General features: G+C 33.2%; 1 protein-coding gene, 1 long non-coding RNA gene and 1 pseudogene across 2 annotated transcripts; 1 reads left to right on the top strand and 2 right to left on the bottom strand.

Annotated features, from left to right (window-relative positions):
• Positions 1–31879: 31879 nt before the first annotated feature.
• LOC148609361 (uncharacterized) lies at positions 31880–32496 on the bottom strand (annotated as a pseudogene).
• A 13961-nt stretch (positions 32497–46457) lies between these two features.
• LOC148609360 (uncharacterized) lies at positions 46458–49771 on the bottom strand. Its single transcript, XM_088541031.1, has 3 exons — positions 49449–49771; positions 47160–47351; positions 46458–46801 (listed from the first exon to the last, which is right to left on the bottom strand). Exons 1-3 carry the CDS (start codon positions 49762–49764, stop codon positions 46572–46574), a joined length of 738 nt encoding a protein of 245 aa, XP_088397157.1. The 5' UTR covers positions 49765–49771; the 3' UTR covers positions 46458–46571.
• Positions 49772–53434: 3663 nt separating this feature from the next.
• Positions 53435–60850, top strand: LOC148609359 (uncharacterized). Its single transcript, XR_015914451.1, has 3 exons — positions 53435–53498; positions 58923–59014; positions 59528–60850. It is a non-coding gene; the product is annotated as an uncharacterized LOC148609359 (long non-coding RNA).
• The last annotated feature ends 11239 nt before the right edge of the window (positions 60851–72089 follow it).

The raw sequence follows: 72089 nt of genomic DNA, 5'->3' as shown, positions 1-72089 counted from the left end.
TTACAATTCTGAGAAATCGTGATCGTTTATTCTGTGAGTACTAGCTTACTCACTTACTATGAGGTCCCTGTGTACCTTGTAAACACAGGTTGTGGCAGCACATTAACCGTACACCAAATTATCAAGCCCGGTGAACTTTATAATTGTGTCTTGAATAGGGTGGGTGAAATGTTTTACTTTCGTTGGTGACTGGACTCCACCGAAGAGAATAAAGACGGACGCTTCTAACAATTTCTGTGTAAGAGCAGTATCCTACGTATGTATTCTGAATCGATGCCATCCAGATAGCATGGCCAAACACTACACTTACAGTAATCTAAGAGGTATGAGTGTAATAGACTATGTTTAGACTATATCAAGTAATTTCTAATTAGTATCAAAGTTTTTTAATAGCAAATTAAAAACTCACAATGATAATTTGCCCCTACACATCCAGTTTAAAGTAAACTAATCCATGGCAAGTGTTGTTACATGTAATAATTACGCTAATGAAAGAATGGAAAATGAAACTTATGTGAGTTTAAGATTTGTGATTAAATTCTCGGTTAGTAAATTTTGATAGACTGAGGGGGAATGGAAATTACTGATGTAACCTCGTAGAAGCAAATGGATTCTTTAGTTGATTATTTTTCTGATTTCATTAATGTTATGGTCCCGTGTTTTTAGCAGAGAAAAACCCGAAGAAATGAGGAGGTTCAAATAGTAACTTATTATTTGTCGTTAGTGAAATTTAAAAGGGACAAAATCGAATTAGTCATATTGAGTTAAATCGTACTCAAAAAGGAATACTAAGATTATGAAGGTAAATGACGTAACCGTTGGTATAAACGTCAGCAAGGTGATACGTTGTATAAATTACGAAAAGATAATCCAAAATTTCTGAAAAAGCCTGAACTGCGATTTATGAGTAGTTGACTTTTTTAATACTAATTTTGAACTTTAGTTTCTTGTGTACCCGATAAAAATCTAACTTCAGAGATGTGAGAAAACGAATGTATTTTTGAAAATCTTTGAAAGTCAATTTAAGCGTATTAAAAATCTCGACCCGTACTACTTTCTACATTATTTTTATTGAGTGTATGGGCATTGTTTTTTTTCTTTCCTATGTTCGTTTGCCAATGCCTTTTTAAGATACAGGATATTTTTATGGACAGATGCTTTACTTGTTCCGGTATTTAAATTCGTTGGTGTCAACAACCCAGGCAATAACTATGGTAAAAGTCTCGTCAGTGGTCAAGGAAAATTATTTACAACAATACTGAATCAAGAATATTAAAATTGGCATTTAATTATGATATCCTAATGGATGCACAATTTGGGGTTCGAAATAGGTACACCACAGTTGATGCAATCTTCTGTGTGTATTTTCTGATAAAAAGGTAAAAATAATGTATGGTTGTTTTTTGGTTTACCAAAAGACATTTGATTTGTTAATCGTCTATAGTATAAGTTAGCAAAACCAGGTATAAGAGGAAAATTTCTAACTACTTTAAAGTATGCATGATAACGTCAGCACATTTATACACTTCAATGATCGAAACTCAGACTTCATCATAAATAATTTGGAAGCAAGGTATAGTTACTTCGCCAATAATATTTTCACTTTATGTTAATGAGTTTGAACTCGAATTCATATCAAAGGGAAACTGTCCTTTAGAATTTTAGGTCATGACGCTATTTTTATTTATGAATGCCGACGACACGATTTTAATGTCTGGAACTACAATGTATAAAAGGCCTGCTATATATGCGTATCGATTTGTAATGAGAAATGGGTCTTACAGTAAATTTTAAGAATTACAGCTAATGAAAAATGGGTATATGATATTGTTGACCACATCTGTTATTTAGGTATATTATTCCATTATAATTGTAACTTTTTAAAACACAAAGGCATGGTGCAGAGCTTGACAGGAAAGCCATTTTCAGTTTGAGAAAAAAATGAATAAGTAGCCAATTGTATCTCATGTACAGTAATTGAGCTTCATTTATTAAGAAGAAACTTTATGATTTAGGTATTAATAATCTATGGGATAATATGTTTGTTCTTAAACTAGATGATTTATATTTCCATGTTAAAGACAGGGCCTGAATGATTAAGCCAAGTTTGATATTAGATGCATCTCCAAAATGTAGATTGTACAATTTTATGGTCTACAATATACATGTAGAACTTTTTACAGTAATGTATTACTCTTGTTTAGTTTCATAAATTTATTACAAAAATTAGATTATCATTTCACAATATTGTATTGAAACTGGAAGATATAATTGGGTTGATAGAAACAGTACACATTGTTATATGTTTTTTTTGAATAACATAGAGGACAAATTCCACATCATTTTACAATGTACTAGGTATGCCAAGTTTAGACGAAAATAATAAAAAAATATTACTGGTCTAGGCTTTGAGCTTTCGTTTAAATGCTAGAAACACCATAGAAATGTGTTACGAGGAAAAGTATATATTTAGGCATTTGAACCTAGAAATATTGTTTATATACACTGGTCTGTGCTTTATGAAATAACACATAGTTTCTGGGGTATCATAGTGTATTGCCATCTATAGTAGCTTGTATATTGCTGTACAACTATACTTTTGTTGTTTGTACTTTGTGCTGATAAACTGTGATAAAAACAACAATCAAACACATGAAAAAAATTTAGAAAGTCGACAAATTAAAAAGAAAAATAAAGAAAAGACATAACCATAAAAAATGCAAATGAAAACAAAAAAAAGGGATATTTCCGATACATATCAAATGTAAGTTCAGCACAAACTTGATTATAAGTAATTTTCACAAAATTTCACAAAGAGAAGCGAAAAGTCTTGAATTGTCAAAATCCCTTCATGTATAATCCCTGTTAGTCACCATTCTCATGAAAAACTCTCTAATGTCATCATTTTCACCTGGTTCACCATATTTGTGCCAGTTGAAATACTGAACTGTGCTGCCATCATCGTATCTCCAAATCGAAGTTACTGGATCCCTTGTCCCCTGTATATGGACATCCTCAGCAAATATTTATTCTTACGACCAAAAAAAAAAGAAGAAGAAAAGAAAAAAGATATTATTGGTCCAAATAGTAGCTAAACAACGTAATGCTTACAAACTAACTCATTAGGTTTTTAATTTCTATGAGTAGTAAACACAGTGTACGAACTAAAAAACACACCAAATTCAGTTTCACTTCTTGTTCAAAAACAGTTACTGATCACATAACCAGTCTTCGTTGTTTCATTTGGTCGCTGCGCTCTTTAAATAGAAGTTGTAAAGTTTGTACATGAAATTGGCAATTTGCAAGAGTTATCGTTCATTATTTGGTATAATTTGGTTGATTTTAGTGGAAGATTAGAGTATGATTTTCTAAAAAGTGCAGATGTGAATATAGAAATGATTATCGCTATGTGAAAGTACAGCATATGTAGACCATCATTTGTTCGGTGGGAGTTTTCTTCGCCATAAATCACTTTACCATTGGTAGTGTCTGAATTTTATGTGGACCGATAAAAGCTCTTTAGTTAAAATCTTTAAGCACGTGTTTCATGAATTATAGTTTTTTTGTTTAAATCAATTACTGGTAATAATTTTGTATTAAAAACAATCGCACTGGATTGAAGTGAACACATTATCACTAATCCGGAAGTTAGTATTTGACTTCCACTAATATTCAGTTACTCCGCTCACTATATGCTACTGAACAACTGCATGAGGACCCTCCGGTTTGATAATGGTCAGTTAGGTTAATCTATAAATTCCTTTATACCCAAATAGAAAAACAACATAATTTAAAAAGAAACAAAAGAAAAAAACAAAAAACACAAACAAAAACAAAAAATAAACAAACAAAACAAACCAAATATAATATAACGCATTTTGCTCTCATTGTCGGCGTCGTCGTTATTTGTGGACATTAGGTTTCCAATAAAACTATAAATGTTTTATACCACAAAGTACCAAAGCACAAACTTGAGTGGTTGTGACTGAAACCTTTCATGAATAAGAGTAAAGGAACCGCCATTTTGTTTCTGGTCTTACATGTACTCTTTTTTTTAATGAAAGAACGAAATAGATGTTCTATACGATATTGCAATCTAACATCATTCTTATAATATTTTCAGAGATCAATTCGTTTTTTCTTTGTTATGGATTTTGATCATTTCAGAGGTCGGCCAAGAAGAAAAGAGGGAAATTAGTAAACCAGCAAACATTTGTAGAGGCCAACAACTAATACGACAATACCACAAATGCAACCAAGCCCAAATTCTGCCCCATATACGAATTGGAATCAACTTACAATCAAAGACATGACTTTGCCTTCATATCGTTTTTCACTATGACCAATAGAACTGCATAACGGTGATATGTTTGAAAAAAAATAGAGTTTTCACAGTTTTATTTTTACAATTAGGATATAAAACACTGTTTTGTTCGATAGTGTTAATGAACTACTTAGACAGCGTGGCTAATTTTGACTACATTAAGTTGGCTATAGCTTAGTGTTTGAATTGGTCTATTGCATTTCATCATGTGGTGTTTAAAATTGATCCTCAATCTTCAAGATGTAGTTTGAAATATATTCAACCATTGTTGTCAAGATATGGCACAAAATCCTTAACCCTCCTTAACTTTGAAACTGAAATTCAAATTTCCTATTGTACTCACCACATTGAGACTTTTACGACAAAGTTTTTGTAAAGTTTAAGTGCATTGAATAAGACGTTCTCATGGTTTATCATTTCTGGCTAAAAAAGAGTGGATAGATCTTTTGAAAAAAAACAACATGAAACACTTTAGAGTCAAATCAAAATTGTATTATCAATAAAGAATTCATTGATTGTATATTACTTGTCCATAAGTTATGATACCTAGGACTAATTATCCATAACTGAACATACCATTATCCAGATGTGAGTAAAAGTCAAAAACTAGCTTCCATATATATGATAATGAGTTCATTTAATTAGCTTTTTTAAAATACAACTTATAATTATTACAAGAAATGTAAAATTGATTGAAAGAACTATAATTAACGAAACACGTGCTTTAAGTTTTTCACTAATGAACTTAAAAAAAAGTGAAACGTAATCATGGACCCTATTCCGCGCATTATCATTTTGAATACACAATTGAAAAGGAGTACATTATATTAGAAGTGTATCTTAATCACTTAATAATCTTTTAAAATTCAAATTTTTATATAACAAATATATTAATCAGATATTTCACTTTGTGGTCGCTTCACGCCATATCGAGCTAACCTATCACCACAAAATTATATATATATACCATGACTTGAAGGAGGGAGACAGTGATATATAGATTCTTCTTCAGTCTCGAGTGGATAACAAGAGAAATAAAAAGAGCAAATTTATCCCAACATGAAAAACGCGATCGATTCACTGCGTCATATTTATTACTACATTACGATTTGTTGATGCACTACTAACTAAATAGTGTCATACAAAATTGAACAGTCGAAAATCAATGATTAATTAATGAACAGCAACATGAGTAGCAACAGTTAAGTAATGTGACCAAATTCAAAATATTTACTCTGTCTGTCTGCGGAAGTATGATACCAAGTAATCAAGGGAACCGACATACACAAAAAAAAAGAATCTAAAACCATACATACAAAGTAACAAAAGCAAATGAGGAACTCGGACTCCACTAAAAACTGGGAACATGGACCAGGTCCACCGGTAGGGTAAACGTCCTTTCGCTTTAATGAAGTGTAACGAACGCGACATTTTAATTCCCAGCACGTGTCGTGAGATTAAATATGTTTAATCACTTGCTAGTGCGGATTGGATGTAGCCAAAGAAAAGGAGAGATGCATATAGGCGCTGGATACAAATATAGATAATCTACCGACAAAGTGGTTGCTTTGATACAAAAGATTAGTGTGTTTCAACTAACTTCACCTTCATTTCTAAATTTTTCATTCACAAGATATCCAAGATAATTTTACATTACCTAGATATATTTTAACATTTTGCTACTTCAATACACTGTCTACTTTTACTGGCGAAGCATTCATCGAGGAACACTTCATAACCAAATCATTGTGAGACATTAGAAATGGAAAATATTTAATACAAAGGTACATTTCCGTGTAGTAGTCAAATCCTTTATGAATCAAGCATCCATCTTTTACAGTTGTGTCATCCAGAATGTTGGTTTCTGAAACAAAAGTGATACTTTCTTTTTATTTTTGATATACGTTTGAAAAGATATCCAAGAATGATATACGTGGCAGGTTTCCTGTCTGTCGTAACATGGATGTTATGAGTAACTTATTCAATAAACATGCTTACTTTTTCTGTTGTTTTATCAGGTTTCTCATGTTAAAAATATATTTACGATAACTGTTCATAATTTTCAGTAATTTTCAGTAATTTTTCATTTAATTACACGTTACATGCTTACAGAAAATAAAACCACAGGTAAAAGCATACAACACCCTGAATAAAGAGAGTTTTTGTAACGTTATTACTTACCAGTTTTCTCATAACATGGGTTTTATAATTCTTGACAATTGTGTTCATAATTTTATATATTTGTAGTTTGTGAAAATCTTGTTTATAATGTTGCGTCTCCGATTTCAACACATTTCACAACAGTACATGTGCCATTTTACGGTGTAAGTTTACGGATAAATTTTAAGCAGTACGTGTGGAGTTACCAAAAACTCGTTTAATATTCGTTTTGCAGTTTTGATATTTGTTTGACTTTTGTTTCACATTTGTTTAGTGTTTATTTGGTATTATCTAGTTTGACAAACGTTATAGTTTTGAACTTATTTGACGTATTTGTTTTTGTTTCCCTTTGACCAGAAATATCTCCTAACACAATTCAGATGATACTGTTTTATTGTAACCCATTGACCTGGACAAGGTCTATATGCTGGTGTTCAACCATCAGATCTGATAACTAACTGAGTCTGGTACTTTTTTTCAGCAACTTTAGCAAAATTGGATCAAAATATTCAATCCTATTATTCAAGGACATAAAATAATAATAATATTTTTTAAGTTAACAATTTTGAATCAGTTGATGTACAATTTGTATGCACGCAGAACTTGTTCAAGTAAATATCGGGCAAATAAATACCGAAGCGTCATCAATGGGATGACACAAATACTTCAATGTCCACAAAAATGTCCTAAATGTGAATAATGTATAAGGAACAAAGACGATCTAGATAGACAATGTACCAAATAAAATAGATCACACATAAAAACTGAAGATAAGCATGATAATGGAAACAAGACGTCACACGTCACAATATAAACCCTCACAAAAAATAGGCAGCGACATCAGATGTATGACAGGGTTAGCATTTACTGCTCTGACACCCGTCATATCGCAAATGAGTATAATCTGGTAATAACCTATCAACAATAACTCCGCGACATGTGTCAAGCACTGTCCTCACACGGGCGAACCAATTCATTCCAAGTATCATGACGTAAATGTAACGAATAACATAGAAATTATGGAAAAAATATCCAAGGTCGACCCAAATGAGATAAGGGGAATACAAAATCACCATAAATGATGTCAGCAAAGTATTTTATATAAAATAACATATGTTGGTCAAAGATATCCAACCATTCAGATGGTTTATTACAAATCAAATTAAAATGATGAAAGTGCCAATTTTAAGGTCCTATATCCATATATGATTTTTATGACACTCACTTTGAAAAGTGAATTGAAAAACGTATCATAATTCGAATAAACCACGTTTCATTATATCAGAAAATACTATGGTTTAACGTATTAGACCTGGTGCAAGGGAGATGATTGAAATACATGTATAAAGGTTTCAGTCACTAGAATGCCTGAATGACTCCTTATATTCAAGTGATACACATGTACTGATTTAAAAAGTAAATAACTCCAAACCAAACAAGTGTTCTAGATCTAGAACAAAGATGTAAAAATAAGGCATATTTGCATTTTGTAAACTAGGAAATTAAATTGAAGTATTGATTAAATGTTTAAAAGATGAATATATTAGGTGGAGATGTGTTTGAAATAACGTCATCCAATGCATACAAAGATTCTATTAAATAAACGTTTCATGTTGAAAAATAAGTATTCAGTATTAAGTAGCTATCACGAATGAGACAGTACGGATAACCAATAAACTAGCAAGAAATGTAGAGCATTTTGCTTGACAAAACTCCTGACTGTGAGTCATAGAAAGCATCATTTTATGAACTTATGGCGTTTCCGATGTAGAAAAGAAAAATAGGATTCCTCAACATAATTTAAACATAAAAAAAACTACGCGCTTAACGTTTCAAAGATGTTGTTCATGGTTTTATACAGAATTGGGAGATATCAAATGATATCAAATTTGTACGAAAATTGAATTACAGGTTTCTTAAAATTGGAGTATTTTATGTAGAAAAATACCTGAAAACTGCCCCCTTTTCTGTTAATTTGGTAAAATAAAAGCCTAGTAACTTGTCTTCAATATACACAGAATACAAATTTCATATCAATTCTACTATATTGATCCTCCTTAGTGAATTTGACTTAAAAATCAGTTGGTTTACAATATTTTGTAAAAAAAATACCCTACAATGCTAGACAATGTTCAGTTTGGTCAGTCTTTCAGTTTTCTTAATATAACATTTTTTTAAATCTTATTGTCCAAAATCTTGACTAAAATTTCTTTAAGAATTGTAGGAAAATGCACTACGTTTAGTGTAATATAATGTACAAATTTAAAAAAAAAAAAGAATTATGGGAAAAGTTTGTGGGTACCCCAGGTCTACTACATTAAAGACGCTGCATCAAGTAAAAATAACTTGTGTATTAACAAACACAAAGATAAACCGTTGCTTCACAATATCATTTAATATATGCACTGCAACTTTACAAAAAAAACCATAAAAATAAGATAAAACTGTTTTTTAACTTACTACATCAAAATGTAAAATTAGAAACCTGTGGTAATAGTGTAGTACTTACATCCTCTCACTGATATAATTGCTGTCGTAAAGGGGTTATCAAAATCTGTTGTAAAAGTTTTGCAGTCTTGAAAAGCAGCGTCGTACTGAAAAGACTGATCATTAATACCACAATAGTGTAGACATTCAACAAGACTCCGCACAGTTTGCACTTGTATTAAATTTTGAACAATATACAAATCATCCATTTCACGATAGTTTAGCCCCTTTGATGATTTCTGTCGAGCCGAATGAATTGCGAGGCAACAATACACTTATTTGCAGTAAACGAACTTTCATAGTTAACGTTTTAACAAGCCGCCTTTCAATTGACTGTTCCCATAAAATTATAGAAGTGATTTTTTCCAATTCCAATTAGAAAACAATTAGATAATTTGATATTTCCAAAAAAAGGGGAAATCAAACACTATAATTCAAGCGGTAACTTCACACTTTTGATTTTAAAATGATCTTCGATTTTCAAAAAGATGAGAAAGGCAATAATTCTTTCAATTCAACTCTTTACGACTGGTAAATTTATAGGATTATGATTGGTTAGGATTACGTCTTTAAAACATCCCATATGCTTTACTGTTTCTATGCAAGATATCTGGGTGTAACTTACCATTTCCCCGTGGAACTTCACGCGCTATTTAGCACTAACATAACCCCCATTTAAAATTGATTGGAAGCTTTACGTCTCTTGTTGAATGGTTGTTGAACAGAAAAATGATTGAACTTTTTGTTGAAACATAAAGATATATTTTCAAATGACATATACTTAATCTGCTGTTAAAGTAGAACAAATTATTTTGTCTTTGTGTACTTATTTATCTCCTTTATATACACATTAACTTTGATCATCGTCATGTAGTTATCACGTAATCGACAGCAAGATATTGCGCAAAAATCAAAGTTTTGAAATTCCAAAAAAATCTGTTAAATCCTGGAATATTCAGTATCTGAAGGGTACTACAAAGGACGATCCCTACACCTGAATGAAAACAACTTAATTTTATGCCAAAGAAAAATTCACTTTTATGTCGCCCCATTTAGACCCTCTGAGTGTTAGATAAGTATTTTTGGACTAGTATCAGGGATAAATTCTTTACATGGTTCAAATGCATAGATATTTTGACACATTTAGTACCCTGTTCATGCTTCGGCTATGCGTTAGGGTGTACTTTGGTACTTCAGGATTAAAAACAAAATCTCCATATCTACGGATATAAACGTAAGTAACATAAAACAGAATCGGATAAATGTAATTTAAGATTAATTGTTTATTTGTTTGTTTGTTGGGGTTTAACGCCCGAGCAGCAATATTTCAGCTATATTCAGGCGATGAACATGAAGTGGGTGATGAAATAAACATGAAATTATGATGAAATGAAAAATGGGATGGGACACAAGAATAATGGGGTCGACAAATTTTGATTGCCACTGGAAATGGGGAGAGGTGGGTAGGGTCGGGCAATTTAGCCTCCTGTGGCGAAGCCCAATGGTTCCTACTCCTGGAGAATACCACAGTAGGGTATTTAAACGTGCGAGGAACGTGGCATCATTCCCAACACGGTGCACCACTATGGTTTGCGGTCATTATTCATATAATAGTAACATTTATGACTGTCAGACAAGAGAATTTTAACATCAACACCAACAAAAGTTTTATCTTTCATTCAGTAAATGATCATTCATCTTGAGAAGCACCGAGTTAGTGGTTTTTGATGATAAATTAATAATCATAAAGTGAAGGCCTTGTGCCCCTGATTTCATTTAAAAGAATGTCCTCCTTAGATTCAGATTTCAAGGATCAGATATACTAATTGTTTATATATTTATACAAAAATACAAATTTTAAGATCGTTTTGAGGGTTTTAACTTAAACTGAAATGAAAACCGTAAACACTTAATCTAGAGCTCATCTCACAATGTTGTTATATTATAACATTTTGCCGATTTAAACCAGTATATATGTAGTGAATTATCACTATGGCTTTAAATTTGAAAATAATTGACCCAGATCTGATGTGAAAATATGAAAGTTAAAAGTAATTGACAACTTGGTTCGCAATAAACATTGCCAAAGTGAACTAACCACTGTAATACGCCATCATCTTATAAAATACATATTTTCATAATCAGATCTATTATTTAACCTTCCGTTAAAACTTGTGACATATAATTAGTAGGCTGGAATTTTGATGACTTAAGGATTTGGCGCTCTTCAAACAATACAAAATAGATTAACAAAGATGGTTACTACATCAGGTTTGATAATTTCTTCTGTAAAATATATTTGAACGAATTGTTTAAACGATAACCAGTTCACTGGCGTTTAGTAATGTCCAATAAGTGGCCATGTATGAACATCAATAAAACATGAGGCGCCTTGAAAGTAAGTGAATTAAGTTTTTTTTTTATTGGATTATACGACAATTATTCAACTTTGCTTTTTAATCACATCCAAGATATTTTGTCGTTACCTTTGTTTTTTCACGTTAAATGAAAATAGAATATAGAAGTAGAAATATTCACTTCAGACACCATGGCAACATAAATTATTCGAAAAAAATGTATTATAAAACCGTTCGAACAGGTTTCCATGTCTATTCTATAAGCAAACCCTTCATGGAGAGGAAATCCTTCCTTAACATTAAGTTACAATGATTTCAGCATGTACTTTTTAAAAATAATTTTTTGAGTGGATAAATATTATTGCTGTGTTTTTATTATACACTACAATATAATAGCTTATTGAATCGTGCTGGTTTGTTCTAAAAAAATAAATAAGGATTTGCATTAATTGTTAGCTTTGTAAAGATTTCAGAACGATGATTGATTAGTTTTCCGCATGTACTTTTTTAAACTAATTTTTGAGTGGATATATATTAATTGCTGTGTTTTTATTATACACTACAATATAATAGCTCATTGAATCGTGCTGGTTATTCACCAAAATAAATAAGAACTTATATCTATTTTTAGACTAATTGCTAAAACAAGTGTTGTATGGGAATTCTGAACACACATTTTGTTCTGTTAAATATAATACTGACAATGTTTAATCCAATACCGGCATAACATATACCAAAGTGTCAACAGTGGTATGACTCAAACACGTAAAAATCCAAATACATGGCTTAAAAATGAAAAAAAGAAAGCCAAAGGCAATCTACACTAAATAGAAAAACACTAGAAAAGTCAACTTTTACAAAAAATAAATAAATAACCCAAACACAAACAAACACAAACAACAACAAAAAATAAATGAAAAGACATCAGGTGTTTCGCAGTTTACCCCGACAATGGGGCTCGTCATATTACAAGTGATAATAATAATCAAGTTTGGCGACAATAATGCCACTCTCCGACAAGGCCATTAACGGTCTCTTAAAATCACATTTGGCAAATATCATTTAATTCAACAAAGTAGGCAAATATCATTTAATTCAACAAAGTACCATGCTGTAAGTAAAATAAAAAATTGAAATGGTGGAAAATTATATAATCATATAAAATAGGCAAATTAAATTCAACCAAATAATATTGGATATAACCAACTATGTATTCTCAAATTCCGGAACATATGATCTTAAAATAGATATTACATAGTAACGAATAATGCGAAAGAAATCACAACGTGTCAAGAATATGCTTGATGATTTCAAATAAAATTAAATGAATCTGTGTAATCTCAATGCCTTCAAACGATGCATATGGTAGTGCGATTTATAATTCTAATTTAGAGATTACCGAAATGATCCATTTGTGTAAAAGGAGCTACATCGCTGTAGCTACATGTAGTAAGTAACACATTGGGTAGATAGAGTTAGTCAATCCTGTTAGACGCGGAATTCTTGTCTCATCTGTAAAAAAGAACTTCATATCGGTCATTGGAAACCTCTCATCTCATCTGTTATCTAAACTTCATTTCGACCCATTAATTGAATTGAGATGTCAACCGCCAATCTTCTGTAATGACAACATTATCATAAGCTGAACTAACCCAAAGTTAGAAAGTTTGTTTGGCAAGAGCAGTGCTCTATAGAGGAATCATATATACAGATCGCAAGCTCGACAGTACCGGAAAAACCTCGAAATATATACTTCATAGGCTGTCGATGTTATTATATTGGCCCTAAGCAAGGGGACGTTTACCAATTATCATAATCATCACGCTTGTCAAAAAGCTTCGATTTAAACGTCCTGTTTTATATATGTACAAATTAAGGTCTAGTTATGAGACAGACAAGGTGTACAAATGTATCATTTGTCTCTTAAATTTCATGTTCATTTGGGTAGACTTGATGTAAGTAGGATCATTCAGAGAGACTGAAATTGATGGACAGGGCTAATCGCTTCTCTTTTTAATTTACCATACTGAAGGCCATGTGAACTATTGCCATCACTTGACGTCCGTCGTCGTCGACGTTAACAACATTTTGAAACATTTCTCTTCTGATACTACTTGACCAATTAGAATCAAACTTGGTATGAATGTTCCTTAGAATGTTAAAGTGTTCAACATGGTGAGATCTATCTCTGGACAAATTTCCGTTTTAATCTGTGCAGTTCATGTTATTGCCCTTTTTGGCCTTCCCCTATTTTTAATGTTATTTCTTAAAAAACATTCAATTGAAACTACTAGACCAATCAAAACCAAACTTGTGTTCTGCAAAGAACAAAAAACTGGGGTGGGTTTTTTTTTATCTGTCGAAAAATATGTCCGCTGTTACTAAAAATACCACATAGGGGTTAGACAGATGTTTTTTTTTCTTATATATCTCATGAAAGGTGAAACATGTGTTTGTTTGTTCAGTTTCTAGCCAGTGTCTGGACAACTATGATCGATTGAAAGAAACTTTCAATAGCTTAAATGTCTGACAACACCTTGTAAGACTTATTGCCCTTCGCAAAAACTTAACCACGTGAACTATTCAGGCTCCTGGGAGTGTATTGTTTCTGTAGTGGCTAATGTAAGGCAATACGAATGTAGAAACAAATCAATTAAGGGTTGCAAACAGTGTGCTCCCTTATGTATTACGATAGTTTGCTAGAACACTTGTTCCCGAAATTTGACAAAAATGTTTTTAATATTTATATCAGGAGTCCCTCTATTGTTTCGATATTCTCTAGAAGGTTGAAACATTGCTGAAACATTGCAACAGTGTCACGAAAATGAAGACTGTTAACCTGCTCAATTAATAAAATCGTGAAAATTCATGTTGGTACTTTAGTTTTTAGAGCACTGTTGTAACCCTTGTTGGGATGTGTGCAAGCATTTGTTCTTTTCGAAAATTTCAACTACAGTTAATATAGCACATTTCATTTGCAAGAACGTTGAAGTCTAAGTAGTAACTAATAAAAACAAACTTTTTACTTATTCAATTTGATTTATGTCATTAAAAGGGCATCGAATCAAATCAAAGTAATCCAGATGTTTGCATTCAAGTAAACAAAAACATTTTAACACTTCAATGGAACCCTTAAAAGTCATTAACGACGAAGTATTTGCTACACTTGGATGCCTGCACTGATTAGTAAATTATGTCTATTGTATAAATCTCCATTAAAAAGGAAATCAAGAGAACAAACATTACAACGGAATTCAAAAGAATGTATTCAAGCATGTATAAAGACTAGAAAGAGAAAAAGACACAAAAAGATGCCATGAATTAATCACAATAATACGTACAAAGAAACAAAAGTAATAAGCAAACCGAACTCCACTAAAAACCTGGAGCATGGACCAGGTGCACAATTAGAATAAGCGTCCTCTGGTTTTCTATAAATACCCACCGAGTTGCTTATAACATTTCACGTCCGGGATAAACGTTAGAGGAAAGGAAAACTATGACATGGTGAACAATCGGTTCTCACGGTGCAGATGGATACACCATAAGGACAAACGAGTTCATGATAACGACCATAAAACTTCGGTAGTGATGACATCAACCTTGTAGCAAAATGAAGATTTTTGTTTGTGTTTAAAAGAAAAACGAATATATATCTAGACATCATGCATCTTAGGTGATGTATAGTGGTCATGACATCTTAACTGTCTGGGATTGTTGTCCAATCAATTCATCGCCTTTACGTTATTATTTCATTGACTTGAAATATATCTTATATTTTTAATGTTATAATTCCACCCGTAAAGTATTGCAGTACCTATTCAGCGTATACAGTATCACGCCAAAGTACTTTAAACCGCCGCATTAATTTTTCACAAGTCAGGAATTTGAGTCCTCTGTATGTTTTGCTTTGTTTTCACGTTTAGTTTACCTTTATGTTGCTGTAGTATGAAGCGGCTACTATTTTGCTGTACCTCTGTGTAACGTTGTTTTGGGGCTAGCTGCAGCCTACCGTGTGGTCTTAGGGTTTCCTTGTCATTCGTTTAGCGCCTGTGCGTGGCCTTGAGCATACATTTCTCATTCCAGTTTGATTGTTATCTCTCGGTTTTCCTACGGTAACTTTTAATTAGAATAGGACTGTCCGTTGGATGGCACATTTATTTTTTTCATGATTTTAATTTTCAAAACCATTCTATGAATACATAATGAATTCCTTTTCTCACCACTCTACATAAAATTTAGTGTGTCCAGTGAACACAGCTATCACAATGTACCCACTTCACTATAACCAAAGAAGCGCCCCATATAAATTCTTTGGATTAAAACCTATCACGTACACAGCATTTTTCACTATTTATTTCCACACTGTCATCTGAATTTTCTACATAAATATTACTTTACTTGGTTTTGTCAGCGACTGTTTTCCTGTATTCATTTTAGGCCGCTTCCCCGTTTCCCCGTTTCTCACAGATGTCTTTCCGTCAATTACTTTCTGTTTCTTGGCATTGGCCTTCTTCACAATCATTCACTCTTATACTTCCTGGTACAGAACTGTCATCATGTCCTGGCCCAGACCGGAGGGTTAGACCTTTCTTAATCCCTGCAATGATGCACATGGCTACATGTGACACCTGTACCCGGTTCAATGCTTACACATTTGCTAGCATTTTTAACATTTTAATGACTTCATCATTATACATGTACACTATTTTAACTGTATAGTCTGGCTTATTTTCCTAATTTGTTCAATACAAAAACTCAAGTGTTCTTATTTCCAGATGTCTATCTTTTATAAGCCTGTTACCAATTTTACATTACTTGATTTTAATTTCCACTTCTATGTTATGGTACACAGCTAATTGTGCCACATATGATAATCATATGGTGCTCGATTCATATGATAATCATATGGTAATCATATGACAATCATATGGTAATCATATGACAATCATATGGTATTTTACATATGATAGTCATATGATTATCATATGTAAACCGAAACATACAATTATCATATGGTGCCCTACTTAAATGTTAATCATATGATGCAAACCATATGATTGTCATGTGTGGCACCTTTGCCTGGGTAGATCAGAATATTCTATCATATAACAAGACTTACATATTATTTATATTGCATTATATAGCAAGATGTACATATCATTTATATTACATTATATATTAAGACTTCTTTATGTATTTATATCATATTTTTTGTCATTTTGTTATTGATGTTTAACTGCATGCTTGATATGTTGAAATATTAATTGATTAACAAATTCTTGTTTTCACTTGTTGGTATCAATTGACTCAAGGATGTGAATACTTGAAATGGTAAATACACGAGAGTCAATAATATCTTTGTAATATGGATACAAAGAGTCTCCATATAGCCAGATCGTAAAATTATATGATTACTCTGAAAAAGACCTTTCTATACGTTTACATATCTTCCCTGTATCAATTTGATCCGATGGAGCAGTGTAGTGAATAGAGTCGTCACATTCTGAGACGTTTGTATAATATTGATTTGTTGTGACATGCATCATTAATTTGATCCTCTATCCTACATAGTAACATCTAAATGAACTGTCCCGTACTACCATACATCGTGTACTAAGTTACAGCCCTAGATAAATCCTACGAAGAGGAATGACCCAGCCAGCGAAAGCTATATTTTTATATAGCCTAGCTGGCCGAGTGCTCTAGGGCGCTGGACTTTGTGCAGGCGGTGTTGCCATAGATGTCACAGCGGTACGAGTCCCGCGGAGGGAACGACCAAAAATTTGCATCGCAAATTTGACAGTTCTAACATCGTTAGGAATTTTTCAGACCTTTCTATACGTTTACATATCTTCCCTGTATCAATTTGATATATATATACAAACGTCTCAGAATGTGACGACTCTATTCACTACACTGCTCCATCGGATCAAATTGATACAGGGAAGATATGTTAACGTATAGAAAGGTCCCAACGGTGTAAGAACTGTCAAATTTGCGATGCAAATTGTTGGTCGTTCCTTCCGCGGGACTCGAACTCGTACCGCTGTGACATCTATAGCAACACTGCCTGCACAAAGTCCAGCGCCCTAGACCACTCGGCCAGCTAGGCTATAATATATATATTTCTAGAAAAGCAGAGTACGTTTACCATTCTGGTGCACCTGGTCCATGCTCCCAGTTTTTTGTGGAGTCCGAGTTGCTCATTTAGTTTTGTTACTTTGCATGTATTATTTTAGTTACTTTATGTTCTTTGTCGTATTTGTCTATCTCCATGTTTGATCTTTGTCCCTGGATTACATTCTTTTGATTTCCGCTAGAATCATGGTTCCCTTGATTACTCGTGCATACCATTTATTACACCTCTACTTCGGACGCACGCGAGGTATGGTCAAATATATGATATAATGAACATTACATGTATCAGATGCCGTCAAACATCGACTTATTTCACCTATCGGGCCGGTTGGCTTTGCTTTATATAGGAGTCTTGTGTAGGTACCGTATGTGATACAGATTTTGACATGCGATATATCCTAATATATTTTTTTATATATTTAATATTTTTATGAAGATATTTTATATTTTATTACTCAAAGATAATGGTGCATCTGATTCCTACAGGATTGTTTTTGATTTTTCATATCCCGTATCAATTGTATCTGATAATTAACTATTCACTATTACGTCAATGAATTTGATTCCAAAACTGCACAAGAATCCATGCCAACAACGCTTCATAGCTGGATATACAAGGTGTACTACCATGCCACTTACAGCAATAAAGGAGGGTGATCAGTTTCACCACGATATTTGTTACTTCCGTCTCTGTATCAATTTAATTTTGATCCTGAAAAATTCGAAAGATGTACTGCAAATCCTCAATGTTTGATTATTATCATAATCTAACAGTATCAAGACCGATTATTGTTTCAACTCCTTATACACTCCTTGAGACGATTTCCCGCACGCACGATACCCAAACGCACGCTAAACGCTCACCAAAGGCACGATAAACGAACGCTTCCATCGTGCGTTTAAACGAACGGTCCTATCGTGTGTTTAATCGAACGATAACCGATCGTTCCAAGCGTGCATTTAAACGCACGATAGACGAACGATGAAAAATAATAATATTAATAAATAATGCAGAAAGAGAAAATAGAAAATAAAGTTAATGAAATTATATAAATTGATAATAGCAAAACAATATAAAAATAACAGTTGAATCAAGTAAAATAATCAAAGTACAAAACAAAAAACAAAACAAAAAAACAAAACAAAACAAAAAAAAACGAAACAAAACAAAACAAAAACTGAACGCTTCTATCATGTGTTTATTGTGCGTTTAAACGAACGCAAAACGATGTGGAAATGCACGATAAACGATTTTTATCCAGTGTTTAATAGACTGTCGGCATTCCAATTGGAACAAATTATGAACCGCTACTTGCTAACCTATTTCTTCACTCTTATGAAACTGACTTTATACCTTCTTTATCCATAGGTTGGGACATCTTTAGTCAGATTATGTAATCTTAGTTTTTGCTATGTAGTTGACATGTTCACGTTCTAGTTTCGGGGATTTTAGACATCGCATCTGTCCCCGAAGTTCACGACAGACACAATGAAATCATCGTCATATCTTGACCTACTCCTAGAAATCGATGGAAAAGAATATCCATGAAGAAACTTTACGACAAACGCTATGACTACATTCGAATTTTCAACTTTCCTTAAAAAGATTTCATCTTTGGCAATATCACTTCAAACTACATAGACTTTGGAAAATTCATTTTAAACGTTATAATTGTTTGTAACCTTTTGGTAATAGAATTATATAGGTGTTTGCTTATTATATTTGCATAGTTTAATAATCAAATAATATTCTTATCAGAGTAACTGTCCATTTCATCATGCACTTTCTGAAATATATATATATCAAAAGGACCATCCATATGAAATAGTTCCTTCATTGATCATTTTAAAACAAGTAAACAACTAATATCAAGTCAAAAACTTTTATGGTTCTGTTTACCATTTATAATTTAAAATACATTGAAATATTTTCATTCGAATGTAAATTTCAGATAATATTTGTCAGGGGCAATTTTGCTCATCTTCTGTATGCAATTTAGTTGTAAGTTAATGTCAATTGGCGCGTTTTAATATTTAAAGGAAATGGACTAAAACTGTGACAAAATATGAAGGTTGCACCTAATGTATTCTGATTAGCCCTATCTAAACCAACAAAAAACAACAACGTTTTAATTTCCATACACTTTTTAAATCGAGGTAGACAATACATATTGTTTGTGAAATCTCTTCATCCGTACCTCACTTAGTTCTCCAGTAGTAGTTTTGTGCGGTTACATCTTTTTTACATTGCAGTTTTAGTATCATTTTTTACATTTTGACGTTATTGCTTTATATCATACCTTTTTCAAAATGTTTATATACCTCGTATGTATTTTACTGTAAATTAAATTCGATTTGAGACTAAAATTACATCAACTTCCTTTTAACGAACTTTTTTAGCTTGTTCTTGTTAATACGAAATATACTTTACAGTTTTGTTCTATAACTAGAGAATGATAAACCTAGATGTTGGGAGAATGAAATTGGATATCTGTTGATGACATTTGGAAAATAAATTGAAGATACAGATTTATCAATGACTTAAGAATACATTGACAGTAAAAATGTGCGTTTAACAGAACACGTCGGGAGAAATGTTGAAGATTGGTTTCATTTTAACATTAACCGGCAACATGTGTGGAAGGAACAACTACTATCATTCTACAGAAGACTTTTTACGTAGTCTGGAATGCAATGAACAATGCTTAAATTACTAACTAATTTAACTTTTGGCCATAAGAACATGTATAATATGTATATCACGATTTTTTACACTTCTTTTTTCAGTAATATGTTTCTTAAAGAGTAATCAAGGGAACCAAGGTTATAGCGGTAATCAAAAGAATGTAATCCAGGGACAAAGACCAGACATGGAAAACAGACATACACAATAAAGAAAATAAAGTAACTAAAATCATACATACAAAGTAACAAAAGGAAATGAGCTAAAAATTGGGAGCATGTACTAGGTGCACCGGTAGAGTAAGCGTCCTCTGCTTTTCTAGAAACACCCACTGAGTTGCTCATAAAAAGTCAAGTCCGGGATAAACAAACGAGGAAAGGAAAAGTATGACCCGTTGAATAAATCAGTTTTCATGGGGCAGATGGATACACTATAACGATCCACGATTTCATGATGACGACCATAAAACTTTTGTAGTGATTACTTCAATATTGTAGCAACATAACCCTATTCAAGAAGCCTATTTATTAGAGTTCTAGCGCGATACAAAAAATCTGCGTAGTTTTGGCAAGCTATGGCATAACGTATGAGTTGTGATATGAACACTCAATACGCAGGTGCTGAAGGGATGTTGCCACAGATGAAAGGAAAGTTGACTATTCTGAATGAAAAGTCATCACGTTTGTCGTAGAGTTTGGTCAATAGTTTTCCTTTACCATCGATTTCTTAGTGTAGGTGAAGATATACGGCTGACTTCACAGTGTGTAATATCCTTTATCTCATGTTCTTTTGGGTAGATGCAATGTATCAAATTACCGAAATTAAGATTGTTTAAAGATAATATATCATCTATATAGCGGAAACTGAGATTGAATGATCTAGCCAAACGATACTCTTTCTTTGGATCAGATCAGCTACAAAGTCAGCCTCATAAGAGTGAAGGAATATGTTAGCAAGTAAAAGAGCACAATTTGTTCCCATTGGAATGCCGACTGTTTGTTGCAAAACACGTCACCACACTGGACGAATATGTTGTCGATTAAAAATTCCAGTAATTTGTAAACATTTTCCTCTGTATATTTGGAAGATGATTTGGAATTATTTCTTACAAAGTATGAGGCATCACTACCAAGAGCTATATTTTTGTATCTAGATGTACCCTTTTTTTTTTTTTTAAAAAAAACACCGAGTTATAATGTTTTTAAGTCAGGGTTTTAACTGAATGTTGGGATTAGAAGTATCAAGTGTTGACAAATCATATGTTTTAATGCTATTATATGCAGATAATAGTCTTGAACTGATTGTCTCCAAAAGATCTTTCAAATTTTCAGAATCCACATTGAATTAATACAACTAAGGGAGTAACAAATGTTGTGGTAGGACTGCAGACCTTCTTTGACAGTTGTGAGTATAGAAGTTTTAAAAGAGGTTTGGTGGTACATTTTGCAGATCTAGCTATGAAACATTGTTTGTATGGATTCTTGTGGAGTTTAGGAATCCAGTACATAGACGGTTAATTGCAATCATCGTCCTTGGTAGAGAGACCAAAAGAGGATAGCACAGTTTTATGGTTTTCCACAATCTCTTCTTTGGAGAGTTTGGTAGCAGTATAGCTCTTATCTCTGCTATTATTTTCTACGTCTACCTCTGATAATAAAGATTTGATGTAAAACATTTTGCAGACAAAAACAATGTTGTTTTTGGCTTTGTCTGCTGGTACGACAACATATTTGTCATGTATAGTAGACAATGTTTTTACTACATCAGGGTCTTTCAAAATTGATGTAGTTTTGGCACTCATTGACCTACTTAAAACTTTCATTCGTTTCAAAGTTAAAGACCTCACGGTCTTTAACCATTCTGACAGAGAATCAATGTCTTCTTGTTCTCGTTTTTTTTCCATTTTCTTGCGTAGTCCTCGACGGCATCCATAAGAATGTTAAGGTTATATAAGGTTAAAATTCCAATTTATGCAGCGTGGTTCATGGTACTTGGAACCTTTAGAAAGGATATTACTCCCGTAACGACCTGACCAGAAGAACCATATTTGAATGGAGAGTTTTTGCAAGAACAGTCAGGTGGTTTAGCCTTGAAGTCCTCAATCTCGAGGTTCTGCAATAGCCTAGAAAAGTAGGTCAACTTAATGGTGCGCGCCAGTCAATTGATGAGAAATCTCTAAGGTCCAAAAAATAATGTTATGTTTCCGATCACCATTCTAAAATGTTGTCGGGTCGGAAGGTAAGGATTTATATTTATTTATTTATTTTTAAAGAGTAAGTCATATTGACACCAAACTTAGAATACAATGAACCAAACTAACAGTCCACAGCCTAACCCCTTTTGGGATTCGGCGCTTGAGATATTTTTTTTTTGTTCTTGCGGTGGTGGTCAAAACGAAAAAAATATTTAATCTAATTCTACAAAAAGTTTATTTAAGGCACTGAAGGAGGTCATTTGTTGACTGAAAATGTCGTATATTGGTATGGTGCTGACAGCGGCATCATCGTCGGCGGCGTTCGGGTCGTCGTCATCCATATTTATTTGGTTTTCGTGCGATGATTTTAGTTATGATTGATCAGTTGTTATGCTTTATTTCTCTTATGATTGTGTGGTATTGAGATTTATTATTTTGAAAGCGGATAAATATCCGTTTCTACTGTTACAGTAGAGAACAGCACGAACTTGCAAAATAATCTTGTTATATCCTATCTACGCAAAAAATTAGTTTTTTGGTTTTTGTTGAACTTCGTTTTTCATTGAGTAGTATTAATAATATAGAACCGGAAAGAAAACACCGATAGACTATTATAATTTTTCAGTGTTTTCTAAATTTAACGTTCACCAGAATTAATACTAGTTAGTGCAATAGAACTTTATATATATCTAACCGTTTTTTTTTTGTTTTTTTTTGTTTTTCTTTTTTTGTCGTTTTTCTAATTTTTTTTGGTGTTTTGTTTTGTTTTTTCGTTTCCGTTTTTATTCTTCCTTATGCGTTGAGTATTAGCGATGAAGAAACATATTTGTTTTCTTTTTAAGTATTTATCTTGATTATGTTCTATACATACAAATGTTTTCAATGTTATTTCTATTGTCTCCTAGTATAATGAAACGATACAACTGATGGATGGATGTATGAGCGAGTTATGACATGATGATCGCGGGACATGTATACCAAAATTGTGCGCCGGCTTATATTATGCGTTTATATAAGCTTCTGTGATACCATAGAGTTTTGTGATGCCTTCTTTCCTTGGCAACTGATTGAATTGAAATCAATTGGAATCCTTAGTAATTGAACTTTTTAGCGTTTAAACTAAAGAGTTTTGTAATGAATATCCGATTTTTTTGTGTGTATCTGTTTCTCTTTTGATTGTGTGGTATTGAGATTTGATATTTGGAAACAGGAAGGATATCTTCTACTGTTATAGTAGAACACAAAATTGCCATGTATACTTAATCGGCAGTTTGACTAATCATCTTGTTATATCATATCCACTCAAACTTGAATTGTTATTTGTTGGCGCTGTAGTCATGTACGCCGTTTTCTATATTGTTTTATTTTTGGAATGAGTGTTTTTATTCAGCGTCTTTATTGCATTATGATAAACAGTCCTGATAAAAGGGAAAAACATGTTTTCCTATACATATTTATTTCGGATAAAATTTATGGGTATTCTTTATGAGTACACCGCATGGGGAATGCCAATGTTCATACACGCAGGTCACGTGACTAACATATATCTACTCAACCATATTCATCATCTTTGAAACCCCACCACCATCCCCACTCACTCTTGTATTATCATGAACCTATCAATTTTGTTTTCTTTGCTGTCGTGGTTTTGTTGATATTACAAGTCCTGATCTTATTTGACAAAGAAATTGGTGCTCTGCAAGCAATATTTACAAAAGCTGATGGGTATTGATGCCTGATGCAGTACATGTTGAAAGGAAAACACCGAAGGACTTCTAATTTGTTTCAGTGTTTTCTAAATTACCGTTAACTAACTGTTTTTTTTTTTTTTTGTTTTTTTTTTTTCATATTTATTCTTCATTATGCTTAAAGTAATAGCAATGAAGAAAACATATTTTGTTCTTTTTAAGTATTTATCTTGAGTATGCTCTATACAAACATATGTGTTCATTGTTATTTCTGTTGTCTCACAGTATAATGAAGCGTCACAGCTGATGGATGGATGTGTAAGCGGGATATAACACGATGATCACGTGATATGCATACCAAAATTGTGCGGCGGCATGTATAATGTGTTTACGCTTCTGTGATACCACAGAGATTTGTGATGGTCTTCTGTGCTTGCCAGAGTGACCGGTGATTGAATTGATATCAGGTCAGATCCTTGGTAATGGAACTTCTTATCGTTTAAACCAAAGAGTTATGCATTGAAGATCTTTCGGCATACCGGTTTTTTCGTGTACCCGTTTCTCTTTTGATTGTTTGGAATTTAGATTTATTATTTTGAAAGCGGGGGATATCCGCTTTACTGTTACAGTAGAGCAAACTTGTCATATATACTTAATCGGCGGTTCGCAAAATCATCCTTTCCACGAAAACATTTATTATTTGATAAATATTATAAATATTATAAATATTGTGCCCCTTTACGTCATTTTCTATTTTTGTCTCATTTTTGGATTTGTTAAAGCAACGATGATGATATGTCATGACAAAGCAGCGCTACAAACAATAGAAGGTAAGGTCAGAACCACTTTACCAAACAACAAAGACAACCTAAAACAACAATGAATATACAAGTAGTTCCAACCACTCTCAGCAGCCTTCTGTGTAGAATTAACATCTATGAAATCCTTGTCATATAGTACACATTTCTGTGTTGTTTTGTGGTATGCCAATGACAGACAAACGGTTGTTTCCATACAGCGTACTACACAGGATGTCAATGAAATTTCTTCTGTGGTCCTGATTTCTTTTTCGAGAATTTTTAGGTTTGAGAAATCTAAATTTAAAATGCTAATTGCAGAGTGGTCCTGGTGCAAGGCTAATGAGACCAAACCATGATGGATAAGCACGCTAACGAAAACATCGAGTTTGACTGTCATGCTGACAGTTCTAAGAGAATATATATACAACGAATTCCTGTTTGGCTTAATGCACAATCTAAAGTAAGATGAAACTTTATTTTTGCTTAAATTATATTTCACCGACAACTTAGCCTGTCTATTACCTCATTCATACTGTGGTCCTATTGAACAGTCACAATGGAGAAGCACGATAATATATCGTGTCATCTTTTGCAATTATTCAAGAATGAAAACACTACTTATTATTAATGTGCGTGGATGTAGTATATTTTATGCATATTGTGTTTATAATATTACATGATTGATGCTGAAAATAAAATAACGTATGATTTTAATTTGGAAGGATAGGACAAAAAGATAGAATTTTGCAATCATAAATATTTGATCATTTAACGTTTTAGTTTTGATATAATTGCAACTCATTGAAGATATAAAATACGTGAAACATATAATTAGATTTATACTGTTAATTGTTGGGGTTTAACGCCCGAGCAGCAATATTTCAGCTATATTCAGGCAAAGATTTATACTGAAACTTAAGCTATACAATAAATTCACCTTTTTAAATATTTGTTCGCTGCAAATCCTGTTATAGTAATGCATAATATAAATTTATAGTTCTGGGCCAAACATTTGAAAATACTTTGAATTTGTATGACTTTGATGTAAAAGAGGAGCGCTGAAGAATAAATTGTGATGATGGTTTACAGCCCATCAGATGGTGACTACCTGGGAACGTATTTAGGTAAAAGTTTTATTAATGATTTTTTGCATGCGACACATAAGAAACGTACATATCAACATCATCACATCAAAAAGAAAATACCTGTAAAAAGGGGGAAGAGAAAAGTGGGGAAAAAATCGACAAACGAACCTTTGGTCGAAACAAAGCGACATTTAATCAGAATGAGACTACTAAAGCATTTACTTAAAAGAACAAGAAGTTTACCAAATGACAAATAATGCTTCATAGAAGGAAACATAATATATTCATGTATAATACTTCTACCGACAATCTTTTAGCCAATCTTTTGCACGCTGACTCTCAGCTGACTATTTCTATACTTCGTTATTTTTTATTTTTTTTATTTTATTTTTTATTTTATTATTACTTTTTTTGTTTTTTGTTTGTTTCGTGCTAACATATATACTCAATACTGTTAGAACTGTTTTGCACTCATATGTGGTATTTGCAATTCATGAGGGATTGAGGGGTTTCTCAACGCCCTTGGGTATCATTTGAGGTCTCTCACGGACGGTGCAAAGCATCGAAGCGTTTACACAGTACTTGGGCATAGTTATACCCGTGAATGTGGGTCATAGTGTTTTCGGGGAAACTATAGTAGTCATTTGACCACGTTCATACATTCAATTCGTTGACTGCATTACCAGATGATTTAATGTCGATCCATGACCTAGTGATCCATTTTGTAACTGGCACGATTATATTGTAGAGCATACAGCATTTGCTGAATCTCTGACCAAGCAAAATACTTTTCGAGATAAAATCAACACTTTCAAATGCAATTGAATAGAAATCTCAAAGGCCGAAAAAAAGTTATGTTTCCGATCACCATTCTGAAATTTTGTAGGGTCGGTAGGTTCGGATTTATTTTTTATTAAAACTTTTTAAATGAAATAAGTCATCATAGTGACACCAAACTCAGAATACAATGAAAACCAAATATGCAAAGTACAAATTTTAGTTTACGCCCAAATCTCTTGTGGGATTCGGCGCTTTAAATATTTTTTTGGTTTGATGGCGGTGATCAAAACAAAAATATCTCAAGTGCCGAATCCCAAAAGGGATTATCCACGACCAAGAGCACACTCACGTCATGTGTGTTTACAATCGATTCTAGTCATAAACTACCGGTATTTCTAACTCATTTTTCCCAACTAGGACAGAAAACACATCTTTGGCTTTCTTTTCTTCTTTTTTTTTTCTGAAAGACAATCCACAGACTTTTTGATTATTTTTTTTTTCAATATCACAAATAAAAACATTTGCGTAGGGGGTCTGATGAAGGGTCGGTATGTGACCGGGAAAAAATTTAGGCATAAACGGATGGTCTATTTATTACCCCCGCAGTGCTAGAGATTGTCTGGCAAGCTATTTTCTGACTTGAGCTGAGGTATGGAGGAACGGAATTCCAACCTCTGACTTTGTAGTAGTAGTCTATATATATAAAGGTCTGAAAATTTCCCAACGATGTTAGAACTGTCAAATTTGCGATGCAAATTTTTGGTCGTTCCCTCCGCGGGACTCGAACTCGTACCGCTGTGACATCTATGGCAACACCGCCTGCACAAAGTCCAGCGCCCTAGACCAATCGGCCAGCTAGGCTATATAAAATATAGCTTTCGCTGGCCGGGTCTTTCCTCCTCGTAGGATTAATCTAAGGCTGTAACTTAGTACACGATGTATGGTAGTACGAGACAGTTCATTTAGATGTTATTATGTAGGATAGAGGATCAAATTGATGATGCATGTCACAACAAATCAATATCATACAAACGCCTCATAATGTGACGACTCTATTCGCTACACTACTCCATCGGAATTTGATCCGATGGAGTAGTGTAGCGAATAGAGTCGTCACATTCTGAAACGTTTGTATATAAGAGAGTAATCAAGGGAACCAAGGTTATAGCGGTAATCAAAAGAATATAATCCAGGGACAAAGACCAGACATGGAAAACAGACACACAAAACAAAGAACATAAAGTACATAAAATCAAGTATATAAATATATAGATCATATGAGGTTTGGGGTTTTTCTTGTTGTTTTCAAAAGCGGTTCTGAAATAGATTTTTAAATTGTTAAATATTTTTCCGATGGAAAAATGCTCATAAAGCAGTCACGGAGGTAGGTATAGATTCTTCAAATTGAATTCTATTAAGACCACAAGTTGAATATGATCCATATTTCTTCACATTTTGCTGGAGAAAATGACTTTGGTACCATGGTTAAATAGGACCTTCCTTTTACATGTCTTTTATGAACTTTTCGTCGTTTTGTTGCAAAATCACATGGCATTGAGGAATCTGTTAAGTTGGGGTATTCCAATAAGCCGCCAATTACTCTGACATGAAGTTCGGGGACTCTATATAATACATATAGAGGTTATATGCACATAAAATTACTGTGTACATGTAAGTACATTCCCGAGGAGCTCGCTCCAACGCTTGTTAGCTTTGCTATATATGTATATGTCAGACTGCATGTACTGCCAACTCTTACAGATATAATATGATTTTGAATTTAACCTTTTGTTTTGTTTATGACTTCGTGAAAATAAAGTAAAGTTTGTACACGTACACAAAAATATAATTCTAATCACCTTTATAATTAAACATTGTACATGTAAATATCACTATTTTTTAAGATTTTTACCACATAAAATCTTTTTTAATACTTAAATTTTACTTAAAGTTATAATTTCCGATGTATAGATTTATATATGTGCATGTATTCGTATTACTCAAGATTCTCCCTTAGTACTATTTCTCCATTGGAACGATAGAATTAGATTTTCAACATTTGAGCTTCAGCATTATAAGTGGAGAAATAGTTTAGGAAATTGAAATGAAGTTGTAATTAAAATCTCCTTTTCTGAGCTCATTTTATAATGATATTGTACACATAAGTGCATGCAAGTTAGAATACATTGCACATGCAATGTTCCAAAAAAAAATGTTTTATAGCCATAGTGATGTCAGATGATGTTTTCCTTATAATATTAAATAGACATTGATTTTGAATTACACAGTTAGATTTACTGTATATGGTTATAGATGTAGAGTAACATCATGCACTCAATCAACAAAGGTATATATTGATGTAAAACTACATGTATGTTAAAAAAAACAACACTTTTTATTATTTTTGTAAAGTATTATAAATAAATGTCAACTTTATATATTATAATATTTTAATATCTTATATTTGTAGATAGACAAATACATGTATGAATCGCTTTTCTGTTAAAAAGATGAGGATTTGTTTAGTATCAAGACAATCATTAATAATACACACGTACAAATAACTAAATTTGATTAAATTGAGAAGACTTACAGGATTTAATGAAATAGAGATTCTTCAGAAAAGTCAATGACAGTGTTTTGAAATGCTGATTGTACATACACGTTTCGTTGGTTCTGAAATCAAACATTACTGGCAGTGCCTCTGGATATATTTTATACAGCTACAAAACAAGAACTATAGTATAATTTTTGTCAAAGGAAACATTTTTTTAGGCTACAAATGTATATAATTATTTAGAATTTGTTAAAATTGTTTGATACAATATTTATTTCAATATAAAAAGAATATCATAAAAATGTATGCAATATATAGCCAATATACATTCAAACTACTTGACGCATATTGTATGTAATACTAAGTCACTAAATGTATATTCATTTAGTCAGAGACGTTTAGAAAACATTCCTGAGGCAAATGATTCTATGACATATCAATATCACCATTGTATAACAAAAACGTATGGTTGCAGAGGTTGAAATATATCGTTTTTCTTACACTAATGTCGCTAATGTGAGCTTAGAACTTAATGTTGAAATCATTAGAAATATTAAACGAAATGCAAAATTAAAACCATAGTTTGCTCAGTGGACAATTTGATGCCGGCTCCTAGATTTACCGCCTGTACAACTATGCTTTACCGCGAAGTATTTTCTAGACAAACTACTAGACATTTAAAATCTTATCAAATTATTCACAGCCATAAATACCATAAATGATATGCATATGTTGTTCCATTCATGTGATATAAGTGGGCTACCAATGCATAATAAGATCATGATCATATCTAAATATTGCCTCCAAACATATGATCAACATACGTATGTGAGTAAATATTATTATCATGTAAAGAAAATCATATGTAAAGTGAAACATATTTGAATCATATCACGATCGATTTATATCAGAATAATGTGTAAAACCTTTGCCTTTGACGACGTCCACAAAAATACAGTGGTTAGTAAAAAAAACTATGAAAGAAAATTTTATTCAAACTTGGGAAAACGACATAAGAAATGGAACTAATCACAAAGGAATATAACGCGTAACGACGACAATACCTTTTTATACTGATGTTTCTTAATGCTTGAGACGTCTATTGATAGTTTGCAAATAAATTGTATAACAAAATTACCAAACTCATAATATCATAAAAATATAACTCAGTATATAAACTGGCAAAAACAAGGATGAAATAGGAAAACTAATAACTATGTTACCACCTTGGTATAGGTCTTTATGAATATCTTCACAATTGACATACTAAACTAAAACATCTAATTTAATATATATATTCAAACAAAGACCGGAAGATAAATTTATACATAGTCATGAATCATTACTCCCTCAAAATCTTTTGATTACCTTTTATCCAAGACTTTGTATCGCATCTATCCCAAAGAACTTGACAAAAAGGATACTTCAGACACTGTGAAGTCAGCCTCATATCTTGACCCACACTAAGAGATCGATAGTAAAGGAAAAATATTGACCAATCTTGACGACAAACGTGATTACTTTTCATTCAGAATTGTCAACTTTCCCTTCATCTGTGGCAACATCACTTTAGCACCTGCGTATGGTGTTTTTATATCACAACTCATACATTATGCCGTAGATTGCCGTAACTACGCAGACTTCTAGTATCGCGCTAGACTTCTTACAGTTAGGCTTCTGGAACACGGTTATGTTGCTACAAGATTGAAGTCATTACTACAGAAGTTTTATGGTCGCCATCATGAACTCGTGGATCGTTACGGTGTATCCATCTGCACAATGAAGACTGATTTGTTCATCTTGTCATAGTTTTCCGTTCCTCTTTCGTCTACCCCGGATTGGACTTTTTTTGAGCAACTCTTTCTAGAAAAGAAGAGTACGTTTACCTGTACCTGGGCCATGTTCCCAGTTTTTAGTGGGGTCCGAGTTGCTCATTTGCTTTTGTTACTTTTTTGTTTATTATTTAAGTTACTTAATGTTCTTTGTTGTATATGTCTCTTTTCCACATTTGGTCTTTGTAACTGGATTGCTTTCTTTTGATTTCCGCTAGAACCTTAGTACCTTTTATTACTCTTTGCACATATCGAACAGTATTTTTACTTAATCACAAGGACATTATGTTGGGATTCAGGACAGTAAACCGAAAGCTCCCACTTGAAGGTAGTAAACAGCAAACTATATTACGAGAACGGAGAGTGTCCATTGGGCAAAATGCTATTGACGATGAATACCACTTTGTAATAGAATGAATTAGTTTACGGTAGGATCAAAAGTTATTTGTTGAAAGAAAGTGCATAGCTATATATAGTTTTTAATTATTTTTGGCTACAATGAATCAGTAACAGCATTCAAAATTTTTAAAACTATATAGTATATATTTACATGTATATGTTAAAGATATCAATGCAATACAAGAAAAAGGATTAGATATGGTAAAATGCAACAAATGCACTATCATATAACTTTTATAAAACAAACAGTTAACACTTACAGATATCACCGAAAGGTCTTCAGGATGTGTAAACACAACTTTAAATAAGCTCTAAAAAGACAAAACAACACAATGTATATAATCAATGGTATCAGAATGCTGACACTTCTTCAAAAGTAAATTGAAGTCAAATTACGACACGAAGACACACTGATGACCAACATCACCTGAGTGTAAACGGCGCGTGACTGTGGTGGGGTTTACTTTTAGTTTCATAAGGTCTTTATCATTTGTACTGATCAAACTGATAAGCAAGACACATTGTTTCTTACCTGCCCGAAACTTTGTGTTTATACTGAAACTTGGCATCCCCTTGGAGCTTTTGTTGTCTTTGTGCGTTGTACCATATGCAACTCGGTTTAACTCGTTACAAGCCATACATTGCACATACAGGTAGCCACCGAGCCCACATTTCATTTCTGCCTTCACTGTTGTGGCTAAGATTAAGCGGGCCAAGCAAACACTGTCTACAAGATTGCAGGTTGTCTAGAAGTGTGCCCCCATTCAATCAATCTTCTGCCCGAATGCCAAGATGTACTAGTGTTTATCTTGGATTTTCGCAGAAGTTTGTCAATTCCGGTACAACACGCCTCACAACCCGTTACCCCCGACATGCAAATATGACCTATACCATAATTATGGTCAATTTCGATGTTCTTAGTGAAAATTCGACTATCTGGTTCACTGTCAGTGCTGGAGGGCTTAGAAAATCGCCCACGTCTATCCCCGCAGACGACCGAGTCAGCCATGTTGTTGTGTTGTTGTTATGCAATAAACTGCAATTTTTATTTCCGATTCGTAAAATAACATGAAATATCTTTTAAAGAAAAAGGGATTATACTATATTTTTATTGAAAATATACAAATATACAAAGTATTTTATTTCATTCTTAAAAAATGAATAAAAATTAAGTGTACTTTCGTTTACGAGAATTACCGAGGTTAAAAGAAATAAGACACCTGGGTAAACTTCGGTAAATTGACCGGAAGTTTTTATTATGGGTCGGATACCTTAATGTAAGGTCAGAAATGAAATGAACTGAAACAACAACCAAACATGCCATAAAATTCACTCAGTAATTCATCTACATCCCATCATGGAATACCTGAACATATACAACATATAGACATCATGAGATTATCAATTTAAATGTATGATTACTTCGTACGTATGATTTTAGTTACTTTATGTTCTTTGTTGTGTATGTCTGTTTTCCATGTCTGGTCTTTGTCCCTGGATTACATTCTTTTGATTGCCGCTATAACCTTGGTTCCCTTGATTACTCTTTAAAGAATGCTCGCAGTTACTGAAAGCTTGTTTAAGACTTATTAAAGAATGACAATACCATCAACATAACCAGCATTAGAGAAAAATCGGTCATTTCAATTTCAGTAGAAAGGATTTTGGAGTAGTAACGTCAAGTACTACACAGATAAGATTAGATGTAGTGCAATACTAAAAATGACATAGGTTTTACGTAAGGTTGGAATTAAGGGCTGAATATCTGTATTTGTGAAAGCAAGATTCAATGAATAGACATTAATTTGAAAATTGTATCCCTTACGAATAACCTAATAAGGGCGGTTGATAAATCCATCGGAATTTATTTGAAAGAATGTGCTTTATAGACTCTATTTCCTTTAAAAAAAACTGGGTGAGCAACACCATTTTGAATCTGCAGGTACTATCATATTTTTGTAATATAGCTATGAGCAACTCGGGGGGTGTTTCTAGAAAAGCAGAGGACGCGTACCCTACCAGTGCACCTAGTCCATGTTCCTAGTTTTTAGTGGAGTCCGAGTTGCTCATTTCCTTTTGTCACTTTGTATGTATGATTTTAGTTACTTTATGTTCTTTGTTGTCTGTTTTCCATGCCTGGTCTTTGTTCCTGGATTACATTCTTTTGATTACCGCGAAAACCTTGGTTCCCTTGATTACTCTTGTATCAAATCTTCATTAGAATGTAAGAAAATAGTTACTATCTTGTGAAATCGGTACCACTGATGTAAAGACTTTTGTTTGTAACAACACAACTGCCGATCACTAATCCGATCCATAATTTCAAACGAAATGCTGGGTTTAATCTACGTTTTGCATCGCGCGAAAACGCCCTCTTCCATTGCGGCGTGAATATACCAGTGGTGATTAAAAAGAATGTGCATGCTATTTTTATAATCGATAAATTAGAAGAAACTGAGTAATTTTTTAACCAAATCAATATATAAAAAAGAATTTGACATGATACATGTACCTGTAAAGACGCATTTCCTCATACCCTGATTCAGGTGTCTGTTACGCAGAAATTTATGAGAAAATCAGAGTAGTTAGTACATGCTACAGCGAAGCGTATCAATTGTGAAATAAAAACACCATATGCAGGAGATGAAGGGATATTGCTGCACAAGTAAGGACAATTTATGATTTTAAAATTAAAGTCATCTCTTTTATTTGAATCTTAGTACTGAGATGATTGCTTTTATCAAATTCAATAGTAGGTCCAAAAAAGATGAAGAACAGTCTGTATCTTTAGTCTCCTTTATCTCGAGCTCTGGTAGATTTACCAGAAGAAGGGTTGATGTACATCATTAATATATCTGTATGTAAAGTAAAATGATTTAGTATCTTTTTTTCTGTATAAGATTCTGACGAAATTCAGTCTTTTATGAACATGAAAATAAATCGGCTAGGAGAGGAGCACAGTTAGTGCTCATTTGTATGCCAACTTGTTGAAAAATAACTCTCCCAAATATGACAAATATGAGGAAAACAAGCATATCGCAAACTTTTTTTCTGTGAAGAACACGTGCCCTTCTGCAATGTTTTTGAACAATATGTCGATTTGTAACCGAAAACAACATTTTTGTTTTGAAACAGCAGAAAATTAACGAATATGTCCTTTCAAAAGAGATATTAATTTATCGCGTCGTCACGTAGTATAAAGAGTTAAGTAGTCAAAATTTTGGAAAGAACTAATTTCCGAAAAGTTGCGGGATTTTAGGTTTTGCAGTAAATCACTGTGGACAATATCTTTGTAAGATGGTTTGATTTCCCAAAATGAAACAAGATGAAGATCCTGCTATTTACTTTTCTTTGTGCAGATTTTTATAAAGTTTTGCTTCATGTTTACTTCAGATTTGTGCAAATGAAAACAAAAATATATGACGCGTCAACTTCCAGACAACTTAATTTTTTCAGATTAAGATAATGAATACACGTACAAGTTGTAAGTTATGCTGTGAAAGTAATGAAATGAGTACAAAAAGTTTAGTTTGGTTCTATCGAAATATGCTGTGGTCACAACAGATCAACTACGTAACTATCTTTTTCGTAACCTCTTTCATTTCTTTCATATGAAGGGATCTCATGTCGATGATCGGCATTTGTCAATACATTTTCCATGTCGGAAGAGTTGATTAATGAATTAGATATAACCCGCGCGCTTGTGTTAGTTGTATCTTGTAAATTAATAAACATATGTTCCTTTCTTTGTGTGTGTGTGTGTGTGTGTGTGTGTGTGTGTGTGTGTGTGTGTGTTTATATAGTGATTGTTAGTTTTAGTTTTTATGCTGTATCTTATGAATTGTGTTCTCTAATTGTATATGTTCTTGTCTGTTTGCAATGTGCATATCGAAATTTGCATTTGAAATGATGGGTATTTTGTATTCATGACTTTTTTCCTATCTATCATAGCTTTTTTGGCTGCAATTTTTGTTCTTTGTTATCAATAAACATGGCGGTTATGGTTTTTAAGGAACAAAATTCCAAACAAATATTTTGTGCAGACTGTCTCATAAGCATTCACGTCATGTTTCATTAAATCATGTCGAGTAATTTCAGAGAAGGTGTTTGAAGAAAAGTTAAGAGACAACGACGTTTTTGACAGATATCATGTAATGCTAAACAAGGAAATTATTTTGTTCATTTGGTTATTAACCACGCGTTTTCTTGATTATTTCCCATTAGTACTATATAAAATACGTATTCGTTATAGTTATAAACTCATATAGACATTTATATGTATATAAATGCGGATAACCATTGCCTCTTAACGATGTGTTTAACTGGCCAATCTCTTCAATTAAGTGGTCAATGTAAGGAAACATGCGTGAACGTTCATAATTGGCAAAAACGGAAATTGCATTTTAATTTCATTCTGAATTATAGTCTAGCCATACATTTAGTATAAATCGTATTACATTTGCTGTAATAATTAGAAAGAAAGTTCATCTTGACAACATCATGCAACAATTCGAGATGCCGAATACTTTGTTACTTGAATAATATGAATATTTATATTGACCCTTGATCATATAGAAGTAGAACCACCCATTCCCAGCAACTTTCTGGATAGGAATAGAATCAATGCATGTAAAGTCTTTGTCGTAAAGTTCAGATGTCTGAGTTATTTTGTTATATGTCAAAAAAGAAATATAGCTGTCTTAATACATAGACATATACTTTTGATCAAGTTCAACGTTTATGTTAATCGCTTAATCGATTTTCAAGGATTCTCAAACTGTTGGGTTTACAACCAGAGAACTCAAACTCTCATTATGAAAAATTGCAAGTTTACTATTGTACTTATAACTCGGAAGTCACGTCCAATATTTCCTAAAAATAAAACTTTCATTAATGTCTGAAAATTCTTGTTAAAGAAGAAGTGAAAATTTATTTAATGAACAAATACACTTTTTCAAAATTAATTTAAGCACAAAATGTGGATCATACTTTATTATTTTGTCGTAAAATAAAACCCAGCCCACCGTATTTGATTATAATTCCTATACACAAACCGTTTGTTTTCATACTCCCAAAATCATTCAGTTGCATTATATATTCAATAACATAATTATGGTAACTTCAGAGTATACGCTAAAATTGTATATTATAGTTTTAACAAATTGTATGTCTAACTACCATTTATTTTAAGATGTATGTATTTTATTCAATAATTGATTAAACTATTTATGCTTGTTCTATTTTAGATGGTACGCTTTGTTCTATAACTAGAATTTAAAAAAAAGGTATTAATTTAAGATATAACTCGTATATTCTAATTCCAAAGGCGTCTTAAATTACGTTGTACTGTACAAAATGATAGAGTTGTCTTTTCTGGAATTCTACAAATATTTGAATTTATGAGATTATACTACGAAATATCAGATCATTCTCAATATATTAAATATTGAAAGAAATCAATACTTTTTTTTGTACAAGTTTCACCAATTTCATAAAAGCCATGTTATATAACTAGATAAGATCAACCTTATGTTATTGCTAAAATTAAGAAATAAAATGGGCACACATTATTGCATCATATAACAATTACGTAATAAAATAATTTACATACATCAGCAATACACATGTACATACAATACACTAGGGAATTCTACATTCTATGAGAAACTCTGGTCCATGCTCTCGGTTCGCTCATTTACTTCAGTTTCTTTATACGTGGTATTTTGGTCAGTTCATGTCATATGTATGTGTCTATTTTCCCTCTAGTTTTTATCTTTTGATTTCCGCCTGAATCATGGTTCCCTTCATTACCTTTAAATAATCCATAAGTTGGAATGTGCGTTAGAAAGACTTTAAATATAATTATATCAAACACATGATAGAAAATAGAGGGACATAGAAAGGTTATGAAGAGGGGATAAAGTGTTAGCATTGCAATCAATGCAAACAACGTTTCGATAAATCAACGTACAACTGCACCGTATTAAATATTTTTATACTTCATTTTGATCTTCGGAAAGTAAAAAAGTATGTTTCTGTGGATCACTAGACTCGCTGAATCTACAGCACTGAATAAACAACAAAAATATGAATAACATCTTAATTTGCCCACACTCAACTCTTAGAAATTGAAGAGATTTGCCAGTTAAACACATCGCTTACCCTACCGGTGCACCTGGTGGATGCTCCCAGGTTTTAGTGGAGTCCGAGTTGCTCATTTACTTTTGTTACTTTGTATGTATGATTTTAGTTACTCTATGTTCTTTGTTGTGTGTGTCTGTTTTCCATGTCTAGTCTTTGTCCCTGGATTACATTCTTTTGATTACTCTTTAGAAAAAAAACCACTAAATTCACTTTCATTTCTAATTCAGAAACACTTAGAGACCACATTACCAGTTATAATTTGCCATTTGTTTGATGTATGTGAATGTATGGTTTTCTTACAAATATAGATATCTCAATACAGAAAGTATTATTATTACGCAAATATATAGCATATATAGACTGAAAAAAAGCACCGTCTCTGTGGTGGGTTTCTTTCCCACTATTGTCAGTGTCTAAATTTTACATTAATAGGCACTTAATTATGTAGCACAAAACAACAGTTGCATTAGACTTAGAATCACAGGAAAACATGAGGCTGTGCCATGTATTTCCATGGTGAAAATATTTGTAAATAATTTATTTTATCAAAATTGTGTGCACATGTACACTTTTATATAGCTTTTGATATAATTGCAATTAGATTTTGATACAGAATGAGAAAAAGACTTGAATTCAAATGGCCTCTTTTGCCAATAATTCCTAAACAGCTCAACAAAGGTGATTCCAGGCCAATCACTCAGATCTTGATTTTTTAATTATATTATCTTACGAATTTTTCAGGATCCACATTGAATTAATACCACTACGGGAGTAACAAGTGTTGTGGTAAGACTGGAGACCCTCTTTGACAGCTGTGAGTATAGAAGTTAAAAGTTTTGAAAGAGGTTTGGTGGTACATTTTGCAGATCCGCCTATGTAACGTTGTTTGTATGGATTCTTGTTTAAGAATCATTAAATCCAACTTTTTTGTATTGAAATGTAACAATTAAGTTATATAGATATAATATAATGTTTTCTATCAACTCATAACTTTAATTGAACTTGTTCTACACAGTTTAACCTTTATTGTTCCTTAGTTTACACATGTAATAGGCCTATACTTCTATTATTAGACGCTTGTTTCTTTTTGCCTTTATTTTTAAAACTGTTTGTTACAATGGATTAATATTTCCCTCCCCCTCAGGAACATACATGATTAATTGACCGGTTTAACAATGGTTATGATGCAACTTCTTCAATATTCTTTCCTTTTTTGTAGTTAAATCATGACTTATACTTTACAAACAAAAAGAATAGGAGACTAATTCTTGGAAACAAATGATATTTCCATTTACATGTACATGTACCCGTTCCTTAAACACCACAACTACCTTTTTATGCACATGTATGTTCCTTTTTCCGAATTTATAGTAATATAAAATGTATGGTTGAAAGACCATAAAAATCATTGAGAAAAAAACATTTAAATACGTGTACGGCTAGTAATTCTTTCCTCTTTCCATTTCATACCTTAATTCAAGCTGTATATTCAAAGTTAACTGTAAACATCTTTTGTTGATCATTTATAGATACATGTATTTGTTGATCATTTATATATACTTGTATTTGTTGATCATTCATAGATACATGTATTTGTTGATCATTTATAGATACATGTATAATACGGAATATAGTAACATTTAGTGTTTGAATTAATTCTTCCATTTTTTCTTTGCTGGAGACTTGGTCACATGCTTTGATAACCTAGATATTCCAACCTCAAAAGGCTATCGACAAAATATTTCGTTTGCCGAAGCACGTGGCCAATATTCGTGGGCAAACAAAATTTCGTACGAAATTAATGAAAGTTAATGTTGCATTAAAGCGATATTTGCGATGACCTTTTGACACCTAAATATTGTGCAGCTACGAAATATTTTTTGTCTGTGTTAATTAATCGTTGTAGGATTAAACTGTCCCAATATGCCAACAAGTCTTTGTAGCGAGTAAGGAAAAAGTTTCAGCAAATAACAGGGCCGGAAACGGGTATAAAGTACAGTATCCCTTTGCTAAAATTTCTTGGTTTTGTTTTTTCCGTTTTTGATTGTCGAGGTTAAATGCGCCGATTAGCAATATTTCAGCTTTATTCAGGCAACGTACATGAAATGGATGACAAAATTAACATGAAATGATGATGAAATGAAAAATGGGATGGGACACAAGGATAATCGGATCGAGAAACTTATATTGCCATTGGAAATACTGGAAGTGGGTATGGTTGGGCAATTGAGCCTCTTGTGACAGAGCCCTTTGGTTCCTACCCTAATGGAATACAACAGAAGGATTCTTTAACGTACGACGTACATGTCACCTTTCCACCACTATGGTTTGTGGTCAGGGTTTCTGTATTATGGCCTGATGACCCCAGCATGTTACATGCCAGGGGTACCTCATTCCACCAACTGGGCACACAACCCAGTTGCTCTGTGGGAAGAGCGCCGTAGCTCCCGGCCCGGACCCACACGGAGCCTTTTCTAAAGAAAATTGGACATACATTAATAGTGTTATTAATTTGAACTAATTTTCTTTTAAAAATATTACCAATCACATCCCCCGTCCAAATAGTCATTAATTCGGTGTTTAGGGTAACAAAATCTGTGTAGATATTTACTTCATTAGTTTGAACTCCTATATTTAGATACACAATATTTGTTTTGTATATGCATTATAGCTGATTGTTTAAACTCTTTACTGTAAATTCTATATATTACGCCCAAACAGTTTAAAATGCTCTGCAAAGTACGAGATATTAGAGGTGACAGGGTGACGACTTGGTTCCTCGGAAACAGAATATTGTGTCTTAATTGGTTGGCCTGTCTACCTAAGGTTTGTTGCTTATGTGGACTATTAGAATAAAGATTAAACTCAGCGTGTTGGGTTAATACAAAACAGGATATGTTCGATCGATCAATTGTCCTCGTCCTGAAATATCTATCATAGGAGGTTAAATCACAAACATAGTACTTATGAATATGACAGCGAGTTGAGAGTTATATTCAACGTGGTATGTACCATTTATCTGCTAAAGGGCAGGTGTATCATTGGCTACCTCCTGGTTAATTGTTTCTTACTTTAAATGATATTTTTAATATAAAACTTTTTTTTAAAAATACAAACATAGACATTAGCCCTCTCTTCACATGGAGCTTAATGAAGGCCTAATGATATCAACAGTGTTTTGAAGAACTGTATCCTTAACAACTTGTCGGGTGTTTCTAGAAATGGAGGGGATGTTGACCTTACCAATTCAACTGGTCCATACTACCGATTTTTACTTGTGTCTAGGACACTTTTATTCCTTTAGTTATGTTGAGTTATTCATTGTGCTTTGTCTGTTTTCATGGTGTATTGCTAGGATCATGAATATCCTTGGCCCGGTTTTATAAAATCAATTTTAAGTTGAGATTTTCCTAAAATATCCAATTTCAATTTCAAATTTCAGATTTTGTTATGAAACACAGGCCTGTTTCTCTTTCTAATAATGATGTACCAACCTGCATAAAACATCACATTTAAATCATATAATGAATGAATAAGAAATAATAGTTCATACATCTTTATAATCATATCCATATTTATACATGCTAGTGTTTAGATAAGGGCTTCAACAAGAACTTAACAGATTTCGACTATTTTACACAGGATTCGGATCGTAGAGCCAATTGTGCACAACGGGACACAAATCATTGTGCCTTATTGACACATAGGTTTCCCGAGGGTTACTTCACCTTTTTTATATCCGTGTATAAATAGTAAAGCATGTGTTTGATGGAAACATGGGTGTCAGTCATCCACGTATGTGCGTTTTTTTTTCTTTTAAGATGGAAAATAGAAGGGAATGTAAAGCCCCTAAACATTTGTAATATTATATATCCGACTAAACCTAATGCTAGGAAACTGATTCATTCAGAGAAAATTGACCATGGAACCAAGAAATAACCGGAAATCACAAGAATGTAATCATCAAGGAACAATGACCAGACATAGAAAACAGACACACCTAACAAAGAACATAAAATAACCAAAATAATATAAACAAAGTAACAAAAGCAAATGAGCAACTCGGACTACACTAAAACCTGAGAGCATGAATTAGGCAGGGAAAGCTCTTTCTGCTTTTCTAACTCTCGAAACACCAACCGAGTTGCTCATAAAATGTCAAGCCAGGTAGACGAAAGAGGAAAGGAAAATTAAGACACGATGAACAAATTAATTTTCATGGTGCTGATGGATACACCGTTACGATCCAGGACTTCGGGATGACCACCACGAAACTTCTGTAGTAATGACATAAATCTTGTAGCAACATAACCCTGTTCCAGAAGCCTAATTGTAAGAAGCCTAGCGCTATACAATACAATGGAAATATTTCATCAAACAGCACTCCTTATGACAAGTGTACACGTAAAGTGGACACAGGGGCTGCCGCTGGCACTCGCGATCAAATATTTCAGGAGGTTTGGATTTAAGTGCTGAGTTGGATAGAACAATTGAAGATCTCATACTGTAGAATCAAATGTTAAAACATGACTACTTGTGAATGAAAAATGTCCTTCTGACAGAACGCAAACGCAAAACGGTCAGACTCTTAGCAACCGAATATATAGCAGTGAAAGTTTTATAAAACGTTTAACTTCAAAAACACTGTGACAAATACAAGCAAGTGAAATTACCAACCTTGAAAACTTGAGTGAGTCGGATGAAGTGCCTGACTTACATGCTTATTAAAGCTAACGAGTCCTCAAATTCTTCATATTCGGTTCGGCATCGCAGTCTACGGACGATGGTGAAGACAAGCTAAAGGGTCATGTCAGAACAACAAGTAAAGACTTACCATATACATTATTTAAGAACAAATATTAACGTAAAACTGTGTCGTGTTAAGTGTGATGTATCCTGGCCACACGAGTACATGTATGTACAAACCAAGTCACTCGGACAAGGAATTCGGGCTTATAGAGAGACCTACCACCCATAATCCAGTTTGCAGTGCACATCAAGTAGAAAATTGTAACCGTTCTTTATATCACTTTGATTCTTATGGTAATAAGAAACTTCTAAATGAACTTAGCAATTGTGTGTGTAAAGAAAGATCCGTTGATTCCGTCAAACATTCGTCGAGAGATTGTCCCAATTAGAAATCATATTCATATTCAGAGCTTAATTTCAGAGTTCCTATTTCCTTTAACTTGTGTCCCAAAGACTTGTAGGTGCGTTTCACTCCCCTGAGTGTTTACTTGCGTTTTTCTCTGTGTATATAGTTGATTTTAATAATCAATTTAATGAAGTGTTAAATCTTGGTATTAAGTATTATACTTTTCATGGAGTGACTTATAATAATTTTTCACAGGTGCATGGATGTGTTATTGCGTCAGATCAACCCAATATTGCTCATTGAAGAATCCCGTTAGGTCTAGTTTTAACGTTTTATTATGGAAACAACTGTTACAAAATTACCATGACGAATAGTAGAATGTTTAAGATAAAGATGGCATTTGAAATATATCCCAGAAAGATTGCCAGACTACCCTATTCGTAGGCACAATTATCAATCTATATTGTTGTCTTATATTGACAGATATATAGCCAAATAAGTGACCCTTGGTGCAAATTACGGCCCGTTTAAGGCCTACCCTCTTTTGTTGTCTATTGACTATGACACCTCTTTTGTTGTCTATTGACTATGACTGTGACAAATGATAACAGAATTTTTTTTTATTGCTTTCATGTTAGGTTATCGTCTATAAAAGATGTCAATCTGCAAGATACATTTTTGAACGAACTCCATAAATTGAGCTACTTAAACAAAATTTCGTGGGGTACCAATTTTTGTGGTTTTTGTGGGTAGGCCAAACCCAGAAATTTGGTTCCCGCGAATAGGAGATTTCCATTGAAGTGTATACTGAAAACCTAAAAACCACCAATTCAAGAATCCACGAACTTGCGATTCTTTTATAACTCAGGAAAATTGGTATCCACGAATTAAAGTACTTTCACAGTACCCAAGACATGAACTCATTTCGTTGTCGATAAAACACAAACGCAGTTGATTTAGTTAATGAACTTTATTCGTGCATTTAGACAGCTATTTATTATTATATATATATATATATATATATATATATATATATATATATATATATATATATATATATATATATATATATATATATATATATTATTTTCATTTACAGGGCTACAAATGGAAGGGTATAACTTAATATTGACTATCGCTTAATTTTTGGAATGGGGTCGTCACCTCAGGTGTGTCAACAAACTACTAATGCCGTTTCGTTTATGCTGTGAAAGTCGGGAAAAAAATCATACAATTAACTATGTAGAAGACTTTGGCGGATTAAGTGCCGGATCGTCCGCTAAAATGGACTATACATTTGTTTAACATTTTTTTCGGAAGTTAGCGACGATAAATGTTGTGAACCTGCTATTGTATTGGCTTTTCTTTGCTAAAAGTACATTTTTGTGAACATGACCCTTCGCATTCCAGACGATAAATTAAGTGAGAAATACGAACTCTTGTAGGAATTTAGAAATATTGCACGACGCGACAAGTGACCGGGAAGTTTATTTAGATAAAGAATTCAAACGAGACATACGATGGTGTATTTGTTTCTTGCGTGAATACAATGGCGTAAGCATTATTCCAGATATAGACTGACCAGAACCCGACGCTGTTATTTCCTTAAAAGACTTTGCTGTGTGAATTTTACAACGTTTGAGTATTTTCACGAGGCCTTCCAGATTCATTGCGTACCGTTCAGATGTCTATTTTAGAGGTGTAAACGGTTTATATAGATATGTAACATATCAAATAAGAGTATACAATTATATTGCGACAATGAACAGTGTATCGATATTTTGAACCAGGGCTATTGACGGGAGAGCAAGGTGTTAAGTTTAGCCCGTCAAACATACTGTCCGACTTACTGTCAAGGTGGAATATATCAGAACAGTATTCTGACAATTCTTTGAGGAGTCCGAGAGATTATGCGTTACGTTTTCAGAGCGTCATATTTCAATTCCTACGTTTGATAATATTGTTGATATTTAAGGTTATAGATATATAGATAGTCAAAGTTGATAAATAGTTGTTTGTATTATTTGACTTCCAGATATTGAGACCAGACGAGCTGTATTGTGGAAAAAGGTCAAACATGACAGAATTGCTTTTCTGGACATGAGACCTGAAGTCAATCACTTGATTGCCTGTTGAGTGTTTTGCTTCTACTGATTTGAACTTAACTTTTAGAGGTCTTAGTCATAACAATCAGCATCATACCTGTGTCTAAGTAACCTTTGAAACCTAACGATCTGATTCGTATTGTAAAAATATGAGAAATTTACGATTTTTTAACTTTTGCATATTTTGGTATGATTAGAGCCTCTAACTTAATAAATATAAATCCGAAATCTTTCAATCCAAGAGAACATCTCGTACGAAAGTCTGTAATAAAATCAGATTTGCTGAACTGGTCTAAAACGAGACAAGAGCATAACTATACCCATCAGATATATATATGTTTTTTTGGAAATTTACTGAACCTTTATTATGTCCTGTTTGTGCATATGATCACTAAGTTTCAGTGATTCCAGGAGGTCATAGCGATACCGTATTTGCCATTTTCGTCAATAGTACCTTAGTTCCTGTTTCCTAGTGTGGGTTCAACCCCTGTTTTAGGGAGTTGGTTGTTCTTATTGATCTTGTTTAAGTTCGAGCCTGCCCTGACATTTTTATGTTTTTTGTGTGTTTTTGGTAAAGTTATTATTTCCATAATACAACCATTGGAGATATGGTATGATTGCTAATGAGATGTTTGTCAACCAAATTCCAACCAACGAAAACTAAAACTTCTACAGGTCATCACTTGGTTTTTAATGATATATAAATATTATCATTTCTTAGTAATTTATTGGAGTCCGAGTTGCTAATTTACTTGTGTTACTGTGCCATACGTGTAGCAAGACTTTTTGTATCGCGCAGGAATTCTAACAAATAGGCTTCTGGAACAGGGTAATGTTGCTGCAAGATTGCAGTCATCAATACGGAAGATTTATGGTCGTCATCATGAACTCGTGGATCGTTACTGTGCCATGAAAACTTATTTGTTCAACGTGTCATAGTTTTCCTTTCCTCTTTTCTTTCGTCTACCACGGACTTAACTTTTTATGAACAACCTGCGGGTGTTTCTAGAAAAGCAGAGGACGCTTACCCTACCGGTGCACCTGGTCGATGCTCCCAGTTTTCAGTGGAGTCCGAGTTGCTCATTTGCTTTTGTTACTTTGAATGTATGATTTTAGTTACTTTATGTTCTTTGTTGTGTATGTCTGTTTTCCATGTCAGGTCTTTGTCCCAGGATTACATTCGTTTGATTACCGCTATAACCTTGTTTCCTTTGATTACTCTTTCACTGAAACTGTGGTGATCACCAATATACATTTTAAGTTATATATTAATGTCGTTGTTTTTCTATTTATTCATTGTTCAACTTTGAAGCCAGATATGTTTGTCCTCTTGTCATCCTGAGTATTCGTCTTAGAATTTATTAGGCCAACATTGTCGGTCAATAAAGAGTGAATGGTCAGTGACATAAACGATGTGAAATGACTAATAAATCTCATATTTTTTGATAAATACTTTTTGCTTCAAAGTGACTTTCGGAACTAATTCGCCCGCCTGTTGAGCAATCAACGGGTTTTAATCATTGAAAAAGTGTTTGTAGATATTTATACTGGTGTCAATGAAGAATGTAGAACAGGTATAGAAAAAGAGAAGCACATAAATTGATAATATTTTTTTTCAAACGGCATATATACATGTGTATAATAAACTTTAGAGATAAGTTGTTGAGATTATTACTCCCAAGAGCAATTATGAGTTATTGTGAACATCGTACGTCTGTTATGCTCTCGTCTCTATCTCGACTATTTCTGTTGACACACAGCAGCATGTACGAAGTCACCGTCTTCAGCATGATCATTCCATAAGAAGATATCTTCAATGATAACAAGATAGGTTTCAATTGTTCCATTACTCGGCTCACCTGTGTTCCAGCGAAAAAACGTAATATCAGTACCATCATCATATTTCCACTTCAGTGCTTCATCTCGCCTTCCCTGGATGTAAACATTATCATTCAATCCAGACACTTTTTCTGGAAAGAAGAAACATTTAGGTTACTATTGAGATGTCACTTTAGCGATATAATATTTGCAATAATCTCATTGACAACAGAATATGACAACAGTTTGAGATATATATGCCAGTCAAAATGAGAAGGTAAAAACCAACAAGAAACAATCCAAAGTTTCAAGATTCATACATTTATCAATTCAAAGTTTATTTAATAGTTTATTTCTTAAAACAAGACCAAAAACATATAGCTATGTAGCTATAAGGTTAGTGATGCATAACGGGAATTGCACTGGCGTTTTTAAATGCTAAATGCTTATCATGTTAATGTTTATTCACCACTTGTAATATACTAAGCAATAGTTATTAATCATCTTTACCCAAAATCCTTTCAACACAGTGTTGTTTCAACTGCCTTTCAACTTTCACCAATTCACCGCCAGTATAGCTTTCACAGATAGTTTTTAATTCATTGTAGGTAGTGGGATAAATGTGTTCGTAGTGTAGACAGAACAGTGAGCATACTGATGATATGTAGGGACCAGTACAATGCCCATTGTACTGTTCAAAATCTATCAATAAAAAAGCTTGTTACAGGATTATAAAAAATAATATTCCAATATATTTTGTATGGTTGTGTGTGTGTGTGGGGGGGGGGGTTATATATTAATTGTGATATTAGATCAAACGTATCATGTATTTCGCTTCTATGTACAATTTTGTATATAGGCAATTTTAACTACCTTGACAATTGACACTTATTATTTCACATTATTTCCTTTATCAAAGTGGGAAAAATATCGTATTTGTTCTGTTTCTTCTTCTTCTTCTTCTTCTTCTTCTTCTTCTTATTATTATTATTATTATTATTATTATTATGATTATTTGTATGTTTGTTTGTTTGTTGGCGTTGAACGTCCGAGCGGCAACATTTCAGCTATATTCAGACAATGAACATGAAATGGATGATAAAATGAACATGAAATGAAAAAAAAAAAAGGATGGGTCACAAGCATAATAGGGTCGACAAATTTTGATTGCCACTGGAAAAAGGGGGATGGGTATGGTCGGGCAATTCAGCCTCTTGTGGCGAAGCGCAAAGGTTCCTACTCCTATCGAATACCACAGCAGGGTTCTTTAACGTGCGAGGAACGTGGCATCTTTCCCAACACGGTGCACCACTATGGTTTGCGGTCAGGTTTTCCGTATTATAGCCTGACAACCCCAGCATGTAACACGCCAGGGGTACCCCATTCCACCACCTGGAGCACACATCCCAGTTGCTCTGTGGGCAGAGCGCCTAGCCCCCGGCTAGGTTTCTGAGCACTATTAAGTCGCCTTTTACGACAAGCTTAGCGCTGCTGCAGGCCTATTCTTTTAACACCCGGACCTGCACGGGGTTATTATTATTTCCTTCTCCGCAAAGGGTCTCAGAGAACGGCTTAATTAAATTGAAAAACATTTGCACATTGTTACATGTCATATAAAGAAATCCAAAATAGCCACTGTTTAAAGACTAGGCAATTAATAAAATAGGAAAAATCGTAAAAACTTAAAATTTATATTAAAAACATATAATCGAAAGGGCTTCTGTTGGAAGTATTAAAACAATTAAATGGTCGCCATTCCATGATGGCAATCAGTTAAATGTTTTAAAATTCAACAAACATTTTTAGCCACTTGTTATATTCATTTTCAAAATGCAATCAGTTGTTGAAGATAAATTCGTGTATTTTTGAGACTGACAAAAATGTTCACGATCATTTTTTTAATCTGCAATATTCTGCTCATTTTCCTTCACGAATATTAAAGGGTTATTTTGTGTAATTGATAAAAATTTGTTGTAATGAATGAACATTTCGAGCTGCAATCGTAAATGTCAGGGTCAAGAAGGAACATGTAATGTGCTGATAACTAAACACTTATTTCATTTATTTTTTCTTAAAAAAATACGTGAATTGTTTAAATTGTTTTAGTATTATAATATGAAAAAGTGTCACTTGTCTTTAGTGACTATGGGGAAATATAGTGTATATAACATCATTTTTTTCCAATAACATAACTAACAATAGAATGTTAGTGAAATGTGTCTAATATTCCGAATGACCTATCGATAAGTAGCTTTTCACCATCTTTGCATCATTCATTTACGATAAATCTGCAGTGTTTGGCATTTTCAATCAAATTCATTCATTTCTCTCGCATGACAGTGTGACAAGGGTGAAAAGAGTAGAACATTGGTTAAAAAGTAGAGTAGATCATTCATTTTTCCTATAACATTAATCACTTTCATGTGTTTTTTTTTTTAATTCTTAAAGTTTGACTTTGATATCATTCATATTCAAACTTCATTGATTTCATTACTCAAAGACGGTTTTATTCTTTTTCCTTACCTTTTACTTGAAATGTGTTTTTAAGACAAAGTCCGGCATCCTAACACAAAAGTTTAAGTTACATCGAATGAAAACATAAGGTAAGGCTGAATATTTTTTTCTATTTCAATTTCATCATGACTTTGCTTTACCTGTCGAACATGTTATTGGACATGAAACAAAGTCAATTACGTTCAAATTATCATTATCATTAATAGTGTTGCTTTTTTATCATTAGTGATATTATTTATCTACATTTCGTCGAGTGACTTGAAGTTAGGCATATGTAATACTCACCCCTGATTACATGGAAGTAAAACCATCCATCTTCTATCTGAGTAGAACCAATATCAGTGAAGTCTTTGTCATACAAAACACATGTCTGCGTAATCTCATTGTGTCCATATGACAGACACAGGTCCTTTGCACCACAGATATAACCACATTCAATCAAGCTTCTAGTAAGAGTTAAACTTATTTCCCTTTCAAGTATCTTCCTGTCATTAAAAGCGTCATTACGAATACTCATTGCCGATCGTATTCGACCAAAGACTTTTAATGTCCCTGCATATAATAGTATTAAGGACACAAGTAATGAGCGAACACCTTGCATGCTGATGTCTTAACTACAGGATAGTCTTGGGACAAACATTTAAATACGGATAATGTAACGTTAGTCTCATAAATGGTTTAATATGGACCGATATATTTAATATGATATAACGGCTTTCGTTTCCTTACATAGAAATATGTTTATTATAATTGAGTATCTAGGCAACCTATTGTTAGAAAAATAAAACATTTGATCAGTTTTAAACTTACTGTTTACTTGTAACTTCCGATCTGCAACACTGTTTTGATTTTTTTTATCTTGTGACCTTTCAATGTTTTCCTTCATTGTTTTTCTTTCATCTTCCTTTTTTGTATTGGTCTTTTAAAAATGTTCAATTCCATCAAAAACAAATATTTTGTTCGTCGACGTTATTGTGATTTGATTGCTGGTTTTTGTGTTTTTTGTGTTTGTTTACCTTGATTTTACAAATCAGAAGATATGAACGCTATAAAAAGAACTATCTAAGATTCCATTATGCAGTGCAAGTTCATTTGAAAAAACCTATATATAGCATATAACAGTGAGGAATTATACGATTAATTAATTCGTGGGAGGTAAATTACGTTAACACAAACCATGCGTCTGCTACTCGTATGGCAGTTGTCAATCAACCACGGGTTGTGGTCACAAAGCCTTTTAATTAGAATGCTTAATTAATCTGCCATATTTTGTTTTAAACAATACTTAACACCTTCTTACCATTTTTACAGCTTTATAACATTTTGAATATTATTTTCGAAATATCCTTGTACTAACTAAGAGAAAAAAAAGTTGTTTTTTTTAAATAATCATCAAATTAACTATATGATAAATGAAAATGGCAGTCTAACAATTGTTACATATATTGAGGTTTTTGCTGAGTACATGACCTACTCTGATGAAGTAAGCAGTTTTGCAATTTCATAAAAAAAATTGAAAATTCATAAAAAAAGCTTTAACATGTAGGTGAATACTAAACCCAACGTCGGTGACAACACTTACAAAAAAAACAGTAAATGTTAAATCGGTTTGTTTGTTTTTGTTTTGTTTTGTTTTGTTTTTTTTTTTTTTTTTTTTTTTTAATAAACATTTCTAGTAGCAGTTTCCGAGTTCCTTTTGTCATTTTCAGTATAATTAAGTAATTATTTCTTCATGTAATGCTGATGTGTGTGAAACCCCTATCCTGTAGAAAAGCGTGACGTACAAATTTTGTTCATTATTTTCTTACCTAAGCCCATATTTGAAGGTTACATTATCCGAGTTTAAAAAGTTTTTAAATTTTACAATTGGATTTTGTACAAAAAATTTTAAGTATTCAAGTGGGTTAAGATTTATTGTGAGACTAAAAACAATATGCCCAATGTTACAATGTATCACCATTTGGCGACAAGTTAATATCGTAAATATTATCGAAGCGTCAATAACAGGACAATTCAGTCATGACCTGAACTTGAAAACAGGTAAACAGAAAAAGACACTCTGCATAAACAATGTAGAGAACAGAATAAAATGCAATTATATATCAATAATAAAGACAAGGAAAACAAGATATCAAACAAAAACTAAACCACTAGAAATACGAACTTCTACCAAAAACGGGAGTGACATCAGGTACTACCAAAAGGTAGTTATGTCAATGTTCTACCAGCAGAACCCGTCAGAAAACATACAGGCCACAGCAAAACAACGGATCAATTCACACATGATAATTTAATCAAGGAATCATTATGCATTATGAGTAAAAAAAAAACTAGAAAGAAAGTGATGGGTAAGTATTCAAAAACAAAAAACATTTTAATCAAGATCAAGATAAAACATAAACCAAAAATTGTGAACGTCAGATCAGTTGATCCTATATTTGATATCATATCATATTGCATTAAATCATGTGATTTTGAGAAAATTCTGGATCATATGAAATAGCTTTTTTAGCTTCTCCGACTTTGTATGTCAAAAACGCTACACTATTGCAGATATAAAATGTTTAGTTAGATAGGTTGTCAATCCAGTACTACGTGGATACTAGCTGAAGTTATCTAGTCTCATCTGTGAGATACACAAACTTCATATTTGTCAATTTAAATGTGATGCCTACCGTTGAACCTCTGTGATAATAATTTTAACAAAGACAGAGCAAATCCATGATTAAGAAGCGTATTTTAAGTAAAACAGGGATTCTCATAAAGGCATAAAATTACATTGCATCGGAAATGTGTATTAACAAAATTGAGATAAATCTTCTCCTAGAACCACGTTGCAACATAGTTCACTGAAGAACATATGAATGCAATACAAGCACCAAGAACAACCTAAACTGATTATTTTCCGTTCTAACAGACGATAAACGTCGTAAGGTACAAATCCACCACTGTCGCCCCTGAAACTTTGAGTCTCCTCCCTGATATGGATTGTGTTTAGCTTATTTTACAGACATCTACTACGCAGGAGACCCTTAACAATCCTTAGGACTTTACAGTATTGTAATGACTTTCCCTTAGTATCTCTGACCATGAATATTGATCCTCAATGGGCCTTTATGAGGCAAAAAAATGTTTAAAAGTTTATTTAATTAGAATTAGTTTTAGGAGTAATTACATGTATTTTAATTATTTCTAATACTTTGGTTGACAAAAAGTTAGATGCCAAGAAATTATCATGACAGCAGGGTTGATAGTGTGGAAGGTTTCTTTAATCTTTGGTTATATACGGTTCTTTTGTTTTCCCAAAACCAGGTATTCTGTTTCAGTTTGTCCATCTAAAGGCCAGGACTCACGTACATTAAACAGATAAAACAAATTATCTTGTTGATACAGCAACCCAATCCAATAAAGTGCCAGAATTACTGCGTTCAGTTGAACATAATGGCCAGGCAATTATTTATGGTACAAAACAATATGAAGAAGATCATAATAGTATCATAATAGGTTTATCTAATAATATGTAAGTAACATGGTGGTTTATTAGGTGTGAAAGCACAATTTTTCCTATGATTGGTCCGTATTTTTGCGTGTTATCTAAATTACCATCGAAAACAATAACAAGTTGTAAAACGTTAGTGGACAAATAAAAATCAAAACTACAAAATAAAGCAAACAAAACGATGACACTGAGCAATATAAAATACATGTACATTTAACTCTAAACTCTATGTAACATTTGAATCAAATACCGTACCGATCAGACTGGCATGAATCACCTCGAAAATGTTAGGTTTGGGTTGCTATTACATGAACTCAACATGATATATTCATTGTATGATATACTTCAACCATAGTATAAAAGCTTTTGATATCACTGAGCAAATATGACACAAAAGCAGGATACTATTTGTATAATGAGAAGTTTCAGAATTTTCAACAATAGACTTTGATAATAAATTCACTTGTAACTGTTTTCATTGACCGAGATATTTCAATAGACACTTTGAAACTCTTAAGTAGGAAAGAATGCACAATATTTACATATGACTTTTCTTATCTTAGTTGGTGTTACATGACTTGTTTGTCTTCATGTATCATGCGTTTGTACGTGTATGTTACAAATGTAATATATGATACTTTTTATCTGTATATGAACAGATTTTTAACGTTATAGTCTTCTTCTATAACGACAAGTCGATCATTTATCACAAGAAAGTTCCGATTACAGAAGTAGAATACAGTACAAATATTTTTTTTCTATATAAATAGTTCTGAAAAAGGCTTTATCTATGTCATATACCTTTAGACGAGAAACAAGGACGTGTGACTACTTCCGTAAGTACTCCTTTAAAACTGCGTTCGAAATAACAAAAAAAAAACAAATAACCAAAAATAACGTTCACTTTCTTAGAAAACAAGAAATCACGCGCTTATATAAATCAATTTATGACTTGATAAATCTCCAAATCCTATAACAAATATTTTTATTATCGTTATATACTGATTCAGGCAAGAGAACGATTGAAGATTTTTCTCCATACATAATCCGATTAATAATCTTTACTTATTCTGCGAGCTTCTTTGGAATAAGAAATCATTAACATATAATTTACAATAAACTGGTTAAAGGTACTTACCTGCCACGACAATAGACGTGAAAATACTCAAGATTATCAGCTATATGTTAAATGAAAGCTGTTTAGGGATAAACTATCCACAAAAAATAAGGCAATGAGATCTAACTTTATTAATACAGAATGTAACGCGATAACAGAACCACATCGGAAAAAATTCTGAAACAGTGGAAGATTGCACATGTTACGATAACCTTAAAAATTGGTATCAATAAAATGTATTGTCCTTTACCAATAAGAGATTGTTTATCAGTTTATGAAAATCAAATATGAGGTTGCTTCAGATGACAGTTCTTAGTCCGGTATTATCTTACATTTTGTAAATGATGTAGCAGATAGATTTGGTAGTTTGGTAGTTTATTTGTTGATGATTCGTCTGTAAATCATGAACAAGATACTTGAAAAACAGTGATTAAAACTGATTTAGAATGCGCGATTGTTTGTAAAAACAGTGAGTTCTAAATAAAATTAAAGCTCCGCTACTCGCTGACCTATTTCCTCACTCCTATCGGGTTTATTTTAAAGCTAATTTTATTATTCAACTTTTTGATTATAGGTTCCGCTATTAAGATATTTTCCTAGATTTGGGGATTTTATGCATTGCATCTGCCCTAAAGAACTTTAGAAAAAGATTACTAGAGACACTATGAAGTTGGCCTCATATCTTGACTTAATCTCTGAGATCGATAGGAAGGAAAATTCGTGACTGAATTACACGACAAACATGACGTCTTTGTGTTTGTGTCATTAACGTTCCCTTTATCGACAGCAACATCTTTTCAGCATCGGCAAATGCAGTTTTCGTATCACAACTTATACATCGTACAAGAGCATGTCGAAACTTCGCGGACTTCTTGAACCTTCTGGAGTTCCTACAATAATGTTTCTGTGATAGGGTAATGTTGTTGCTTCGAAGTAACAGTTATCGCTATAAAAAGTTATTGTCGTTGTTATGAACTCGTGAAACGCAATGGTGCATCCATCTGCACCATGATAAATTATTTTTTCAATGTTTTCTTTTTTTCTTTTTTCTTTTTTTTTCTTCGCTCAGCCTCTACTTCTATTCACTTTGCCCTACCTAATATCCTGCATCCGCCTGATGTTATATTTTGTTATGTAATCAAGCCTTTTTTAGGAATTGCATTTATGTATTTTTTTGTCTAGTTGGAAAAATTAGTACGTTTAAAGAGTAATCAAGGGAACCAAGGTTACAGCGGTAATCAAAAGAATGTAATCCAGGGACAAAGACCAGACATGGAAAATAGATATACACAACAAAGAATATAAAGTAACTAAAATCATACATACAAAGTAACAAAAGCAAATGAGTAACTCGGACTCCACTAAAAAGCTGGGAGCATGGACCAGGTGCACCGGTGGTAGGGTAGGCGTCCTCTGCTTTTCTTTAAATACCCGCAGAGTTGCTTATAAAAAGTCAAGTCCGGGGTAGACAAAAGAGGAAAGAACAACTATGACCCGTTAAATAAATCAGTTTTCATGGTGCAGATGGATACACCGTAACGATCCACGAGTTCATGATGACGACAATAAAACTTCTATAGTGATGACTTTCAACTTTGTAGCAACATAACCCTGCTTCAGAAGCCTATTTATTAGAGTTCCAGCGCGATACAAGAAGTCTGCGTACTTTCGGCGAGCTATGCCATAACGTATGAGTTGTGATATGAACACTCCATACGCAGGTGCTGAAGGGATGTTGCCACATTATAAAAGTATTATACGAATGATTTGTAAGGTTTCTGTGAAACAAGGAAATGTTGAAGCCATTAAATAACAGTTAGTTCATTATGTTACATTATGATCTACATCGGAAGTCAACGAAGGATTTGTCTCATATGACGCCCAAATAACTGAATTAATCAAATTTTCATGTTCGAGCATAGTTTGAAAAGTAGTTTTATTTTTCATACAATACTGACTCCTCACTCTTGACAACCCATGAGATAATCATTCAATTTTAATGTGTTTTATGTTTGTTTGTATACTTGTACACGCCAAAATGTCAGCTAACTGCCACGATATTGGTGATAGTTAATTTTAAGTGAGCAATTGTGTGAACATAAACTTGTATTTTCTATCCATTGTCTTTTTCGGTTTTCAGTTGTTTATAGGAGATATATTGAGGTCTATTTACTATTTCTGTCTAGACAGATATTTCTTTTTTAAGCTCACCTGGCAAAAGGCCATGTGAGCAATTGTCATCACTTGGCGTCGGTCGTCGTCTGTCGTCGTCGTTAACAATTATACAAAACTCTTCTTCTCTGAAACTACTTGACTAATTAGAACTAAACTCAGTATAAATGTTCCTTGGGATATCCTGCATAGAAATGATGTTTGGATTTTTTATTCGTTCAAAAACATGGCCGCCGTTGCTAAAAATAGGACGTAGGGATCAGACAGCAGATTTTTCATATATCTCCAAAGCCGTTAGGTTTAGCTAAATTCTGACATGGGTAAAAGTGTTCAGCATGATGAGATTTAACTCTGGTCAAATTTTGGTTTTATCAGTTACCATGTTGAAGTTATTTTTCAACGATTTTTGCTTTTTCAATGTTATTAATTTCAAAAATCTTCTCCTCTGACACTACTTGACCAATTGAAACCAAGCTTGGTATGAATATTTTTTGGGGTTTCCTGCATAGAACTGATTAGGGGATTTTTGATTCGTCGAAAAACATGGCCGCCGTTACTAAAAATAAAACATAGGGGTCAGACAGTAGTTTTTCACATATATCTCAAAAACCAAAAGTGTAGCTAAATTCTAACATAAATAGAAGTGTTCAGCATGATAAGATCTATCTCTGGTCAAATTTTGGTTTTAATCCGTTACGCCATGTTGGAGTTATTCCTCTTTTTCAACGATTTTTTGCTATTCTTAATGTAATTTCTTTCAAAAATCTTCTCCTCTGACACTACTAGACTAATTGAAACCAAACTTGGTATGAATGTTCTATGGTGTATCATGCATAGAACTGATATGGGGAACTGTCAGAAAACATGGCAGCCGTTACTAAAAATAGAACATAGGGGTCAGACAGTATATATCTCTAAACCCGTTAGGTTTAGCCAAATTCTTTCAATAGCAGAAATGATCCCTATTATTAGGACTACAAACGTTTTCAGGAATAAAAGTTGTCAGTTGACCCCTTGTAAAAGTTAATGCCCTTGAAAGGGAAAAATGACTTCTTTTTTTAACAGTTTTTAGTCAGTATCTTGAAAATTACGATACATTAAAAGAAACTTTCAATTAACTTAACTTTCAATTGTTGAAATGATCCTTATGATAAGTCCTACCAAAGACTTACTGAGTCAAAATTGTTGGACAATTTCTTGTTAAAATTATTGCCTTTGAAAGGCAAAATTTAACCAGGTGAGCAATCCATGCCCTTGGGAGCCTCTTGTAAATTTATTTTGCATTTTTATAATCTTCTTAGTGTTTATATATGGTTTGCTGGATGAGATATAAGTCTTACAAAGGGCTTAATTTTAACTTTCTATAACTAACTTTTACTAAGTGTCATTTTGCGGTAAAATAGATTAATTTTTGTTTTACAAACGACAGTAATAAAAATAATTACATGAAATAGAATATAAATATTAAACAAAACTTTATGTGAATTATAATTCGTGTTTTTAATGTATTACTTATTAAGTCTGTTCACAAACGGCAGCATGCCTTGAATCATAAAACAGATCATGCCAAAAACCATCAACTCTAATGACACCTATGTATATTTCCCTCCGTCGATTGTCTGGTTGACGACCTATTTTACACCAGTAAAAAAAGGTCATTTCCGTTCCGTCGTCATAGTTCCATATATTTAGCGTCTCGTTTCGTCTGCCTTGGATATAGACATCTTCTGTGTAATTTTCTGGGGAGTATACACAGTTTGATCATTTATAATATAACATTTACAGACGCAATCTGTTGCATGAAAATATAACACATAGTTAAAAGTTTAATCTGTTTGCTTCTTTGAATCAATCAACATATTAGGAAATGTTATTTTTCAAATAAAATATTTTTCTCACTTATAAGTAAAGCAAGAAGACATAGGGTGTCTCCAAACAATCCTCGTAATTCAATCCTTGTTAAATTTGTAATCAATATCGAACTACCTGTATCATATATCCTAAACATTAGACGAAAGTTCACTATGCAAATATAAACAATAAGGACTAAAAGTTACTAAATTTAGAAATAAGGCCAAAATTAAACCAAGTCTACTATTGAAGGTCTTTTTTTACAAACTATCGAAAGAGTAATGAAGGGAACCAAGGTTATAGCGGTAAAATGAAATGTTTAATCTACTCATGTAGTGAAAGAATAATTTTGCTTCTATTTTTTTTTCAAAAAGGATCCAATGTTTAACTTTAATTTGTTTTACAACAAATGCAGAACTCAAATCTCATCAAAAATTAATCTTTTTCGTTCCAACCATGTATAGAATTACAAGGTATAAGAAAAGTTCACCGGGCATTTATATCTTCAGATAAAACGTGGTATATATATCGGCCCTTCTGATTATTTGTTTTGTTTGTTTGTTTGTTGGGGTTTAACGTCCGATCAGCAATATTTCAGCTATATTCAGACGATGAACATGAAATGGATGATAAAATGAACATGAAATGAAAAAAAAAGGATGGGTCACAAGGACAATAGGGTCGACAAATTTTGATTGCCACTGGAAAAAGGGGGGATGGGTAAGGTCGGGCAATTTAGCCTCCTGTGACGGACAGAAAAGGTTCCTACTCCTATCGAATACCACAGCAGGGTTCTTTAACGTGCGAGGAACGTGGCATCTTTCCCAACACGGTGCACCACTATGGTTTGCGGTCAGGTTTTCCGTATTATAGCCTGACAACCCCAGCATGTATCAAGCCAGGGGTACCCCATTCCACCACCTGGGGCACACATCCCAATTGCTCTGTGGGCAGAGCGCCTAGCCCCCGGCTAAGTTTCTGAGCACTATTTAGTCGCCTTTTACGACAAGCTTAGCGCTGCTGCAGGCCTGTTCTTTTAACACCCGGACCTGCACGGGGCTCTGATTATTTGAAAAGCTAGCATAATTAAAGTATATTCTATCTGTTTTCATTATTTCAGAAAAAATATGACCAAACAGGAAAACAAAATAGTATAACACATCCTGGAGAACATTTAAAATAAATGAATACTCATCCAATTGAAGGCGCAAGGTAAATTGATTGACATAGTTATATGTTGGATATAGTCATATTTTGTACATGGTTACATTATGACAACAATGCTTTACATCATAAGAAACTGTAGTACAAGTATCTTATCTCATTTCTCGAAGTTGACGTGACTTTAAATCTGGCAAGATTATAGGCGAGTCTCCCGGAAAAACATATGCTTAAATCTGCATAATTCATCAAAGAAATATAAGCGTGTAATAGAAGGTGCCTTTTCTAGTATGTTGGCACATAGTAAAAGATATATTTATAAAGGAACCCATTTATTTATTTTTTAAATGATACTTGAAAAGGGAAACTATTGACCAAAATAAATGACAAATACAATGACTTTTCATTCCGTATTGTTAATTTTCCTTTCATCTGTGGCAATACCACTTCAGCACTTACGTGTCGAGTTTGCATATCACAACGCATACCTTATGTCAAAGCTTGCCGTAACAACGCATAAGTTTTGTACCGCACAAGTCTTCTCACATTAAATTTCTTGAACAGGGTTATGTTGCTTCAAGACTGATGTCGTCTCCATAGAAAGTTTATGGTCGTCATCATGAACTCGTGGATCGTTATAGTGTATTCATCTGCAGCATGAAAACCGATTTGTTCCACGTGTCTTTTGTAAAAGTATTCGCAAAGGAAGAGTATAATTGCAGTTTACAATTTTACCTAACAGTCTCTCTACACAGAATTGTTTTAATCCTCTGTCGACTTTTACCAAAGCACCGCCAGCATAGCTTTTACACATCATTGCCAATTCAGCGTACGAAGATGAACTGTTATGTATGAAGTGAAAGCAGAATGGTGAGCATATGGTATTGGTGTAAGGAGCAGTGCAATTATCAACTTTCTGGTCATGATCTATTAATAAAATAACACCAATCAAAATTTATTTACAGAGACGTTGTTTTAAGATAATAATTGTATATCCTAAATAATTGCGAATTAAATATTTCATAAAATTTTTTAACTTGCAAATTAATCTACTTACCTTTAATGACATATGAATAATACCAGCCATTCTCAAAAACTTTCGCAATAGAACCGAAATTAGTGAAATCTGTGTCATATAGTATACATGTCTCGCTAATCTCGTTGTAACCGTAAGATATGCACAATTCATTACCAGTACACTGAATCGAACATTCTATGGCGCTTATGCTATAAATTGTCCTTATGTAGTTTTCAATTATCTTAACATTGATAAAATCAAAATTTGTAATACTCCTTGATGATTGCTGATGATTTTGTGCATGTGAAAATCTTTTGTGATAGATTAGAATAACTGCAATGATACAGCACTTTATTATCATTATCAAAATGTCTAATGCTTATGGATATTCCTGAATTAAAACATTTAACGGTTTGGCAAAAATTGAACGACATTATATTATAACCGCGAATCTAGAGTGGATAATTGTTTAATCAGTTGTTAATAAGACACACGTACTTCAATAATTATTGAAACATGTCTTTACAACCTTTCAGTCACTACGCAACAAATTGTGTAATTTGGACATACGTCAGTGATTAATACACTTAGAAAGTACGATAGTTCGATTTTAATACTATAAATGAATCTCAAACAATGCGCCTTATTATACTTTTTCCAAATAAAAACTGCGTTTGTTTATTATACTAAATGGCAATCACTTTGATATCAGTTGTTAGTTATAACAATAGATTACGTTATTTCAATAATCAGTCCATACCTCTGGTTCGTAGTCACCTGTTATTAGTTATCTGCATTTTACCATATTCGTTGATTTAATGACTTGTTTTCATTTACATTCAATTAAACTATGCTTTCTAGTTTTTTCTCTCTTTACTTAATGCGAAAGTTTAATACATCAGAGATGTGAACATTTAGGACAGGCAGGGAAATTTTCCCTTAGATATTAAAATCATGTTAGATAATTTTTATATATTGACCAAACTATAATGTGCTTCTAATTCAAAATATCTGATATACTTACATACTGAAAAAGCCCCGTGCAGGTCCGGGTGTTAAAAGAATAGGCCTGCAGCAGCGCTAAGCTTGTCGTATAAGGCGACTAAATAGTGCTCAGAACCCTAGCCGGGGGCTAGGGCGCTCTGCCCACAGATCAACTGGAATGTGTGCCCCAGGTGGTGGAATGGGGTACCCCTGGCGTGTTACATGCCGGGGTTGTCAGGCTATAATACGGAAAACTTGACCGCAAACCATAGTGGTGCACCGTGTTGGGAAAGATGCCACGTTCCTCGCACGTTAAAGAACCCTACTGTGGTATTCTCCCGGAGTAGGAACCATAGGGCTCCGCCACAGGAGGCTAAATTGCCCGACCCTACCCACCTCTCCCTATTTCCAGTGGCAATCAAAATTTGTCGATAACATTGTCCTTGAGTCCCATCCCTATTTCATTTCATGTTCATTTTTTTTTTCATCAATTTCATGTTCATCGTCTGAATATAGCTGAAATATTGCTGCTCGGACGTTAAACCCCAACAAACAAACAAACAAACAAACACATTCTGAAAAAAACAGAACTTTAAATTGTTTTCTCACATTTCTGACCATTCTTAAATTCTGTCAGAATTTGTTATGAAAATCTTCTACTATAGCAGATAGAACAGAAATCCTGACAGATCCCAATAGGGTCTGACATGGGCCTTCCTGGGTCAGGTCAAATTTTGCCCTATTCCCTGACAGATCCTGACAGAAACTGTCCTTGGTCATGATTTAACTGTTCTTGACTGACATACCCCTGGACAGTTCCTGACACTAAATTAAATCTATCTATTCTGTGTGACGTAATTTAGAACTAAAAGTCCCCGATTAATAATGGAAAATGTGTGACGTAATGTAAATTAGTAAATCCGATTAGAAATATAATCTTATTTTTCAAAATTTGTATTGAATGATTAAAATTTTCAATCATAAAGAGCTCAACGTGGATCGTGGTTCAACATTCGGCGATCTTGGCCAAGTCACTCATCGTCCACAAAATAATCATTGTTAACACACATTCTGTCATAGACCTGTAGTTTAACTTTACTTATCTAATTATTTAGTTGTTCTAAGTGTTAAATTGGTAAACGATAACTTTCAGATTTATGGTAATTTTCACAAAGTTCAAGATTGATAAAGTATTTTTTAAGGAAAGGACCATTTATTTACATTGGGGTCTCTATAAAATGTTACAATGAACATTTGTAGCATTAAATGGGAGAGCCCTTCCAATTTACCCAATGGTCTTTAATCATTGAAAAAATGTAAATATTAGTTTCATATTGGTGACAGTGACACCTGCATTTCAGTCAAAATTGTATACATTGACATATTTCTGTGAGCACTTTTAAATTCCAAAAGGGTCTAACACTAATGCCTTAAATGCTAAATTTTTCCATATAAATAATATGAGGAAGGTGAAACCTTTTAACGCTGCCGAAGAAACATTATTTCAAAGAACCTTTCTGACTTTTTTAATACTATATGTTTACATTTTCAGAGCTTATATTCCTGGTTGTTTTCTTGTTTGGGTCAGTGATGTTATGAGAAGTGTGCAAAGAGGAATAAGGATTCTCTATAGTATAATCTTGGTGAAAATTATAAGGAGATAGCATGGGTTCTGAAGTATATTGACCATGGTCAAATTTGGACAATGTACTTTAATTTACAACCTGGGAGTTTGACACAGGGAATTCTGTATCACAATGAATGTAATCATGGTCAACTAGAAATTTAATGGCAGTGATATTTAAATTTCGACTATGTTCTTCTAGGCTAACTTGAAAAATAAGTATGATCAGTCATAGTACCATTTCTTACAATATCAGCATAAGATTTTGGCTTTAACGAGAATCCATGGTTCTAGAGGTGAAATAAAGTTCGACGGAACTTTGATGACATTTTTTTCCACACAAAAGCTAATTTCAAAATTGCTCTTACCAAAATATACAGCTACACACTTCAAACAGTTTTAGCGAGGGCAGAAGACGAAAATAATTGGGAATGCGCATTGGCTTCTGTAGAGCTCATTCACATTCTCGCATTGTTTAAACCATAAGCAGGTGTCTTGATTTTATTTCTTTAATGATTTTATTTGTTTGTATTATTTTTGTAGGTGACCTCGCAGTTATCCCTTTAGCACAAACACCATGTTTATAAACGAACTCAAGAACGGATATACGTTATTGCGCAAGTCACGGCTATTGCGTCGTTTTGGCAATAGTACGGAATTATGGGTAATGGTATTTTCGTAAACATTGGAGCGCCTTCTGTTGACTGTTTTGACAATCCATATCTTGGAAAAAATATAATATGTTTTGAACTTTATTAAAAACGCTACTGAGATTGGTTCTGTTCTCAATCACATTTTCCGAAGTGTACGAAAATGAAGCTTCCATTATACTGTTTTTTAAGTTTCTGAATTTACATGCACAAACCGGATATTGATACCTTTTCTGCCCATAAGTATACATGACCCAGTTGATAATACAGCCATTTACGCTCCCTTCGGGAGCGTATCATGTGGTTTGCTGGGTCCGAAATTATATGAATTATGAAATTAATGACTAAAATGCTTATTTTTCCATACAACTATCATGTCAGTGGTTGCGACACATATTTCAGTCACAATTCTTTAGAAAGTATCATATTCCTGCAAAATGTATGAGTGCGAGGATTTTTAATTTCCCTAAGTGTCTAGATTAATTGCATAAAATATAAAAAAAATGTTGATATTAGTATCATAGTGGTGACTGCTTCAGATATACTTCAATCAAAATTATTAAATTTGACACATTTTTGCAAAATGTATGAGTGCAAGCGTTTAATTTCCATAAGGGTCTAAAATATTGTATAAAATGTTGATATTTGCAATATAACTATCATGTGAGTGACTACGACGCATATGTTTCAGTCAAAATTCTTCAAAAATGTAATATCTTTGGAAATGTAGGAGTGTAACACTTTAAGTTTCATTAAGGTCTATTTTATTTTGTATAAAATTGTCAATATAATTAATAATATAAGTACTCTATATGTTATTCTGGTGACTTCGACACATACATTTTAGTCAATTTTTTTATAAAGTCGGCGGGTAAGGCTACCTAGGACTGTACCAATATTTTTGTTGATACTGCATGCCACACATAAAAGTCTTGTAAAAAATGATAAAAATCAAGTACAAATATAGCAAGGACTCCTTCCCTTACAACGAATCAGGATTCGGATGGTACGTCTCGTTTTTTTTTTTTTTTTTTTTTTTTTTGAATCACGAACTTGTTCTAACCTCTGACAGATCCTCACAAAATGTGTCGCGGGTCAGAACAGTTTCTTACAATTTAGATCTGTTCTATGATAAAATCTATGAGAGTTTGGAAGTGATGGCAAATGTATGTACGGATTCTGAATTGTGTATGCTTTCATATGTTCTTTTCAAATCTGCACATCTAGTGATAAAAACTTTTAAAAATGTTGGTTATTTGGAAATATTGTTTGGGCTGTGAACCTTAATTATTTTATACCCGTATGATATTAATTATAATTACGTTACTATTCATATATCGGTTACTGTTTTGTTACCTGTAACCGTAGAATGAACTGTTACTCCGACTATGACTCCGACTGTTAACGACACTAAACTGAGTCCCTCCCACAAGTAAAAAAAATGTTGTCTCGACCTTGAATATCGCGCAACTGAATATGAAAAATTGTCATTTTCATTCATTAAATTTTCTTTAAAAGAGGGAAAATTCAACGTTTTATGGCCTATCCAATGTACTGGAGCTACAAATTATGCAAGGAAAATGAAACTTCAAACGCTCCCGAAAAGACATAAATTCAAAACACATTTCATAATTTTGTCAGCCCGGATTAGAAATTTTTCTTCCAAAATGGTACAATTTGTTATGATATTCGGTATTCATTGCCTCTGTGAATTGTCATGGTCTTAAATGACTATGGACTAAAATTGCCGGTATTCGTAAGATTATGGGTTGTCATGGTCAGAAATTGTCGAATTATCCTGTATTGATAAGCTGATTACATCATTTTGTAAATATTCGGTAGCCTTGTTGTGACCTTCCTATCTTTTAAAAAGCCGAGTTTCGATTTGTATTTAATCATCGAAGTGAGCGATTGAAGCATCGAAGCTTTCCGAGACTGGTGTGGTCATTTATCATGAAGCTGCCATGATGCTTTTTCAAGATTCTGCTTTTACATGAATTCAACCGGATATTGATGTTTTTCTCGACATAAGTAAACAAAACTCATGTGATATTACTACCATACACAGGCGAATGTGCCACACATGACAACCATATGGTTTGCATCATATGATTATCATATGAGTCGAGCACCATATGATAATCATATGTTTCGATTTACATATGATAATCGCATGATTATCATATGGTAGTCATATGTTGTTTTTTTCACAAGCGTGTGATTGTCATATGTTTTCAAGCCAAAATTAACATATGAGAATCATATGATAATCATATGACTATCATATGTTAAATATCATATGATTATCATATGTGGCACAATTGGCTGTGGAAACGATCCCCTCAGGAGTGTATAAACAGGTTTCATTAACGTTATTGCCCCGTGCAGGTCCGGGTGTCAAAAGAATAGGCCTGCAGCAGCGCTAAGCTTGTCGTATAAGGCGACTAAATAGTGCTCAGAAACCTAGCCGGGGGCTAGGCGCTCTGCCCACAGAGCAACTGGGATGTGTGCCCCAGGTGGTGGAATGGGGTACCCCTGGCGTGTTACATGCTGGGGTTGTCAGGCTATAATACGGAAAACCTGATACGGTGCACCGTGTTGGGAAAGATGCCACGTTCCTCGCACGTTAAAGAACCCTGCTGTGGTATTCGATAGGAGTAGGAACCTTTGCACTCCGCCACAGGAGGCTAAATTGCCCTACCTTACCCATCCCCCTTTTTCCAGTGGCAATCAAAATTTGTCGACCCTATTATCCTTGTGACCCATCCTCTTTTTTTCATTTCATGTTCATTTTGTCATCCATTTCATGTTCATTGTCTGAATATAGCTGAAATATTGCTGCTCGGACGTTAAACCCCAACAAACAAACAAACAAACAAACAATCAATAACGTTATTACATGTAAGCGTATGGTGCATTAAAATGAAGGTCCCCAGTTTGGAATAACTACCCTTTTGTTGGTAAATTTCGAAAATTTGAAGCAATATTTTGGCAGAAATGAACAAATGATAGCCTGGATCCCATAACAAAATCTTAAGATCGGGACCCCTTCTTCTGGATTCAAATTATTCGTTAGAACAATAGCACTATTTGCTTGTACATGTAAGCACTGCAGCATATATGCACCCTAGAGAGACCATTGCCACCATTACTCAAGATTACTAATGTTTGTTTTCTTAAATTTGATTATATATTACCACTAGCACAGAATAAGCATAAGCAAAAACAAATAAAGAATACTTTATTATAATTATTATTATTATTATTGTTATTATTACAAGGTTTTCATTTAGCGCATTACCTTACATTACAAACGTTACTCTAAGCACTTTCTAACATGCATAAAACATAATATACATGTATCACATATAGCAAAGCAAAGTTACATAATAAATACAATTGATAAAATCAGTAAGAAATCAAAAACTACATGTTAAATGAAAAGCAAGGCTACAACATTTAACCAAAATAGTTATTTAAAACATAACATGAAATTAATAACGGAATAAATATGAATTTTACGATGTCCAAATAAAATATTTATACGAGGCTATAAAGATTTATCAGAGTTATTATCTAAGAATTCAACTATGCTGTAAAATTGTAAAATAAAAATACTGTTACTAAAATAAGTAAAACTTGAATTTATAGATAAAGTTTTAAAACAAATATGAAAAATTCATAAAAACATCATACGATACGGTAAAAAAATAGTTAAGAATCATGAAATGCATGTCTAAGAAGTTGTGTTTGAGATTTCCCCTAAAAGCACAAACCGACCGACTATGTCGTGGATCGTTACGGCGTATCCATCAGCACAATGAACACTGATTTGTTCAACGTGTCATAATTTTCCTTTCCTTTTTCGTTTACCCTGAACTTGACATTTTAAGAGCAACTTGGCGAGTGTTTCTTAAAAAACAGAGGATGCTTACACTACCGGTGCACTTGATTCATGATGCCAGTTTTTAGTGAAGTTCGAGTTGCACGTTTACTTTTGTTACTTTGTATGTATTAATTTGTTTATTTCATTATCTTGGTTGTGTTTGTCTGTTTTCCATGTCTGGAATTTGTCCGTGGATTACATTCTTTGGATTTCCGCTAGAATCTTGGTTTCCTTGATTACTCTTTCCTTTCGTATAATTTATTGTATCATATTACTCTTTTGCAAATCAAGCAATCAAACTTGTCTGATCACGAACAATGTATCATATATTATTTATTGAAATTTGCCGCAACACAAACTTCGAAAATCTATAAACACTGAAGCTGATTTTAACATGATGTTACATTGTTGTATTTCATTGATATATTTAAGGAAATGCTAATCGATATAGATCATGTAGATGAAGTTTCCTATTTCGATATTTTTTTTAATGTGAGTACTTCTTGGATGTGACTTATTCAATTAATCATATTTAATTTAATCTAATGCTATTGATAAGAGGTTACTCCATGAGAAACGCATACCGAAGTTGGTCATATGCTACATGTTTAATATTTTTGTTTTGTAGTCAATTTCACAGAATCGATTGGTTGTAAATTTTAACTAATATGAGGAAGATGAATCCTTATACGCTTCCGATGAAACATATGAATTAAAACACCAATTATGTCCTTTCATAATTTTTATCAGCCCTGTCATTATCAACTTTCAAAATGGTAAAATTTATTATGATATAGGATTCTTATTGGCCTTATGCATTATCGTATTGTCATAGTCTGAAATGAGTATGGGCCGAAATGTCCCGTTTTGGAAAGAACTGTGGGTTTTCATGGTACAAAATGTCTTTGTGTCGAGTTATTGATAAGCCGATTACGTTCTTTTCAGGTACGAGGACACAATTAATTTCGTAGTGCATTTCAACAGACCCATCTTGACATATAAAAAAAATCACCGCTTCAAACTAATTCAAACTCCACCAATATGGAAACATGTATAAAAGCAGATTTCTATAAGAGTGCCAGAAAAATTCACCATCATTTTTTATTTTAAGCAACTTTGCTTCGGAGACCCCGTAGACATGAAAAGTGACCACTGCCAAATGTCCTAAATTTTGACCTTCTTTCATAGGAGCAAATCATAACTTCCACATAAGATAACAGAATGAAAAAAAATCCCTTGTAAATTTGATCCTTGCCCTACATTTCTGCAGTTAATACTAAGCAATAAAGTTTATGACAGGCAAAGAAAAAAAATCAGGAAGAAACACACTAAAAAAAAGGAACTATATTCGTTAATTGTGATCTCGTACCCCCATAAACATTCTGGTGCCATGTTTTGACCATCCCTATCTTGAAAAAAGCTTAGATTCTCATGGATCATATGACGTTCTTGAAATTTCTTTACACCACATCCGTGGTAAAAAAGCGATAAACACATTTCGTGCTAACTATAGCACCTATTCAAAGAGTAATCAAGGGAACCAAGGTTAAAGCGGTAGTCAAAAGAATGTAATCCAGGGACAAAGACCAGACACAACGAAGAACACGAAGTAACCAAAATCATACATACAAAGTAACGAAAGCAAATGAGTAACTCGGACTCTACTAAAAACTGGGAGCATGGACCAGGTGCACCGGTAGGGTAAGCGTTCTCTGCTTTTCTAGAAACACCCTCTGGGTTGCTCATAAAAAGTCACGTCCGGGGTAGACAAAAAAGGAAAGGAAAGCTATGACCCGTTGAATGAATCAGTTTTCATGACGGAGATGGATACACCATAAAGATCCACGAGTTCATGTTGACGACCATAAAACCATAAAACTTCTGAAGTGATGACTTCAATCTTGTAGCAACATAACCCTGTTCCAGAAGCCTATTTGTTAGAGTTCTAGCGCGATACAAAAAGTCTGCGCACTTTCGGCAAGCTCTGGCATAACGTATGAGTTGTGATATGATAACTCCATACGCAGGTGCTGAATGGATGTTGCCACAGATGAAAGGAAAGTTGACAATTTTGAATGAAAAGTCATCACGGTTGTCATAAAGTTTGGTCAATAGTTTTCCTTTACCATCGATTTCTAAGTGTAGGTCAAGATATGAGGCTGACTTCACAGTGTCTGTAGTATCCTTGATCTCAAGTTCTTTTGGGTAGATGCGATGTATCAAATCCCCGAAATTAGGATTGTTTACAGATAATACGTCATCTATATAGCGGAAACTGAGATTAAAGGTTGAAGCTAAACGATATTTTTTCTTTCGGATCAGATCAGCTATAAAGTCAGCCATATAAGAGTGAAGGAAAAGGTCAGCAAGTAAAGGAGCACAATTTGTTCCCGTTTGTTGAAAAACATGTCCACCACACTGGACAAATATGTTGTGGATTAAAAATTCCAGCATTTTGTAAACATCTTCCTCTGTATATTTGGAAGATGATTTGGAACTTTTTCTTACAACGTATGAGGAATATCTATCAAGAACTATATATTTGTATCTAGACGTACCATCTTTTTTGGAAAAACTACGATGTATAATGTTTTTAGCCCTATTAGAATCGCCAGTTCTTGGTAAAACAATGATGAAATGGAGTTAATTACCTTATTGGGTGTTTGAATTTAATGGTTTCTTTTACGTGTTTGTAAATGCTTAGATTTTGGTAAATCCTTAATCTTCTATTAAATGAATATGCCTGCATTGCAGTTAGTACGAAAGCCCCTTGTGACAGAATGTTTTGCTTGTTATGTTTTGAATTAATATTTCACTGCCAGCAGGGTTTGACTAACAAACGTAAAATTAAATCAGTTCTTTTAATGGCTTTATTTAAGACGTTTTATTATGTTTAACAAGTCATGGTTTAAAAAAATACATTAATGTTAGTTTTGGTGGTTACACATCATAACATTGAGTCCATACTATGTTCATGCACATACGGCCTATTTATTTTAAATATATAACATATAAAACCAAACATTGTATACTCCTAATCACATACAAATAGTGCCATTCACTTTCAGCAACCTACTGATTAGAAGTGCGTGTAGCAGCAGTGTAATACGGTACACATTTCTGTTTTTTTATCGTTCCGTACCAGCAACAGACATACAGATGTCTTTTCTTAATGCACAAATTTATGTGTACTCTGATTGATAGGGAAAAATCGCGTCGATATTTTTAATTTTGACTAGAACCTTAACTTGGGTATTGCATTGACTTTGCAAAGCTTTGAAGATTTAAATTAAAAAGTAAAATTTTAACCAGTTTTTTTAAGCTTAAGAACGCTCTTGAGAAAATAAGGTGCTTGAAAGAGTTTTAATTTAAGCCCTAGTTTTATTATCGGCATGTTTGTTTTGTATGAATTATTAAAAACGATGTTTAAACATGAATATCTTCACTAACAAGTATGTTACAAGGGTCTTATTTGCTTTTTTTATTGAACCATGTCCTTACCTCCACTAGAATTGTTAAAAAGCTTTTAGTAACCATGCAACAAATTTTACCAAACAAAGAACTGCACAACAGATTTTAGTTATTTTATTAGATCACTTTGACTTGTTTCAGAACCATTTAGCTAGGGCTGTTTATTCAAACTGTAAAACTTTATATCAGCAAAAATGTTTATATCAAAATAATCAAGTGGATCGATTTTATATAAGAAACCATATACTTCGACTACTTTAAAAAGAATATGAACGGAAACCATACATGTGTGTGTGTGTGTGTGTGTGTGTGTGTGGTCCAATTTTACACATCGATAAATTCTGAAAGAAAAAAAGTGTTTAATAATTAAATGTAATATATGCATAAAATAATCATAATCAATAGAGAGGTACCCACTCTTGACACAACCTTATAAAAAGTTGTGGTTGTAATCATTCCATTTTGATGCGTATCCTTTTGATATCATATAAATTAACTTTTGCCTTTCATTTAACTTTATTTGAAGAAAATACAGATATTGGTAACCAAAAATATAACGTCAGCAGTGGTTTCAAATGCGACAGAATCAAAAAACATGGCCTAACAGAAAAAAATTACATACACAATGTAGCGAACCAAATAAAATAAGTTCACAATAAAAACTGAAGATATTAACGCTTTGGTTTATTTGATATCAGCATTATTGATATGGTATGTTTAGAAACTGTGTCGGCAGAAATATTACTGTAAAAATATTTCATCACAAATGCAAATTTAATTGACGTTGTGGCATACCTAATAAATTGTAACCTTAAAATGTAATCATCGAAGAATTTATTTAAGAATTCATTAAACAACTACTGTCATAAGCATGAATGTAAAATGTTCCATTTTTTATATTTTTTTCTGTGATTCAGCATGAAATAAATGGTTGAAACAATTTAAATTTCAAAGAGTAATCAAGGGAACCAAGGTTATAGCGGTAATCAAAAGAATGTAATCCAGGGACAAAGACCAGACAAGGAAAACAGACATACACAACAAAGAACATCAAGTAACTAAAATCATACATGCAACGTAACGAAAGCAAATGAGCAACTCGGACTCTACTAAAAACTGGGAGCATGGACGAGGTGCACCGATAGGGTAAGCGTCCTCTGATTTTCTATATACACCCGCCGAGTTACTCATAAAAAGTCAAGTCCGGGGTAGACAAACTAGGAAAGGAAAACTATGACCCGTTAAATAAATCAGTTTTCATGGTGCTGATGGATACACCATAACGATCCACGAGTTAATTATGACGACCATAAAACTTTTGTAGTGATGACTTCAATCTTGTAGCAACATAACCCTGTACCGGAAGCCTATTTGTTAGAGTTCTAGCGCGATAGAAAAAGTGTGCGCAGTTTCGGTAAGCTCTGGCATAACGTATGAGTTGTGATATGATAACTCCATAGGCAGGTGCTGAAGGGATGTTGCCACAGATGAAA

Source organism: Perna viridis, chromosome 8, assembly GCF_037379345.1.
Source record: "Perna viridis isolate PV_CMFRI_1.1 ecotype Kerala chromosome 8, ASM3737934v1, whole genome shotgun sequence".
In the NCBI taxonomy this organism is placed as follows: Eukaryota; Metazoa; Mollusca; class Bivalvia; order Mytilida; family Mytilidae; genus Perna; species Perna viridis.
Note: the sequence above shows the minus strand (reverse complement) of the source record. Positions and strands in the feature narration are given on the sequence as shown.

Coding starts and splice junctions, on each gene's coding strand:
- LOC148609360 (XM_088541031.1), bottom strand. CDS start 49,764: ATGCAAGGTGTTCGCTCATTACTTGTGTCCTTAATACTATTATATGCA. Junction 47,352..49,448: donor TTACTTCCATGTAATCAGGG/GTGAGTATTACA, acceptor TTTTATTGATAG/ATTTTGAACAGTACAATGGG. Junction 46,802..47,159: donor CTGTGTTGAAAGGATTTTGG/GTAAAGATGATT, acceptor TCTTCTTTCCAG/AAAAAGTGTCTGGATTGAAT.